General features: G+C 50.7%; 5 protein-coding genes and 1 pseudogene across 6 annotated transcripts in view; 5 read left to right on the top strand and 1 right to left on the bottom strand.

The window, feature by feature from the left end:
- Positions 1–2,567, bottom strand: part of CDC25A (cell division cycle 25A) — a 23,354-nt gene extending 20,787 nt beyond the window's left edge. Inside the window, exons 1-2 of one of the 2 annotated variants that reach the window (XM_070359399.1) lie at positions 1,922–2,567; positions 859–932 (exon numbers count right to left, since the gene is read on the bottom strand). In XM_070359399.1, coding sequence (XP_070215500.1) covers positions 859–932; positions 1,922–2,091 — 244 coding nt within the window. In that variant the 5' untranslated portion in view covers positions 2,092–2,567. The remainder of the gene's footprint in view (positions 1–858; positions 933–1,921) is intronic. The other variant, XM_005910728.2, reaches the window with a different exon arrangement.
- Positions 2,568–22,684: 20,117 nt separating this feature from the next.
- On the top strand, positions 22,685–24,859 carry LOC102265501 (cathelicidin-5). Its single transcript, XM_070359401.1, has 4 exons — positions 22,685–23,123; positions 23,754–23,861; positions 24,024–24,095; positions 24,675–24,859. The coding sequence occupies exons 1-4, from the start codon at positions 22,800–22,802 to the stop codon at positions 24,771–24,773; spliced, it is 603 nt and encodes a 200-aa protein (XP_070215502.1). The 5' UTR covers positions 22,685–22,799; the 3' UTR covers positions 24,774–24,859.
- Positions 24,860–31,065: 6,206 nt separating this feature from the next.
- Positions 31,066–33,004, top strand: LOC102286356 (cathelicidin-6). Its single transcript, XM_070359331.1, has 4 exons — positions 31,066–31,297; positions 31,928–32,035; positions 32,177–32,248; positions 32,832–33,004. Exons 1-4 carry the CDS (start codon positions 31,097–31,099, stop codon positions 32,925–32,927), a joined length of 477 nt encoding a protein of 158 aa, XP_070215432.1. The 5' UTR covers positions 31,066–31,096; the 3' UTR covers positions 32,928–33,004.
- An 8,286-nt stretch (positions 33,005–41,290) lies between these two features.
- Positions 41,291–44,421, top strand: LOC102286079 (cathelicidin-4). The gene is made up of 5 exons (XM_070358963.1): positions 41,291–41,494; positions 42,067–42,174; positions 42,328–42,383; positions 43,557–43,669; positions 44,345–44,421. The coding sequence occupies exons 1-5, from the start codon at positions 41,291–41,293 to the stop codon at positions 44,419–44,421; spliced, it is 558 nt and encodes a 185-aa protein (XP_070215064.1).
- A 9,030-nt stretch (positions 44,422–53,451) lies between these two features.
- LOC102284955 (cathelicidin-2) lies at positions 53,452–55,057 on the top strand. Its single transcript, XM_070359269.1, has 4 exons — positions 53,452–53,649; positions 53,763–53,870; positions 54,015–54,086; positions 54,675–55,057. Exons 1-4 carry the CDS (start codon positions 53,452–53,454, stop codon positions 54,945–54,947), a joined length of 651 nt encoding a protein of 216 aa, XP_070215370.1. The 3' UTR covers positions 54,948–55,057.
- Positions 55,058–63,936: 8,879 nt separating this feature from the next.
- On the top strand, positions 63,937–66,573 carry LOC102285794 (cathelicidin-4-like; annotated as a pseudogene).
- Positions 66,574–68,661: the final 2,088 nt, after the last annotated feature.

The raw sequence follows: 68,661 nt of genomic DNA, 5'->3' as shown, positions 1-68,661 counted from the left end.
GGAGATGCTGCTCAGCATGGCCCAGAGCCATCAGGGCCTGCCTAGCACACACCTTTCCTCCACGATGTCTAAATAATCATACAAGAAGTTAGGTGTTAGTGCTCTTGGCATGACACACTTCCTTGCCACACTGCCACAGATGACAATCCTATCCCTGGTTCTTAAGAAGCTTACATCTTAAGACTTTTGCTCTTGCAGTTCTTTACTCTAAAGCATCTGTGCAAATAAACCTTGCCCCAACACGAACTTTGTTGTTGTTTAGTGGTTAAGTCGTGTCTGATTCTTTTGCAACCCCATGAACTACAGCCCACCAGGGTCCTCTGTCCATGGGATTTTCCAGGCAAGAATATTGGAATGGGTTGCCATTTTCTTCTCCAGGGGAATCTTCCCAACCCAGGGATTGAACCCACATCTCCTGCGCTAGCAGGCAAATTCTTTAACACTGAGCCACCAGGGAAACTAACATGAACTTATGGTTAGAATAAGATGTACTGGCAGTTTCTCCAGAGCAGGCTCACTGAAATAATTTCATTATACTTCCAATAACTTGACGCAGAATTTTAACCAATAATATTTCCCGAATGCCACTTAAAGAGTGGAATGGTTAATTTCATACTACTACTCATCTTCAAGACCAAGCATAAACCACCTCCTTGCGGCCACTTCACAGTTTCCTCGTCATAAACTGCCACCGGGGCTCCTTTGTACTGTCCTAACAGGTGTCTGTCACTCAATGCCAGACTTCTGCTTGCTACCTTCACTCACCAAACTGAGTTTCTAGGTGAAAGCACATGTTCTAGCAAATTCCAAGCACTGCTCCCCACAAGGCAGACACATGATAAAAGACTAAAAGAATACCTGAATCAGTTGATTCGGAGGAGCCCATTCTCTGCAGACTGCTGTTTTTCACCTCTATGGGTTGTTCATACTCACTGAAACCAAGAAAAGTAACTCACAGGAGATAGCCCATGACAGGGCAAGTTGCCATACTGCCATGAACCATCATTACTTCTAGGCCACACCACAAAACACTTAGGCCACCCAGAACACCCAGTTGGCACTTACGTATAAAAGGACATGAGAAAAGAGTAGGTTGGCATTGGTCACACTGCAGATAGGAGGAGGACAATGACTATTGGACTACTTCCTGAAATGAGAGCATGTGTTCTAGGTACTGAGCTAGGAGCCGGAATGAACAGGACAAGTTCCTGCTTTTCAGAGATTGGAAAAGACATGTGCTTCTTTAGAAAATGGGACGTCCAAGACTGATGAGAAACCAGCTTTACAAAAAAAAAAAAAAAAACGATGGGATGCATTTTTTTAATAAGGAAAAAGTGCAGGAAAATTTTAGGAGTGGAAAGCTGAGTTAAAAGACCTGGTCTTAGGAAAGCATGGGGCTGGGTGTGTTGGGGGGGACACAGCAGGAATATGCACGAGGCGAGGGATTGCGACGATTTCCGCAAACGCAAGGAAAGAAAACGCCACGTCCCTTGGCTGAGAAGGAAACAGAACTCACAGAAAGCTAAGATAACTACGAGGTGGTTCTGAAAAGGATAGAAGTGAGCGACTAGGAGGGCCTGTTTTTCCCCGTGGTGGCAGATTTCAAAGAGCTTCGTGGGGTAAGGACAGAAGAGCACAGGGCAATCTAAAAAGGGGTGGCGAAGGTGGGGAGCCCAGGCATACCCCACCCCCTACCCGGCCCGTCTCGGGGCTGAGGGCGGCCCCGGAGGGTCCGAACGGCCTCTCCCGCCCAACATTCGGCCTGGGGGGAGGGTGCACATGGCGGGCCCCCGTCGGTGGGGCCGCCCCCGAGCGGCAGAGAGGCAAGCGCTACCCTCGCGGCCGGTTTTCTGGCCTGATCTACCCGAGAGCCGTCTGGGAGGTCAAACGCCTGCGGCACCGCTCCTCGGTCCCTCCTCACCTGCCCAGTCCCTGCAGCTGGTCCATGGTGACCGTCAGGTTGGTGACAGGCGACAGGCCCCCGGCGGCTGGCGTGCCAAACAGCGCCTTCACGACGGGCTGCGGTGCGGGCGGGGGGCTGCAGGCGAAGAGCAGGCGGCGGCGGTGCGGGGGCTCCGGGCCCAGTTCCATGGCGGCGCCGGGCCTCCTAGGGATCCCGCTCCCTCTTCCTCCGCCTCCGCCGCGCCCGCCCCGCCCCGCTGGCACTGGCCTCGGCCGCGCGCCCCGCAGCCGGCGCCCGCGGGTCAAATACAAACACGACCCCGCGGTTCAGGGATGCGGCTGCCGCGGGCAAGAGGCGCGGACAGGCGGATGTCCAAACTCGGCAGGCGCCAGCCACAGGCGCGGGTGCGTCCCCTCACTCCGCGAGGCCGGCGGGCGGGGGGCGCAGGCAACCTGAAGATTAAATCCAAACAAACGGAGCGCGTCGGGGAGGGAGAGCGGCTAGAGCTACGAGGCAACGACCCGGGTTCACACTCTCTTCACTTTTCTTTCATTCTGTTGCCCGGGAGTGCAGACAACTAGGCCGACATTCACGTCCCTCCCGGGCCGTCGCTGCCAAGGTGGCCTTTCGCGGTAATAGCTGCTCACTGCGGCCTGCCGCTCCCCCGCCCCCCTTTCCTAGTTGGCGCCAAACGGAATCCACCAATCAGTAACCAACTTCTCCTCCTCGCTCAGGAATGGCAGCTAGGCTGGACCAATGAGAGGGGAAGAAGGAAGCAGCTCGCGGGACACTGCGAGGTCGGCCCCCTCTCAGAAAGGGGCGGGGCCTAGAGGGGCCCTCCGAACCCGAGGAGCTCAGAGGTCAATGAAAACTCCCAGCCGACCCTGCGAGACGCCGGGAGAGAGCGGAAGGCCCCTCTTGACGCGTTGCATGGTGGGAAGCGTAGTTCCCACAGCGCGCCGGAGTGTAGTCGGCTCTTACAGCGTTAGGCCAAAGCCCTATCGGCCTCTATTCTGTGTTCCACACGCTGAGGAAATGTGGAGTTAGGGTTAGCGTAGAAAAAGCTGTTCGGTCCCCTCTTCCGCTCCGGGCCTCCAGGCTCCAGTTTTATCACGAGAGAGAGAGAACTGGATGACCCAAGGAGTGGGCCCTGCCTCACGAACACAGGGTCCAACTCTGGAGCACTGAGGCTCCTGTCCAGCCGGCTTTCCTGGCCTTGAGCTGCTGATTACAAGACTTAACCCTATGGCCTGCGTTGTGGGCCTCGGCATTGTTTGCTCACCTCTAGTTTAGCTTTGATATATTTTCTCACAACCATTTCCTTCTCTCGCACCCTTTCTTGCTTCATTCGGAGTGCCTGGATAAGCATCCTCTGGTGGTTCAGTGGTAAAGAATCTGCTTGCCAATGCTTGAGGCTTGGGTTCTACGTCTGGGTCCAGAAGATCCCCTGGAGAAGAAAATGGCAACCCACTCCAGTATTCTTGCCTGGCAGGAGGAGGCAGAGGAGCCTGGCGGGCTACAATCCATGGGGTTGCAAAGAGTCAGATACCACTGAGTGACTAATACTTCACTTCACTTTGTGTCTAAACAGCAACAGATACAACAATAATAAACACTTATCTAGTGCTTATGTGCCACTGTTAGAAGGCCTTTATTCATTCGTTTAATTCTTACAACAATTCTATGAGAGAAATTATCCCCGCTTTGTAGGTAACCAGATTTGTTGTAATATCCCTTGTAACAGTGATGATTCCTAGAATGAATGATTTTATGAGAGAGGCAGAGGTACAGCTGTCAGTCCTGAAAAGGACTTGTCTTGGTAGCATGTTCAGAGCAAATACTGTTTATTTAGCTTGTGTATTTAAATATTTTGGGTGTTTGGTTAAGATTAGGACCATTCTGAAAGAGATGGGAATACCAGACCACCTGACCTGCCTCTTGAGAAACCTGTATGCAGGTCAGGAAGCAAAAGTTAGAACTGGACATGGAACCATCAAGGCTGTATATTGTCACCCTGCTTATTCAACTTATATGCAGAGTACATCATGAGAAACGCTGGGCTGGAGGAAGCACAAGCTGGAATCAAGATTGCTGGGAGAAATATCAATAACCTCAGATATGCAGATGACACCACCCTTATGGCAGAAAGTGAAGAGGAACTCAAAAGCCTTATGATGAAAGTGAAAGAGGAGAGTGAAAAAGTTGGCTTAAAGCTCAACATTCAGAAGACGAAGATCATGGCATCTGGTCCCATCACTTCATGGCAAATAGATGGGGAAACAGTGGAAACGGTGGCTGACTTTATTTTGGGGGGCTCCAAAATCACTGCAGATGGTGACTGCAGCCATGAAATTAAAAGACGTTTACTTCTTGGAAGGAAAACCATGCTATCTATGACCAACCTAGATAGCATATTCAAAAGCAGAGACATTACTTTGCCAACAAAGTCCATCTAGTCAAGGCTATGGTTTTTCCAGTAGTCATGTAAAGGATGTGAGAGTTGGACTATTGATGCTTTTGAACTGTGTTGTTGGAGAAGACTCTTGAGAGTCCCTTGGACTGCAAAGAGATCCAACCAGTCCATCCTAAAAGAGATCGGTCCTATTCATTGGAAGGACTGATGTTGAGGCTGAAACTCCAATACCTTGGCCACCTGATGAGAAGAGCTAAGTCATTTGAAAAGACCCTGATGCTGGGAAAGATTGAGGGCAGGAGGAAAAGGGGACAACAGAGGATGAGATGGCTGGATGGCATCATCGACTCGATGGACATGGGTTTGGGTGGACTCCGGGAGTTGGTGATGGTCAGAGAGGCCTGGCGTGCTGCAGTTCATGGGGTCGCAAAGAGTCGGACATGACTGAGCAACTGAACTAAACTGAACTGATGACCACTACCTCTGTTTTTGGCCTACCATAAGCTCAAATATTTTTTTAAAAAGCTTTTCCTTGGGGCATGGGATAAATTAGGGCGATAGGATTAACATATACACACACTATATAAAATAGATTACCAACAAGGACCTACTGTATAGCACAGGGAACTATACTCAATGTTTTGTAATAACCTGAAAAAGGATATATATAATACACACACACACATATATATAATAGCTGAATCACTGTGCTATACACCTGAAACTAACATAGCATTGTAAATCTACTACAACTAAAAAAACAAAAAGCTTTGTGTTTCAAAGGTTTGTATTATGCAAATACTATAAAATAATTACAGCCTTAGAAAATACAAATAGTTATACTTCAAAAAATCGTCTGTAATTCTACCAGCTTCAGAGAAACAGTGGTCAACATTTTGAACTTTTTGTATGGGTATGCATTGTTATTCTACAATCAATATTTGTTTCATGGTTAAAGGAATGGAAAGGCCTTAGCTGAGCAGACAGATGTTTCCTGAATGGGATCAAATCCGAATATTGGAATGAAAACAGTGTCAGAAATGTTAAAGAACTATTCATTTTCTTTTTTTTCCTTTTTAAAAGATTGATGAACTGTTGAGGGTGATTTTATTATGTTTGGGTCCGTGGATTGTGAAATGAAAGCAAAAGGAAAAGAATAATTGAACCACCTCCTTTTCCCCCTTCTCTCAGGCATGCAAAGTCCTGGCGCAGCACTGGGGGAAGGGAAGAACATCTTGCTGTGAATTGAGAAGTCTGATTTCTAATCCAGCTCTGCTTTGAGGCAAGTCGGTGTTTGCTCACTCACTGAATCTCTACTGACAGCCTGCCGATTTTCCAGATCCAAACAGACAGGATTAATTCTTCCTTGGAGACTTCCCTGGAATACCCTTCTTCGCCCAACTAATACTCACCTTTTCAGGAAAGCTCCACCCTCAGATACCCTCACTGACACACTCCCCTCCATAACCATCCACATTCCCCACATAACCATCCACCTAGTGTTTACATTTGTTTCTGTGATAATTTAATCAGGGTGCATTCCTTCTTTCCTTAAAGGGGTATAAACTCTAAAGGGTAGTGACCCCTCCCCCATTTCCTTTACTATTGTGCTTGATTCTGGGAACCCTTCAGTACCTGTAGGTTGAATACGGGCTGTGGAGAAAAAGTATGACTGCTTTGAGAGTGTTTAAAGAAGGGAATTTGATCTGGTCTGGTACCATCATGGAGTCCTTGAGAAAGTGTCCAGGAAGATAAGCCTTTAGGAGGGGAAGAGAGTGTATTCAAGGCAGAGTGTGTGTGTTAGTTGCTCAGTCGTGTCCGACTCTTCATGACCCCATGGACTCTAGCCCACCAGGCTCCTCTGTCCATGGAATTCTCCAGGCAAGAATACTAGAGTGGGTTGCCATTTCCTTCTCCAGGGGACCTTCCCTACCAGGGACCTTCCTGATCAGGGATTGAACCCAGTCTTCTGCATTGCAGGCAGATGCTTTACCACCTGAGCTACTAGGGAAGCCCTCAAGGCAGGGTCAGACCCTAAGCAGAGGCTCTGAAGCTGGAAGAAGTCCCCTCCCTGTGTGTGGCAGAGGAGGAGTGGGAGGGGAGGATGGCGAGGGCCCAGACTCTGCAGGGGTTCACCACATTCTACAACTTTTATCTCAAGGGCAATGGGAAATCATTGAAAGGTTTACATTTTATTTGAAAAAGATTACCGGAGCTGATTTGATGTTTTACATGTGTCCATTTTCCTTTCACCCAACTGTGGGGTTAGCCAGATTGGATTTATTCTGCATGGTTACCTGAGGCAGCAGTGAGCCTCCCTGGAGGCTACAAGGTTTCAGTTGGACATGAGTTTGGGTGAACTCCGGGAATGCTCAAAAGGAAAATCAGAACAGTTTTCCGAGATGGAATGAGCAGTCCACAAGAAACTGTATAACCAGTGTCTTAGATGCTGTGTGGAGATGAGTACCTAGAATCAAGGATTCCCAAATCCTAGGTCTACATTACAATTATCCGGGGAGCTTTGACATTTATTTATTTACTTACTGAGTTGGCAATCCATTTCCATGGTATAAATTCTAATGATAACACAAAAGGCCTAGACTAAACCTCCCTCCCATCCCTGTCCCCAGGTACCCTGTTTTCCTCCCCGTTGGTCATCACTGTGGCCAGATTATTGTGTGTGTCTCCTAGAAGCTGTGTCTGTGCAAACACGTACTTGTACATATTCTCCCACATATACTTTTCAGTTTTCACAGATGGCAACAGCATGTTATAAACATTGTCCTGAATCTCACTTTTTTCCACTTCCACCTATGTTGGAGTTGGTTCAATATCAACAGATGAAGTTCCTCTTTTTTTTTTTAATGGCTACCAGTTGAGGAGCTTGTTTGAAAAATACAGATTCTCTGGTCTCCCTTGAATATATTAGTAAAATTTTTAGTTATTTATTTTGACTGCACTAGGTCTTTGTTTCTGTGTGGGCTTTTTGAGTGAAGGATATTCTCTAATTGTGGTGCTTGGGCTTCTCACTGTGGTGGTTTCTCTTGTCGTGGGGTACAGGCTTAGTTGTTCTGAGGAAGATGTGGGATTTTCCCGGGCTAGCGAAAAGCAAAGGAGAAAAGGAAAGATATAAGTATCTGAATGCAGAGTTCCAAAGAATAGGAAGAAGAGATAAGAAAGGCTTCCTCAGCGATCAGTGCAAAGAAATAGAGGAAAACAACAGAATGGGAAAGACTAGAGATCTCTTCAAGAAGATTAGAGATACCGTGGCACCCCACTCCAGTACTCTTGCCTGGAAAATCCCATTGGCGGAGGAGCCTGGTGGGCTGCAGTCCATGGGGTCGCTGAGAGTTGGACACGACTGAGCGACTTCACTTTCACTTTTCACTTTCATGAATTGGAGAAGGAAATGGCAACCCACTCCAGTGTTCTTGCCTGGACAATCCCAGGGACGGGGGAGCCTGGTGGGCTGCCGTCTATGGGGTCGCACAGAGTCAGACACGACTGAAGTGACTTAGCAGCAGCAGCAGTCTGCTCTCCTCACTTAACACAGGTAAAGAGCAGTATGTAGTGACCAGCCAAGACCTCAGCCCCTGGCTCTAACAGCCAGGGGGTTTGTATTTGAGGATGCAGTTTGTGTCCAGAAGAGGGAGGGCACATGCCCAGTAAATATTTGTTAAATGAATTCCATTCAGAGAGAAAGTGCAAATAAAGGTTACCTTTTTGGAAAAAAAAAAAAGAAAATTAGAGATACCAAGGGAACATTTCATGCAAAGATGGGCTCGATAAAGGACAGAAATGGTATGGACCTAACAGAAGTAGAAGATATTAAGAAGAGGTAGCAAGAATACACAGAAGAACTGTACAAAAAAATCTTCATGACCAAGATAATCACGATGGTGTGATCACTCACCTAGAGCCAGACATCCTGGAACGTGAAGTCAAGTGGGCCTTAGAAAGCATCACTATGAACAAAGCTAATGGAGGTGATGGAATTCCAGTTGAGCTATTTCAAATCCTGGAAGATGATGCTGTGAAAGTACTGCACTCAATATGCCAGCAAATTTGGAAAACTCAGCAGTGGCCACAGGCCACAGGACTGGCCACAGGTCAGTTTTCATTCCAATCCCAAAGAAAGGCAATGCCAAAGAATATTCAAACTACTGCACAATTGCACTCATCTCACACACTAGCACTAACCCTAATTAAAAGACGCTTACTCCTTGGAAGGAAAGTTATGACCAACCTAGATAGCATATTCAAAAGCAGAGACAGTACTTTGCCAACAAAGGTTCATCTAGTCAAGGCTATGGTTTTTCCTGTGGTCATGTATGGATGTGAGAGTTGGACTGTGAAGAAGGCTGAGTGCCGAAGAATTGATGCTTTTGAACTGTGGTGTTGGAGAAGACTCTTGAGAGTCCCTTGGACTGCAAGGAGATCCAACCAGTCCATTCTGAAGGAGATCAGCCCTGGGATTTCTTTGGAAGGAATGATGCTGAAGCTGAAACTCCCCAGTACTTTGGCCACCTCATTTGAAGAGCTGACTCATTGGAAAAGACTCTGATACTGGGAGGGATTGGGGGCAGGAGGAGAAGGGGACGACAGAGGATGAGATGGCTGGATGGCATCACCGACTTGATGGATGTGAGTTTGAGTGAACTCTGGGAGTTGGTGATAGACAGGGAGGCCTGGCGTGCTGCGATTCATGGGGTCGCAAAGAGTCGGACACGACTGAGCAACTGAACTGAACTGAGGGATTGAACCCATGTTTCCTGCATTGTCAGGCGGATTCTTTACCACTGAGCCATCAGGGAAATTCCTCCCTTGGATATTTTGATTTCATAGGCTTGGTGTCAGAGAAGGCAATGGTAACCTACTCCAGTACTCGTGCCTGGACAATCCCATGGATGGAGGAGCCTGGTAGGCTGCAGTCCATGGGGTCACTAAGAGTCGGACACAACTGAAGCAACTTAGCAGCAGCAGCAGGCTTGGTGTGGGGCCCTTCCTGGAATCTGTATAATCAGGAAGCTCTATGAATTGTTCTGAAATACAAGCTAGTTTGGGAACCACTTAACTAAATGACTTCTAAAACTGAAAGTTTAGTTGCTCAGTCCTGTCCGACTCTTTGTGACCCCGTGGACTGTAGCCCACCAGGCTCCTCCGTCCACAGGATTTTCCAGGCAAGAGTACTGGAGTGGGTTGCCATTTCCTTCTCCAAAATTACTTCTAAGGCCACTGAATTCCAGAGATCACACACATTGTTCCAATACATAATTTGTATTTATCCTGCGATATTCTGGGTAACAAGTCCTATAGGATGGTTTTGTGAGCACAGGCTGAGTCCTGCCTCTTGGTTAAATGTTTACTCTGGGTTGACAGACTTTTCTAGCTGAAAATATGCCCCACCCCCATTCGTTCATGGGTGTTTTCTGAACAGTTTCACCCACCTCCAGTACTTCTTCAGCCTCCTGTCTTATCGCAGAGAACTACCAAATTCCTGTTACTGATAGGCATATCCGTCCTGAATTCCTGCCTCTCATCTGAATTAACTTAGAATGGCCCGCCAGCAACTTGCCTCAAGTCCGTTTACTTCTCTCTTTCCTTCCTAACCAAACTTGTGACCCTCCCTAGTGCCCCTGGCAGGAAACAGCCCTGGCACCTTCACCTGCCTGTCCACCTTCACCTGTCTCCTGCTCCTGACCAGATCTGGCTAGACTCCCAAACCCTCGACCCCAAAATGCTCTGTCTACATGCAACTGTGATCTCCTCATTTCACCATCAGTTTGAAGCTGTCCTACCTACCCCATTGCTTAAAACAGGGGCCCCCATACATTTTGGACCCAGGACCCAGAACACACATATCAAAAAATTTTCAATGTATCATGTACTCAATAGTACCTGTAATACACTGTTTTCTCTTTTATTTTGTGTCACTTAAGAATTTTAGCTATGAAAAAATTTAAAAATCCTAGCGATAAACCCCTAAAATTAATGTGTTATGATGGCCCGCGACCTGCAGTTTGAAAGGCAGTGGCTGACAGGCTCAGCAAGCTGATAATGGTGCCTTTCATCTCAAAAGCAGTAAGTAAAAAAAAAAGCAGAATTCCCTGGCGGTCCAGTTGTTAGGAGTTTGAGCTTTCACCGCCTTGGCCTGGATTTAACCCCAGGTCAGGGAACTAAGATTCCACAAAACTGCCCACAGCACAGTCAAAAAAAAAAAAAAAAAAAAGAGAGAGGCTACATCTCCTTTTGCCTTCATAGGCACTCCAGTCATAGAAAGCTACCCTAACCAGTTCGCTCAAACTCACGTTCATCAAGTCGGTGATGCCATCCAGCCATCTCACTATTTCAAATATTTTCCACCTTAAATCTCTGAAACATTCCTTGCTTCTCTTGTTTTGTGTCATTTATTACTTGACTCAACATCCCTATTCTCACATTCATTCATTCAACAAACATTTATTCATTGCTTACTGGAACAAACCTTTTGCTGGAAATAAAAATACCGCAAGCCTTACCCTCAGGAGGCTTACCTCTGCCCAATGCAGTCTCACAGAAGATTCCTTGAAATCATTAAGATGATAAAGGATCCTGGCTGAGGGGGTGAAGCTAAGAGGAAGGCTGGAGGGGAGAGTGTGGAGGGACTTCCCAAAAGAGACGAAAGCTACTGAAACTTGAGGGTGTAGGTTGTTGGAAAAGGGGGGAGTTGGAGTTGGATGAGGTGGGGTGATTTTAAGGAGAAGAAAGAGGCCTCTTCCTCTGGACAGTACAGGGTGTGGAGGGTGGATCAGTGGGGGAGAGGGGAAGCCAGTGAGATCCTAAATTCAGGCAGAAACGGGGTAAGGGGTTCTGCAATAGCAGGAGGGGAGCGAGTGACCTTGGGAGCTGGGGACGGAGATGGAGCTCATTGGGTTTTGATAACAGAATCCTTGAGATGGAGGTAACGGGAGGAGTCTAGAAAGACTTCTAGGTAAGAACTTAAGCACCTGGGTGGGGTGGGAGCATTATTTCAACAATAGGAGGCCTAGTTCTTGGTGGAATTTGATGAGCTCAGTTTGGGGCTTATCTACTGTCTGGGGTTGGTACTGGGGAGAGAGATTTGGGGTTCATTAGCATAAGGATGGTAAAGTCCACAGAGGGTGTGAGAGGAATGTGTTAGGAGACTGGTTCTGTGAAGTGTCAACACTGCGGCTTGGATGCAGAAGGAGAAGCCCAGGAAGGTGGGGCTGGAGAAGCCACTCAAGGCAGGAGTGACCAATCCGTGGTTCAATCCTTGTATCTGAAGGGAGTCACTGAACGGGGCCGCATGGAGAGCTTCATTGTGCTGAGTGAGCGGTGGAGGTGGGAAGTGAGGAAGCAGCCACAGGAAGGCTCTGGGAAGGCGAGAGTTGGCACAGAAGGCATGGTACAGTTCACAAATATTCAAAGCTACATTATTCATTTTAGCCCCAGCAGAGAGCAACCTAAGCGCCTGTCAGCCATGGAGTGGCTAACTAGAGGTTCTTTCATACAGCAATGAAATCTGACCATTGACGATGAACATAAGCCAGATATGGAAGAGAACATACTCTTTAGCTCTGTTGCATAAAGTTTAAAAGAAAAAGAAATTCCTGCTTTTTAATCCTTAGTGGTAGAAGTTAGGGTCCTGGTGATTTTAGGGAGTGGTGGGGACTGGAAAAGACCATGAGGATGACTTTGTACATGAAGGTGCTCACCCTGTGGAAATTTTGCTCCAGATCTGTTCACTTTTCTTCACGAATAGTATATTTGAATGAAATGTTTCTTGTTAGAGATAAAACAACTTTTCCTTGACTCCACTTTTCCCCTCCAGCTACATTCCTCCCCTTCACAGTAAAATGCAAAAAAGCTGTCTCTAATCTCTCTCCTCCCATTTTTTCCTGAACCCACTCCAACCAGACAGTCACCCTCCCAATTTCATGGACATAGGGTCTGGCAAGTTCTCCGGGGACCTTCCTTTGATGAACCAGCACCAACTTGCATGCCTGTCTTACTCTGCCTGGCAGTCACCTGTTAGAGCCCTGGATACAGTTGACTACTCCCTTCAAGAAATATTTGCTGCTCTTGGATTTCAGGACACCCTGCTCCAGATTTTCCACTTCTCCAGTTGCTCCAAAAAACAAAAAATGATGCTTTAACAACATTGTAAATCAGCAGTACTCTGATAAAAATTTTTTAAAAAATGCTTTAGAGAGGTCATGATGTAGTAAGTCATTTGGCCCATCAGGAATGAGAGGCAGGCACAGGGAGCCGTGAAGTTTTGAAGCCTTGAAGTTCTTCACAGACATGGCAGCCTCTTGTCCCCAGCAGGAGCAGCAGCTTAGAGCCTTACCCAAAGAAAGAAGGGGAGATGTTTTTGGAGTAAATGAAAACTAAGAATGTGAATGTTATCCTGAAGGCAGTAGGGTTAGAAAGGGCCTCTGAGACACCATTATTCCTCTCCCTTTCTCTCCCCGCAAAAAAAGTAAACTGAACTTATGGCCCAGGGTGACGAGGTCCCTTTTCTCTTCAGAAAAGGTTGACTTTTTCCGCCATTGAGCATTGGTGTAGTACTCAAGGAGGCCACCGGAGGGCGCTTGTTTCCCAGAAGACTATTCTTAGGAATAGAATTAATGAGTGTTGGCAGAAAAAGCAGCTAGAGGGACTTGTCACGTGTGAAAAACTGAAGGCACCCCAGTCTCTGGGGATCTGTTTCTAGAGCCCTTTTCATGGTGGGACGTACTCAGGGGTAGGAGCCCCAAACCTGTGTTGCTAGTCTCAGCTGGCCCTATGTCTTATGAGTCAGCCTCTTGATCACTCTTGGTCTCAGTGGCACCACCTCAAGGAAATTGGAGGAATGACTCCTGAGCAGTGTACAACACAGGTGGCATTAGCAAGAGAGAATAAAGCAAGTAAACACTTTTCAGAAGCTGGAAATAAACGGGATTGCTGAGCCTCATGGTCCCAGCCTGTCCCTGGCTAATGTCGTACTGTTGGCTGTGTGACCTTACACTCACGTGTCCTACTGCATGAGTGAGTGTCCAGCACTGGGTATTTTGAGAGAGGCAAGCCCTGGTAGGTAAAGGTGGGGAGGCCAAAGTTAGGTCCGAGGCAGCTGCTAGGCAATGGAGGACCCTGGGGCGGTTGGGAGCCATAGTATGTTCTGGAGTGAGGGTACATGACTTCATTTCAATTGCAAAGTTTCCTTGTGAGATTTCCTGGGGCCCTCCCTCTGGAAGTTAGAGATCCTGGATAGCAGCTGGGACCTCCTTATAGTCTGCACCTGGGTGCTATGACCAACCACCGCCCCCCCGCCCCAACCTGTTCCCCCCATCCCCATCCCCCTAACAGAATGTTCTGGGAGGAGAGGAAACACTTTGTGTTGAGGCTGGAAGAGGCTGGAAACCAGAAAGCTCGGCCTGTGGTAACACTGCCTTGTCCCAGTCTTTCTCAACCCCTGGGCCTCTGGAAGGTGAAATTGTCCCTGGGGCTCCCTCTGTCCTGGTTGAGTTAGGGCCTCTTGTGCCATCCTGCTGCTGCCTGGTTGACAAATGCCCCCCCATTAGGCAAGGTGCCTTGTTGGGGAGGGGTGGCAGATGGAGGAGGAGCTCATGGTTGTTTATTATTATTATTATTTATCTTATTTATTTGGCTGTACTAGATCTTAGTTGCAGCACATGGCATCTAGTTCCTTGACCAGGAATCGGACCCGAGAGCCCTGCATTGGGAGGGTGGAGTCTTAGCCACTGGACCACCAGACCACCGAGCTCAAGGTTTTGATAAAATAAATTTTCACATATTGAGGTATGGGGAAGCCATTCTGGCTTATGCATGAATTAACTTGAATTTTATGGTAACTAAAGCAGCCTGCTTGTGGCCTCTGTTTTAATTATTGAAGAAAAAGGCACATTAGCCAGAAGTAATAAATGTCCATGTTAAAAATAAAGCTTAGGGGAGTTCCCTGGTGGCCTAGTGGTTAGGACTCTGAGCTTTCACTGCCGCAGCTGGGGTAACTGAGATCACAAAGCCAAGTGGTAAAAACAAAACACAAAATCTTAAATGCTTCGCTTCCTGGGACACCAATGCATTTACTCCTCCTTTGATGATAAGGCCCCTTCCACCTGCCAAGGCCATACTGACTTGCTGTGCAAGTGCTGGTCTGTGTTTTGTAAAAAGTTGGCTTTATTTGTTTCTTATTTGGTCTGTTTTTTTGTTTGTTTGTTTTTTGAAACCTTGATGAAATATATTCCTGACTTCTTTAATGGTCTTTTTTTCTGAAAAGATATAAAACTGTATTGAGAACCAAGCTTCTCAGGGGCAGTTTCTCAGAGTAATCTGGGAAGCTGACTTCCAGGCTGTAGTCCTTGGTTCTCAAATAAAACTCTTTTCTATTCTTATTATAGATTTTTTTCTTTTTTTTATGACTGTTTATTGATTCTTTTCGTTGACAGTTTCCAGGACTTAGCCCTTTCCAGCCCTAAGCAAAACCTGCCCTAGTGGGAAATGGGGCTGGACCTGTTCCAATCTTTTGAGACTAAACTCCAGACTCCAAGGCGTGCCCTGAGCCTTGTGGGATGTTTGTGTGTTCTCTGGAAAAAAGGGCTACATTTGAGGAAAAGGGATCAATCAGAGTGAAACAAGTTCCTTTTGTTCAGGATTCCTTAGTGCCTTTAATAAGCTGATGTGTATTGTGAGTTTCCTTCCTGGAGGCTCAGATGGTAAAGAATCTGCCTGCCAATTCCGGAAGACCCCAGTTCGATTCCTGGGTTGGGAAGATCCCCTGGAGGAGGGAATGGCTACCCACACCAGTATTTTAGCCTGGAGAATTCTGTGGACAAAGGAGCCTGGAGGGTTGCAGTCCAAGGAGTTGCAAAGAGTTGGACATGACTGAGTGACCAACACTTTCAAGAAACAGCAAAGGAGGTTTCACAAACTTATTTGAATGTAAGATCCTTTTCTTGGGAATCTTGCTTGACCCCTGGTCCATGGAACATACTCTGAGAAGTACCCACTTAATCCAATGCAGGCCCCAAATTGCTTTCATAGAGATAATGGAAATACAGCGGGGTAGGTGTTTGCCCCAGCCCCAGGTTAGTGGTCTGAGGGTGGCCGGGGCCTCCCTTCCCTGGGCACACACAGAGCCTTCCTGAGTGGGCAGGGAGGGGCTGCTGCAGCTCCGCTGCTCTTCCTTGCCTTCACCCCTTTCTTTCATCTTCAGTGACTCAAGGGCCAGCTCATGTGAATTTGGGCTCTGCGGTCATGGAGAGCTGGGGAGAGAGATCAGTGCCCACCCCATTGCCAGCGCTTAGAGATATAAATTATCTATTTATAAAATCTGGAGGAGGGCATGGCAACCCACTCCAGTATGCTTGCCTGGAGAATCCCCATGGACAGAAGAACCTGGTGGCCACAGTCCACGGGGAAGCAAAGAGTCAGATATGACTGAATGACGAAGCACAGCATTTATAAAATGCACTATTTTATGTGTAAGTATTTAGCTTGTAGCAAATATGTACAATCGTGTGTGTTAGTCGCTCAGTCCAACTCTTTGCGACCCCATGGACTGTAGCCTGCCAGGCTCCTCCATCCATGGAATTTTCCAGGCAAGAATACTAGAATGGGTTGTCATATTCTTCTCCAGGGGATCTTCCCAACCCAGGGATCAAACCCTGGTCTCCTGCATTGCAGGCAGACTCTTGACTGTCTGAGCCACCATGTAAATCTGCTGCTGCTGCTGCTGCTAAGTCGCTTCAGTCGTGTCTGACTCTGTGCGACCCCAGAGACGGCAGCCCACCAGACTTCCCCGTCCCTGGGATTGTCCAGGCAAGAACACTGGAGTGGGTTGCCATTTCCTTCTCCAATGCATGAAAGTGAAAAGTGAAAGTGAAGTCACTCAGTGGTATCCGACTCTAGCGATCCCATGGACTGTAGCCCACCAGGCTCCTCCGTCCATGGGATTTTCCAGGCAAAAGTACTGGAGTGGGATGCCATTGCCTTCTCCGATGTAAATCTGAGCCACCACCAAATCAAGAGGTAGAACGTTTTCATCACCCCAAGCATTCCCTTTGCCGTCAGTCTCGTTTTGCTAACCCGTGGCCCTGGCAGCCACTGATCTATTTCCTACTTTTTGCACTACCCTTTTGCCTTTTCTGGAGGTTTCATATAAATCTACTAAGTCACTTCAGTCATGTCCGACTCTGTGGGACCCCATAGACGGCAGCCCACCAGGCTCCCCCGTCCCTGGGATTCTCCAGGCAAGAACACTGGAGTGGGTCGCCATTTCCTTCTCCAATGCAAGAAAGTGAAAAGTGAAAGTGAAGTCACTCAGTCATGTCCGACCCTCAGCAACCCCATGGACTGCATCCTTCCAGGCTCCTCCGTCCATGGGATTTTCCAGGCAAGAGTACTGGAGTGGGGAATCGTGCAATATGAGGTCTTTTGCATCTGACTTCTTTCATTTATGACAATATCTAGCAAAATGTTTATGAGGTTCATTCGTGATATGTATATCAACAGTTCATTCTTTTTTACTGGCAGGTAGCATTTCATCATGTGAATGTCCACTGTTGATGAACTTGCTGAAGGACGTCTAGGCTGTTCCTGGGTTTTGACTATCATCAACATTCTTGTACAAGTTTTTGTATGCATAATGCTTTCATTTCTTGATGGTAAATACCTAGATGTCAAATTTCTGGGATGTATGTTAGTGTCAGAGCATGCGTGTTCAGTCGTGTCTGACTCTTTGTGACCCCATGGACTGTAGCCTGCCAGGCTCTTCTGTCCATGGGATTCCAGGCAAGAATCCTGGAGTGGGTTGCCATTTCCTCCTCCAGAGTATCTTCCCGACCCAGGGATCAAACCTTCATCTCTTGCATTGACAGGTGGATTCTTTACCAGTGAGCCACCTGGGAAGCCCCATAAGTGTCATAGCTTGCCCTTTTCAAAATGGCTCCTGATTGTCCTTACATGATCTGTAGGAGAAGAGGGGGATGACAGGGTGAGTTGAAGCTGGGAGAGGCTGGAATCTCAGCTTGACAGCTGTCTGTGGGTAGTTTGGTGTCTTGAGCAAGTTGCTTTGTTCTGGTCCATGTGGACTGGAGAGCAGCCAATTTCTGCAAATCTTGAGAGGTTCCTTTTATCCTGAGCTAAGTGGGCAAGGCCAGACAAAGTGTGGAGTTGTCAAAGGCCATGCTTTTGCATAAACACCTTGGAATATGGAGGTATAAAGGAGGAGGAAAATTTTGTAAGAAGACCAAGGAAAAAAGGATCTTTACCACTGTCCTATACCCAGATGGCTACTTAAATTGAAAGGAATGAAAATTAAATTAGGAAGTCAGTTGCTCAGTTACGCAAGATACATTTCAAGTGCTCAATAGTCACACTGAGCTGCCATACTGGATAGTATGGGTGTAGAATATTTCCTTCATCACAGAAAGTTTTGGTTGAGACCCTGAACCCTTCCCTTTGGGAAGGTCAGTGTTACTGTGTTGTTGCCGTTTAGTGACTAAGTCGTGTCCGACTCTTTGTGACCCCATGGACTGCAGCACGCCAGACTTCCCCGTCCTTCACTATTGCCCAGAGTTTGTCCAAACTCATGTCCATTGAGTCAGTGATGCCATCCAACCATCTCATCCTCTGTCATCCCCTTCTGCTCCTGCCCTCAATCTTTCCCAGCATCAGGGTCTTTTCCAATGACTCAGTTCTTCCCATCAGGTGGCCAAAGTATTAGAGTTTCAGCTTCAGCATCAGTCCTTCCAGTGAATATTCAGGATGAACTGGTTGGATCTCCTTGCAGTCCAAGGGACTCTCAAGAGTCTTCTCCAACACCACAGTTCAAAAGCATCAATTCTTTGGGGCTCAGCCTTTTATATGGTCCAACTCTCACATACACACATGACTAGAGATGGACCTTTGTTGGCAAAGTGACGTCTCTGCTTTTTAATATGCTGTCAGTATTGTTACGACATCTCTAGTAGACTGAGGCAGGCCCCATGGAGGTCGGCTGGCTTACAGACTTCAGCAGATCCAGTGGCCAGAGCTCACGGTGAGAGCTGGCTGCACAGGGACCCTGCGGTTGGCTGGCGGGATGGCCCCTGAGCTGGACAGCTGGCCACAGTGAGGGCCTTGCAGAGGCAGAGGGACAGGATGCAGCTCCAGTCTCTGAGGGACTGTGGAGGGAGGAAGGATGGAAAAGAAAGGGGCTGGCTGGAGCAGTTGTGGGAGGGGGCAGGCTTGCTAGTGGGGAGATGTGGGAGCTCCATTTGGGTCGGGCAGTGGGCCTTCTGGGAGGGTCAGACATTCAAGGAGATCTGAAGTGGGTCTGGGACTGAGCCGCGCATAGTGAAAGCACCTCCTTGGCCAAGGCCCCTGAAGGGGGATCTGTGACCTTTTCCTGCCTGAGCCTGGCTGTCTCTGCAGGAAGGCAACTCTCCCCATAACTCTCAAGGGTCTCAAGAGTTGTGTGCAGGTCTCAGCCTATCAACAGCCAATGTTGGGACAGGACTAGCGCTTGGGCTTCTGATTATGATTGCAAGAAGCCCTTTGGCAATCTCCATCAGGGAACTTTGGGGAAAAAAATATAAAAGGTTCATTACTGTGGGCCTTGGAAAGTATTTGGAATGACTAGGGCCACACACAGAGATCAAGGTTAGAGAGACAGAGTATGGGCCAGCGGTCCTGCATTTTTTGGGGTTGAGGCTGGTGACTTAGGGTTTCTCAGTTTAGTTGTGTCTGACTCTTTGTGACCCCATGGATTGTAACACGCCAGGCCTCCCTGTCCATCACCAACTCCCAGAGTTTACTCAAACTCATGTCCTAAGGGCTCACTTTTTATTGTAAATATGTAATACAAGTGCAGGCATTTAAAGTGCAGCAAGAGAAAAAACAAGTGGCCCAAAGGGTCAGTTAAAGAAATTGGACACAAAAGAGCCTCCGTAGGGGGAGGTGGCCTGGCTTTTTTATTCTCCTCCTGTGGCTGACAGAGTGTTTATTGAAGATAAACTTTGAAGTGGATGCCTGGCAGATAGAGCTTGAGGTAGGCATCTGCATTACAAAAAAGAAAAGAAAGAAAGGAAAAAAAAAGATCGACAGTCAGGGTTTACACTACAACCCACCAAGTGACACCCAGGCTTCAGAGCCAATGGTGAGAACCTTAACTATGTACGTAGTTGTTAAAGGTAAAGTTAATGGTAAAGTTAATCGTAAAGTTAATGGGTAGTTGATACGGTAAAGAGCAGAGGTTAAAACCCAGAAACACACGTCTACAGAGGATTATAGTAGCAAATCTTATAATAATTATTAGGCAATAGTCTGAAGTCCACTCTGTAGCCGTTGTCCCGGACTTGAAGGTTTCAACCATGAAAACAGGAAAATATTGCACAATATTATGTAAATTCTTGAACAAATTCCCGGGGCCTTCAAGATCACTGACCTATATTTGGGGCCATCCTGTGAAACAGGTTTGAGTCTGTCCAGAGAGGGTAAATTCCTCCATATCTCACTGAACCAGTCTCTTAGTCTGGAGAAAAGACCAGTTTAGGTAAAAGGTTGTGTCTCATTTTAGGAGGTAGTGATGCAAGTGGCTTCACCAAATAGGCCTAAAGAGTACAAGCAATCAGGTATTCAACTAGAGGCATTTCTATGGAAACAATCAAAACAAAAAAAATTTTTTTAAAGCAAAAGTCAGCAGTTGGATCAGTTGAAGAGTTGATTCATTGGGAAAGAACCTGATGCAGGGAAAAAAAGATTAAAGACAAAAGGAGAAGGCAGAGGATGAGATGACTAGATAGCATCACCTACTCAATGGACATGAATTTGAGCAAACTCTGGGAGATAGTGGAGGACAGAGGAGCCTGGCATACTGCAGTCCATGGAGTTGCAAAGGGTCAGACACAATTTAGCGACTGAACAACAGCAGCAATTGGAGCTGATTAAAATTCCAGATTTGTAGGTGTTGGGTTTAAAGCCTCTTCCAATGGAGTCAGAGCAGACAGTGACAATCTGATAGGTTTTCTTGGATTGTAGTTTGAATACCTCTGGTGATCTTTCTGAGTGGTTCACAAAATAACAGACATAAAGAGTGTTCATACACGAGTTGTTTCGGTGATTTCGCTCCTTCCTTTACCAAGGCTGATATGCAGCTGTTACTGAAAGGAATGTGTGTGCGGGTTCCAGCTGCTCACTGCTCAAAAGCCAATACACAGGCCAGGTTGGGGGAAAGGAAAGTTTGGTTTATTTCAGGTGCCGGCAACTGTGGGAGGAGGATGGCAGGCATCTGTTCAAAGGCTGACTTCCCCCCATCCACCTGCCCAGACAAGCAGGGGGTTGGGGGTTGGTGAGAGCATTAACAGAGTCAGGGGTGGGGGGCTATATGCAGAAACAGCACAGTCATCTCTTAACAGTCATCTTCAAATTGGTCATCAGTGGTCTGACCAGCATCATCTTGATTGTTTTAGGTACAGTTAATCTTCAGTTCCAGAGTCCATTTGTTCCCGTTTCTTTGCAGTCGGTTCTTGGAACTGTGGCAGCTCATGTCCTGAGAACAGTCTGGTCAGCACGTAGTTAACTTCTCCACCTGGGGTTTGGAAAATTCTTCAAGAGATGGGAATACCAGACCACCTGATCTGCCTCTTAAAAGATGCTTACTCCTTGGAAGGAAAGTTATGACCAACCTAGATAGCATATTCAAAAGCAGAGACAGTACTTTGCCAACAAAGGTTCGTCTAGTCAAGGCTATGGTTTTTCCTGTGGTCACGTATGGATGTGAGAGTTGGACTGTGAAGAAGGCTGAGTGCCGAAGAATTGATGCTTTTGAACTGTGGTGTTGGAGAAGACTCTTGAGAGTCCCTTGGACTGCAAGGAGATCCAACCAGTCCATTCTGAAGGAGATCAGCCCTGGGATTTCTTTGGAAGGAATGATGCTGAAGCTGAAACTCCAGTACTTTGGCCACCTCATGCGAAGAGTTGACTCATTGGAAAAGACTCTGATACTGGGAGGGGTTGGGGGCAGGAGGAGAAGGGGATGACAGAGGATGAGATGGCTGGATGGCATCACTGACTCGATGGACGTGAGTCTGAGTGAACTCCGGGAGTTGGTGATGGACAGGGAGGCCTGGCGTGCTGCGATTCATGGGGTCGCAAAGAGTCGGACACGACTGAGCGACTGATCTGATCTGAAGACAGCTCACAGGATACACTCAGAATATTATCTATAGCCCTTGGGAAAGAACTAAAGGTCCTTGACTATGCTTAATGACTACATTATTTAGTCTTCTTTGACTGTTTTTCCTTTGTTTCAGGATTTTTCACTTCTCAGATTAAATTTATCCTTTGACTAAAGTTTTCCATAGCTAAAAGACAGACAGAAGACACAGTAGGGCGGCAAGCATCATTGGGAAAGAATCTGATGCAGGGAAAGAGTAAAGACAAAAGCTCTGTTTCACAGCCAGTGCCATCAATCTGGGTCACCACTTTCTGAGGTACAACCAAACTGTCCCATGTGGACAACTGGGGGTGTTCATAGGTGTCTTGAACTCAGAGATACAGAGCAGTGATGCGGGTCCAGGAGAACTGGTGTCTTCAGAAGGGCCGTCCCCAGGAACTGTGAGGATGGGGCGGGGGGCGGGGGAGAAGCAGCCTGCATGCACCTGAGCCAGCCCTGCCTCCCAAGAGGAGAGTCCTTGGAGGAGAGTCAGCAGGAGCCCCCAGGGAGGAGGAGGGGACCCAGGAGAACAACACTAGGGAGAATCAGCTAAGGGGGAATTTCAGGAGGACAGAGCGATGCCCAGAGTCTGTATAGATAAAGACAAAGCTTGAGTGTGACTTTTGGATCCAGTAAGGAAGGACAAGCAAGCCTGCAGGGGTTTTGAGCATGAGAGAGGGCAAAAAGTGTAGTCAGTGACCTACATGACTCTTCTTCAGACTGGAATGGGAGGTATCAGGGACACAGGCCATATCTGCTAAGGACTTGGGATGGGACATTTTCAGAGTGACAAAGGAGGTGGAGAACAACCCAGGAGAGGGGACAAATGGGGCCAAACCCCTGACTGGCTGAGGGCTGGTTCCAGAGGACTGGATAGTGTGGGATGGATGTCTGCCTAGGGACGGGCTAGCAATGTAAGTAGAAGGGGTACTTCTAGAAAGGGTTGGTACTGTTATCCATTCTTCAAGTGTTAAGTGATTGTCTCCTGGGTGCCAGGCAGTGCCTAGAGCTGGAAATGGAAAGATGAATACACTCCTTTACCCTGAATCCTGAGGAGACCAGAGTGTGGACACAGAGGGGTTGTAGAGAGTGTCTGGTCCCCGTGTCTCCTGAGGAGACAACCTTCTTGAGCAAGCCTGCCTGTGACACTTCCCATGGGGTCTAGGGGAGGTCAAGGTATTGTAGGAGATGGAGAAACCATTTCTTCACCTTGCACAAGAGACAAAATTCACTCACTGCCCTGCAGTCCCGTGAGGCAACAGCAGGAGCTGAGGCAAGTCCAGCTCATGCCCTGGGAGGAGGGCAGGGATGGGGTGGGTCAGGAAGGCTCCCGGTTGAACTTTTGCATCAGGGCCCAGACTGGGCATAAAGGAGGATCCCTCAGGTTGGGAGGAGGCAGACTGGGGACCATGGAGACCCAGAGGGCCAGCCTCTCCCTGGGACGGTGGTCACTGTGGCTACTGCTGCTGGGACTAGCGCTGCCCTCGGCCAGCGCCCAGGCCCTCAGCTACAGGGAGGCCGTGCTTCGTGCTGTGGATCAGCTCAATGAGAAGTCCTCAGAAGCTAATCTCTACCGCCTCCTGGAGCTAGACCCACCTCCCAAGGAGGACGTGAGTTGGGGAGGGGGCTGGGAAGGGGATCTGTCTCCTGACATCCTTGGCCACACTGTCGCCCCTTCGCTCAGGCTGGTTCTCTTGTCAGGAAGGCACTTTTCCCACTACGTGGGTTCCCACCTCTTCCAGGAAACCTTCCCAGACCTGGGTCATCTCCCAGCACCAGACTTCCTGTCTTAGCATCTCTGCTGTGGGAACAGGCGCCCTGCACACCTGGCTCAGGCTCCCTGGACTTCTGGGAGCTCCAGGGATGGGGGGGTCACAGGCTCTGTGAGGTGACTTCCCTGCTAATGTCCTCTCTGCACCTCGGTGTCTCTCTGCCAGGGGGAGCTCTGTCAGCCTGGAGGCTCCAGTGACAAGGGCTCTCCCTTCAGGCGGCCCTGACCTCCCTCAGCCCCTGTGAGGGGAGGCGCTGCCATCAGCGCCGCTGTGAGGGCCGCTCCTGCTCTCTGTGTGTCCATGAGGCGGGGCACGGGCTCTGTCTCTTCTCCTGTGCTGCCGGCACCAAGCCCAGGGCCGGACACACAGGGGGCTGGAGAGGCTGCCGTCCGGGTTGAGGACAGGGAGACAGATCAGAGAAGGAAACATGAGCCCGAGCCCAGTCTCCCCATTTTATTCCTGGATCAGGATGAGAACCCAAACATCCCGAAGCCTGTGAGCTTCAGGGTAAAGGAGACCGTGTGCCCCAGGACGAGCCAGCAGCCCCCGGAGCAGTGTGACTTCAAGGAGAATGGGGTGAGCCTGGGGGCTGAGACTGAGGGCTGGGATCAATGCTTCTCAGCGCGAGCTGAACAGGGAATTTCAGGGAAGGTTTCCAGCCCCTTGTGGGTGAGGTGAGGTGAGGCTGGGAGGTTATGACCCAGGGTTTCCAGTTTGACCTGGAGCCTCCCCTCCCAGCTGCTGAAAGAGTGTGTGGGGACAGTCACCCTGGACCAGGTCGGGAGTAACTTCGACATCACCTGTGCTGTGGTGAGTGACCCTTCCTGGGTTGCGAGGCTTCTGGGGGGTAATGTGTCAAACGTTCTTTGGACCAATGACCCACTGCCCCATCCAGGGCAGAGAAAGGCCCTTCTACTCGGGCCTCTCCTTTTCCTGAGCCCCAGGTCTCTAGCCCTGGCTCTGCATCCCTTAGAGCAGGGGTTCTCTACTGGGGTCCCCACCTGGGAACTGAAAGGCAGATTCTCAGCCCCACTGAGACCTCCTGAATCCAACTCTGGGGTGGGGTCCAGCCATTTGTATTTTCACAAGGCCTCCAGGGGATTCTGACTGTGCTGAAGTTTGAGCGACACTGACTCAAGTCATGAGCTTTCCGCCCCTGGGGCTTGTGACCCCAGAAAGCCCTATGTCATCTGTGGGCCTCCGTTTCCTCATATGTCTGTGGTGTGGAGATTCAGCCAGAGGCTCCAACAGTTGCAGCCAGAGAGAGGGTGCCTGGGCCATAAAACCTCCTGAAATCGCCCAGTTTGTGGGGATGTCCAAGTGGGGAGGGTTCTGGTCTTACCCTGGGTCCCTCCCTCCACAGATAACCTGTTTCTTCTCGTTGCACAGCCCCAGAGTGTCGGGGGACTTCGAAGCCTGGGTAGGAAGATATTACGTGCTTGGAAGAAGTATGGCCCAATTATTGTTCCAATAATCAGAATTGGGTGAATTGTGGGCCCAGGAAAGAGTCCTAAGGGTCTGCCGGCCCTGGGGAAGACTTCTGGACTCTGAGAAATAAATTCTTGTGAGAACAACTTCCTCCAAGCCTCAGTTTCAATTGTCTCCCCTTCTCCCACTTATCATGACTGAGTTGTTTACTCTGGGAGGCCCTCTGTGTCGGGTGTGTGTGTGTGTGTGTGTGTGTGTGTGTTTGTCTATGTGTGTGTATGTATTTGTGTGATCACTCCTGTATGTGTATGTATGTGATCACTCCTGTGTGTATGTATGTGTGTGTGTGTGTGTGAGATCACTCCTGTGAACACAGAGAAACCTGGGGCCCCTGTTCCTTCCAGGAGGGCACGGGGGAGGCAGCAGCCCCAGGAGCTCCAGAACTGTGTCCCCACCCTCGGGTCCCTCCAGAGCCCTTCACCCACCTCTGCCCTCCTCCTCCAACACCCAGTAGGATGTAAGGAGACCTGCTGTGGGTGCAGAGCTGGTGGGGCTGCTGCTCCTGCTCACGTGGAGCTGACAGTCCACGAGGGGCCAGGCTGCTCACCTTGCTAAACACTCACAGAGATGCAGTTCAGTCTCAGGGCTGAGCCTGCAGGTGCAACGCCCAGGACGTACCTCTTGCCCTCGACAATCTTAATTTTGAATTAGCCCATCCCTCCTGGCTTTTCCTGTGGCACTGAGACACATTACTATTTCTTCAGCTGGGTCCCAGACTGAAGCGGTGGGCTTGTGTTTAGGGATCAGTTCAGTTCGGTTCAGTTGTTCAGTCATGTCCGACTCTTTGTGATCCCATGCGCCAGGCCTCCCTGTCCATCACCAACTCCTGGAGTCCACCCAAGCCCATGTCCATTGAGTCGGTGATGCCATCCAACCATCTCATCCTCTGTCGTCTCCTTCTCCTCCTGCCTTCAATCCTTCCCAGCATCAGGGTCTTTTCCAGTGAGTCAGCTCCTCGCATCAGGTGGCCAAAGTATTGGAGTTTCAGCTTCAACATCAGTCCTTTCAATGAACACCCAGGATTGATCTCCCTTAGGATGGACTGGTTGGATCTCCTTCTAGTCCAAGGGACTCTCAAGAATCTTCTCCAACACTGCAATTCAAAAGCATCAATTCTTTGGCGCTCAGCTTTCTTTATAGTCCAACTCTCACATCCATACATGACTACTGGAAAAAGCACAGCCTTGACTAGACAGACCTTTGTTGGCAAAGTAATATCTCTGTTTTTTAATATGCTGTCTAGGTTCGTCATAACTTTCCTTCCAAGGAGTAAGCATCTTTTAATTTCATGGCTGCAGTCACCATCTGCAGTGATTTTGGAGCCCCCCAAAATAAAGTCAGCCACTGTTTCCACTGTTTCCCCATCTATTTCCCATGAAGTGATGGGACCAGATGCCACGGTCTTAGTTTTCTGAATGTTGAGCTTTAAGCCAACTTTTTCACTCTCCTCTTTCACTTTCATCAAGAGGCTCTTTAGCTCTTCTTCACTTTCTGCCATAAGGGTGGTGTCATCTGCATATCTGAGGGTATTGATATTTCTCTCAATAATCTTGATTCCAGCTTGTGCTTCATCCAGCCCAGCGTTTCTCATGATGTACTCTGCATATAAGTTAAATAAGCAGGGTGACAATATACAGCCTTGATGCACTCCTTTTCCTATTTGGAAGCAGTCTGTTGTTCCATGTCCAGTTCTTACTGTTGCTTCTTGACCTGCATACAGATTTCTCAAGAGGCAGGTCAGGTGGTCTGGTATTCCCATCTCTTGAAGAATTTTCCACAATTATTGTGATCCACACAGTCACAGGCTTTGGCATAGTCAATAAAGCAGAAATAGATGTTTTTCTGGAACTCTCTTGCTTTTTTGATGATCCAGTGGATGTTGGCAATTTGATCTCTGGTTCCTCTGCCTTTTCTAAAACCAGCTTGAACACTGGGAAGTTCACGGTTCATATATTGCTGAAGCATGGCTTGGAGAATTTTGAGCATTACTTTGCTGGTGTGTGAGATGAGTGCAATTGTGCGGTAGTTTGAGCATTCTTTGGCATTACCTTTCTTTGGGATTCGAATGAAAACTGACCTTTTCCAGTCCTGTGGCCACTGCTGAGTTTTCCAAATTTGCTGGCATATTGAGTGCAGCACTTTAACAGCATCATCTTTTAGGGTTTGAAATAGCTCAACTGGAATTCCATCACCTCCACTAGCTTTGTTTGTAGTGATGCTTCCTAAGGCCCACTTGACTTCACATTCCAGGATGTCTGGCTTTAGGTGAGTGATCACACCATCGTGATTATCTGGGTCGTGAATGGTACAAAATTTGCACCATTAAATACAAGCATCTTGTCCATCAGGGTGAAGAACTCTGCATGAGGGTGTGAGAGACAGAGTGACACACAGGTCCCATGTCTACTTGCCTGTGTGTTTCAGACACTGCCCATGTCCTGCCCACTCCCCACTTTCTAGTTGACCTTTGCTCTGGGGCAGACTGGAAGCACTGGGGAGCTTGCACCAAAGGAGTAGCTTCAACCAACCACTGGGGGGACATGATGGAAAAACACCTCCTCTTTCTTACTCCATGGGTGTCTCACTCCCGGAAGTGTCACACCTCTGCCTGAGGTCCCCAGCCTCAGGCCTGTCCTGTCCATTCAGTTTTACATCAGTGTTGACCATATGTCCCTTGCTATGGACCAGGCCCTCAACATGCATATGTGACCACTGATAGCAGAAACGAAATGATGCTAACAATTTTTCCATCTCGACCCGTGAAAAGGAGACAGAACTGGTCCCAGGCAATCATGCAGAGGCAGGAAAGCACAGGGGAGGCCTTCCCTGGTGACTCAGCAGTGAAGAATCTGCCTGCAATGCCGGAGACCCAGGAGCCACAGGTTCAATCCCTGGGTTGAGATGATTCCCTAGAGGAGGATATGGCAACCCACTCCAGTATTCTTGCCTGAGAAATCCCATGGACAGAGGAGCCTGGCAGGCTACAGTTCATGGGGTTGCAAAGAGTCGAACACGACTTAGCGAATAGACCACCACCACCAGGAGAGCACAGGGAGGTTTCCAGGTTACCAAACACCCAGGAACCATGTGTGTTGCTAATTATTTGACTCAGGGAAAAGATATAGCTTGACCAAGAGGCCAGTGGGGCAATATCTGGGCGGTGTAATAAGGTTGCACAAAATTCACTTCTCTTTCCTTCTCCAAGGCTGAGTGGTCAACCAGCATCTCCCATCCAGGCTGCTACCTTCCAAGGTGCCCTGGCCAAGGCTCCAAGGGTCCCACAGGGCAACTGAGTCCACAACCTCCCTGGGCCTCACGGCCACATGGTGCTTCCCTGGCATTGGTGGATTGGAATGTTCTTCTTGGCTTCAGCACTCCTCGGTCCCTTGGGCATAGTATTTCCCCCAGCTGTGCTCTCTTTTCCTCCCCACCTGGTGTTCAACCAGAGCACTGGGCAAGGAATCCTGGAGGTCAAATCAGAAGGGATGTCCTGGACTTCCCTGGTGGTCCTGTGGGTAAGAATCTGCCTGCCAATGCAGGGGATGTGGGTTGGATCCATGGTCCAGGAAGATCCCACACCAGGCAAGTAAGCCCCTGGGCCACAGCTACTGAGACCTCACTCTCTAGAGCCTGTGCTCCGCAACAAGAGAAGCCACCGTAACAAGAAGCCTGTGCACCGCAACTAGAGAGTAGCCCTTGGTCTATGCAACCAGACTAGCTGGTGGGCGGCAACGAAGACACGGTACAGCCAGAACTAACTAAATAAATAAAAAGCACATTTTACTAAAAAAGCAAAACAGAAGAAGGGATGTCCTGAAGGCTTTGGGAGTCAAGAGGAGGAGGTACCACTTTTGGTTAAGGTCAGGGAAAATTTTGCAAGGTGGCATGTCAGGGCAAGCAGAGGCACCAGCTGCAGAGATAGGGGCCAAGCAGGAGGCTCTGAGATGGCTTGTGGTTGGAGTGGTCAAGGCAGCTTGAGACCTGTCCCGCAGGGCCGGGGTGTGGACACTGAGGAGATCCAGACCCTGCTGTCAGGCGGGGGTCTGTGTGCTCTGAAGGCGGAGGGTGAAGTGGTCAAATCAGCACTCTGTCTTGGCATCTAGAAATGGTGTGAAGGGTGGACAGTGGTCTGGAGAGAGCCTGAAAATCAGGAAACATGGAGTCTGGAGGTTGTGGCGTCACTGAGAGGAGAGGAGAGGAGATGGGGGTCGGCCCAGGGCAGGGGTGGCGGGAGGTCAGGGGAGTGTCCTCAGAAGGAAGAAGGAACAGGTGGGGCTCCCAGGCTTCTAGCTCAGGGCTCCTTCGGCAGCACCCAGCCAACGGCCCAGTGAGGACCACCAGGGCGTTCATCGGAGTCTTGAACCCAGAGGCACAGTCCAGTATGTGTGTGATGGGCACTGTTGTCTTGAGAAGTGTGGTCCCCAGAAACGTGTGACGACGGGGAGGAGGAGCAGCCCGGATGCTCCTGAGCCAGCCCTGCCTCCTAAGAGGAGAGTCCTTGGAGGAGACTCAGCAGGAGCCCCCAGGGAGGAGGAGGGGACCCAGGAGGGCAGGGACAGGGGAGATTGGCAGAGAGCATATTCAGGTAGACAGAGTGTTTCCCCAGCACCTGTGAAGATAAAGAGGTTGAGTGTAGCAACAGGCCACAACTGCTGACATCTTTAGTGTGAGGAAGTCAGAGAAGAGTAGGAGAGGGGACAGGTGAAGCCGACCCCCTGACAGGCTGAGGGTTGCGGAGAGACAAGGATGGTCTGACCATGTGACTGCGTGAGGACAAGCTGGATGGGTGAGACTGTAGAAGGGATTGAAGCTGTCATCCACTCATCCAACTTTACCTGTGTGCCTACTGGGTGCCTAGAGGAGGGGTTGTTGTTCAGTTACTCAGTTGCATCCTACTCTTTGCGACCCCATGGACGCCAGGCTTCCCTGTCCTTCACTATCTCCCAGAGCTTGCTCAAACTCATGTCCATTGAGTCGGTGGTGCCATCCAGCCATCTTGTCCTCTGTTGTCCCCTTCTCCTCCTGCCTTCAATCTTTCCCAGCATCAATGTCTTTTCCAATGAGTCGGCTCTTTGCATCAGGTGGCCAAAATATTGGAGCTTCAGCTTCAGCATCAGTTCTTCTAATGAATATTCAGGGCTGATTTCCTTTAGGATTGACTGGTTTGATCTCCTTTCAGTCCAAGGGACTCTCAAGAGTCTTCTCCAACACCACAGTTCGAAAGCATCAATTCTTTGGTGCTCAGCCTTCTTTATGGTCCGACTTTCACATCCTTACATGACTACTGGAAAAACCATGGCTTTGACTAGACATTACTAAAGTAACGTCTCTGCTTTTAAATATGCTATGTAGATTTGTCATAGCTTTTCTTCCAAGGAGCAAGCGTCTTTTAATTTCATGGTCACAGTCACCATTCACAGTGATTTTGGAGCCCAAGAAAATAAAGTCTGTCAATGTTTCCATTGTTTCCCCATGTATTTGCCATGAAGTGATGTGACCAGATACCATGATCTTAGTTTTTTGAATGCTGAGTTTTAAACCTGCTTTTCACTCTCCTCTTTACTTTCATCAAGGGGCTGTTTAGTTCCTCTTCGCTTCCTGCCGTAAGGGTGGTGTCATTTGCATATCTGAGGTTACTGATATTTCTCCTGACAATCTTGATTCTAGCTTGTGCTTTATCTGGCCCAGTGTTTTGAATGATGTACTCTGCATATAAGTTATATAAGCTGGGTGACAATATACAGCCTGGATGTACTCCTTTCCTAATTTGGAATCAGCCCATTGTTCTATGTCCAGTTCTAACTGTTGCTTTTTGACCTGCATACAGATTTCTCAGGAGGCAGGCCAGGTGGTCTGGTATTCCCATCTCTTGAAGAATTTTCCACAGTTTGTTATGGTCCACACAGTCAAAAAGTCTTTAATGTAGTCAATGAAGCAGGTTGAATAGCAAATACACTCCTTTACACTGAATCCTGAGGTGTGGAGGCAGAGGGGATGTAGATAGTGCCTGGCCCCTCCATCTTCTGGAGGACTCAATCCTCTTGAGCAAGACTGCCTGTGACACTCCCTGTGGGGTCCAGGAAAGGCCAAGAAGTTGTCAAGGAGATGGAGAAACCATTTCTTCACCTTGCACAGGAGCCTCCCTGCCCACTGTTCAGAAACCCCATGAGGCAACAGCAGGGGCTGAGGCAAGTCCACCTCACATCCTGGGAGGAGGGCAGGGATGGGGCTAGTCAGGAAGACTCCTGGTAGAGCCTTTGCATTAGGCCCAGGCTTAGCATAAAGGCAGATCCTGCAGTCTGGGAGGTGGCAAACTGGGGACCATGGAGACCCAGAGGGCCAGCCTCTCCCTGGGGCGGTGGTCACTGTGGCTACTGCTGCTGGGACTAGCGCTGCCCTCAGCCAGCGCCCAGGCCCTCAGCTACAGGGAGGCCGTGCTTCGTGCCGTGGATCAGTTCAATGAGCGGTCCTCAGAAGCTAATCTCTACCGCCTCCTGGAGCTAGACCCACCTCTCAAGGAGGACGTGAGTTGGGGAGGGGGCTGGGAAGGGGATCTGTCTCCTGACATCCTTGGCCACACTGTCGCCCCTTCGCTCAGGCTGGTTCTCTTGTCAGGAAGGCACTTTTCCCACTACGTGGGTTCCCACCTCTTCCAGGAAACCCTCCCAGACCTGGGTCATCTCCCAGCACCAGACTTCCTGTCTTAGCATCTCTGCTGTGGGAACAGGCGCCCTGCACACCTGGCTCAGGCTCCCTGGACTTCTGGGAGCTCCAGGGATGGGGGGGTCACAGGCTCTGTGAGGTGACTTCCCTGCTAATGTCCTCTCTGCACCTCGGTGTCTCTCTGCCAGGAGGAGCTCTGTCAGCCTGGAGGCTCCAGTGACAAGGGCTCTCCCTTCAGGCGGCCCTGACCTCCCTCAGCCCCTGTGAGGGGAGGCGCTGCCATCAGCGCTGCTGTGAGGGCCGCTCCTGCTCTCTGTGTGCCCGTGAGGCCGGGCACGGGCTCTGTCCCCTCCCCTGTGCTGCCGGCACCAAGCCCAGGGCTGGACACACAGGGGGCTGGAGAGGCTGCCATCCGGGTTGGGGGCAGGGAGACAGATCAGAGAAGGAAACATGAGCCTGAGCCCAGTCTCCCCATTTTATTCCTGGATCAGGATGAGAACCCAAACATCCCGAAGCCTGTGAGCTTCAGGGTGAAGGAGACTGTATGCCCCAGGACGAGCCAGCAGCCCGCAGAGCAGTGTGACTTCAAGGAGAATGGGGTAAGCCTGGGGGCTGGGAGCACGGGTGAATGCTTCCTAAGCTGCTGAACAAGGGGTTTCAAGGAGACTTTTAGTCCCTGGGTGGAGCCTGGGAGGTTATGACCTGGGGATTCCAGTTTGACCTCCAGCCTCTCCTTCCAGCTGGTGAAGCAATGTGTAGGGACAGTCACTCTGGATGCGGTGAAAGGCAAAATTAACATCACCTGCGAGGAGGTGAGTGGCCCCTTCTGTCCTGCAGGAACCGCTAGGGTGATAGGTTGTGGAACATTCTTAGGACCAAAGACCCCCTCCCCCATCCAGGGCAGAGGAGGGCCCTCCTACCCTGGCTGCTCCCTCCCGCAAGCCCCAGGTCTCCAGCACTGGTTCTGTGTCTCTTAGAGCAATGGTTCTCTAATGGGGTCCCCACCTAGGAACTGACAGAGACGCAGATTCTCAGCCCCACTCAGACGTCTGGGGTGGGGTGCAGCCATTTGTCTTTTCACGAGGCCTCCAGGAGATTCTGATGGTTTGAGAGGCACTGACTCAAGTAATGATCTTTTAGCCCCAGCTCGCTTCCATCTTTGCTGGGATGGGCTTGTGACCCTGGTAAGCTCCTTGTCACCTGAGGGCCTCAGTTTGCTCTTCTGTCTATAGGTGTAGGGATTCAACCTTGTGCTTCAAAGGTTGCCGCCAAAGGGCATGCTGGGGCTGCAAATCTCCTGGTGTGGGCCTTGGAGCCCGTGTATAGGTGCAGATGGGTCTGGTCTTACTCCTGGTTCCCTTTCCCACAAGTAACCTGGTTCTTCCTGGTTCATAGTTGCAGAGTGTTGGAAGATTTAAACGATTTCGTAAGAAGTTTAAGAAACTCTTTAAGAAACTTTCTCCAGTCATTCCGCTACTCCAGTTGGGGTAAATTGTGAGCCCATGGAAGAATCCTGTGTGTGTCCTCCCTGGCTCAGGCTTTTGGATTCTGAGAAAGTAAAGTCTTCTGAAAACAGCTTCCTCCAAGCTTTAATTTCACTTGTCTCCTCTCGCTTAGTGGGACCAAATCTTTACTTCTGGGAGCCCTCCTATGTGTGTGTGTATGTGTGTCTGTGAAAGTGTTTTGGTGTGTGCGTGATCACAAATGCACAGTACAGAAGTGGTTGTTATTTCCAGAAGGGGACGGGGGGGGGCAGGCAGCAGGGCTAAGAGATCCAGGACAGCATCTTTATTCTCAGGTCCCTCCATGACCCGAACCCGACCATGAACATGCGTATGTGAACACTGATTACAGCAACAAAAAATGAATGTATTTCATCTCAGACCTGGAGGAGGGAGATGTAATTGGCCCCTGTCTGGGAGGTCAGCAGGCCTTGTCAGTGAGTCAAGTACAGGGCCTGATATGGAGAAGGACCCAAGGTGTCCAGGGTGGTGGTACAACAGGTGGGAGGGTTGGGGCTGTGCTGTAAGCCCAGGAGAATCAAGGATTTTACAAAGTGGTCAGAGTAGCACAGGAGTCAAAGAGGTCCAGGGAGCTGACATATTGCATGTACATAGGAATTGTGCACTAACAATAAATGCACAACTTATGGAGTTTTTTTGTTTGTTTGTTTTATTTTTAAACTTTACAAAATTGTATTAGTTTTGCCAAATATCAAAATGAATCCGCCACAGGTATACATGTGTTCCCCATCCTGAACCCTCCTCCCTCCTCCCTCCCCATACCATCCCTCTGGGTCGTCCCAGTGCACTAGCCCCAAGCATCCAGTATCATGCATTGAACCTGGACTGGCAACTCATTTCATACATGATATTTTACATGTTTCAATGCCATTCTCCCAAATCTTCCCACCCTCTCCCTCTCCCACAGAGTCCATAAGACTGTTGCTATACAAGTACATGTGTGTAATGCACCGAAGGGCTTCCCTGGTGGCTCAGTGGTAAAAAATCTGCCTGTCAATTCAAGAGATGTGAGTTTGATCCCTGGATCAGGAAGATCCCCTGGAGGAGGAAATGGCAGCCCACTCTCATATTCTTGCCCAGAAAATCCCATGGACGGAGGAACCTGGCCGGCTACAGTCCACGCGGTTGTAAAAGAGCCATACACATCTTAGTGACTAAGCAACACAATAACATTGTGCCTAGAAATCTCTTTATCCCCCTTCTAGTTGCTTCCCCATCTCCATAACCATGGCCCTGACTTTGGAACACTTAGGTCAGTGTAACTAGGATTTGAAATTCATAGAAAATTATATTGTAGCATATATAGTCTCATTTGCACAATTTTTTCATGCAACATGCTTGTGAGAACTCATGTTTTTGCATGTAATTATAGTTGGGGAATTTTTTATTGCTGACTTAGTATTCTGGGCTCCCCTGGTGGCTCAGTTGGTAAAGAATCCATCTGCAAAGCAGGAGACCCAGGTCCGATCCCTGGGTGGGGAAGATCCCCTGGAGAAGGAAATGGCAACCCACTCCAGCATTCCTGCCTGGAAAATCCCATGGACAGAGGAGCATGGCGGGCTACAGTCTATGGGGTCGCAAAAAGCTGGACACGACTTAGCGGCTAAACCACTACCACCTAGTATTCCACTGTATGAATATACCAAATATATTTACTTTCACTACTGAGAAATATTTGTGGAGTTTATACATCATTGGTTTTAAATGGTTGCACTCTAGGGCACAGAATGGACATAGCATTCCCAGTCACACATGTCTGGAAGGTTTTCAGTTCCCAGGCTAAAAGAAGATGCAGGAGACATCTTGGTTCCTTTGTCCTCGGCCATGTGAGTGAACATCCATGAGGGAGGCTTCTGAAGAGTGGGACTTCTGGGGGGACCCCGATAATGTATTGTGCTGTGCGGGATTTCTCCTAGTGACCATGTTGAGGGGTAGTATGGAGTGGGCAGCTGCTCTTTTCCCCAGGAGTTGGAGAAGGCTCTCTGGAAACTGACCCTTCTGACCATCAGCTTCAAGGTCAGAGGGGGAAAATTTCTCCATGGAGGAGAGGAGGGCCTTCTGTGCATTTTACAGACAAGGAGAAGAAAGGGCAGCTGTTGAGAATCAGCTTTACGTTCACACCACTGGTCAGCAGGTTGGGCAGAGGGAGGGATGGGAAGTCAAGGCGCTCAGCCTTGGCCTTGCTCATTCTCTTCACGACTTTGTTCTCTTTGACGGGAGGCCTTGGGCTCTGGGCTGGAATGAGGACATATATAAACACAGATGAGGCTGTGCTTTGTCCAGTTAGGGTTTAAGTGCAGAGCATGATGGGAAAAGATATCTGGCTCAACCAGACTGGGAGGGGAGATAGAGGAGGACTGGGAAAGGTGGGCGCCCCAGGGTGGGGACGAGGTAGTGACAACAGTCTTGCAGCAACCTCTGCCAGGACCTGTGCTCCCATCACTGGGCTGGTGATCCTCTATTGGGTTAGGAGGGGGCGTGGGCAGAGATCCCAGGGTCTGGTCCGACCGTCTCAGGGCACAGCTGCTGCAGCCACAGAGGTCCTTGCATGCCTGAGGCTGCTCCTCTGCGCCCTCCTTTCCCTCTCCCCCCGCTTCTCTCTCTCTAAGCAAGAGCCTGCAGAGAGAACTGCAGGAAAATGGAGCCACAGGGGTTTCTCAGTTGTGTCTGGGGCCATGTGAATTGGGTTCACTCTCACTCGCTGCTGAGAGTTCCACCAGAGCAGAATATTTGCAAGGAAGTCACAGCTGGTGAGAGGCAAACCAAGGATTCAAACTCCTGTCTGCCTGACTCCAGTGTCTAAGGACCTGGGTAGCCTCTGGGGGCAGCTTCTGGCCCCGCTGATATTAACAGCTTTTATGGAGCATCGGTTATGGGCCAGGTGCTCCCAAGTTCTCTTCCAAGGTGGACTCCTTTATCAGACCTCGTCCCTGAGCAGCCACCTGTCCCCATGTAAAGATGGGGAAGGGGACTTCAGTGCTAAGGTTTAGGAAATGCAATGATGCAGAGGCAGGAAAGCACAGGGAGAGTGCCAGACACCAGTAACCACGTGTGTTGCTGATTATTTTCTAATATCAGATCAGATCAGATCAGTCGCTCAGTCGTGTCCGACTCTTTGCAACCCCATGGATCGCAGCACGCCAGGCCTCCCTGTCCATCACCAACTCCCGGAGTTCACTCAGACTCACGTCCATCGAGTCAGTGATGCCATCCAGCCATCTCATCCTCTGTCGTCCCCTTCTCCTCCTGCCCCCAGTCCCTCCCAGCATCAGAGTCTTTTCCAATGAGTCAGCTCTTCAAATGAGGTGGCCAAAGTACTAGAGTTTCAGCTTTAGCATCATTCCTTCCAAAGAAATCCCAGGGCTGATCTCCTTCAGAATGGACTGGTTGGATCTCCTTGTAGTTCAAGGGACTCTCAAGAGTCTTCTCCAACACCACAGTTCAAAAGCATCAATTCTTTGGCACTCAGCCTTCTTCACAGTCCAACTCTCACATCCATATATGACCACAGGAAAAACCATAGCCTTGACTAGACAAACTTTTGTTGGCAAAGTACTGTCTCTGCTTTTGAATATGCTATCTAGGTTGGTCATAACTTTCCTTCCAAGGAGTAAGCGTCTTTTGATTTCATGGCTGCAGTCACCATCTGCAGTGATTTTGGAGCCCCCCAAAATAAAGTCATCCACTGTTTCCACTGTTTCCCCATCTATTTCCCATGAAGTGGTGGGACCGGATGCCATGATCTTCGTTTTCTGAATGTTGAGCTTTAAGCCAACTTTTTCACTCTCCACTTTCACTTTCATCAAGAGGCTTTTGAGTTCCTCTTCACTTTCTGCCATAAGGGTGGTGTCATCTGCATATCTGAGGTTATTGATATTTCTCCCGGCAATCTTGATTCCAGCTTCTGCTTCTTCCAGTCCAGCGTTTCTCATGATGTACTCTGCATATAAGTTAAATAAACAGGGTGACAATATACAGCCTTGACGAACTCCTTTTCCTATCTGGAACCAGTCTGTTGTTCCATGTCCAGTTCTCACTGTTGCTTCTTGACCTGCATACAGATTTCTCAAGAGGCAGGTCAGGTGGTCTGGTATTCCCATCTCTTTCCGAATTTTCCACAGTTTATTGTGATCCACACAGTCAAAGGCTTTGGCATAGTCAATAAAGCAGAAATAGATGTTTTTCTGGAACTCTTCTTGCTTTTCCTATGATCCAGCGGATGTTGGCAATTTGATCTCTGATTCCTCTGCCTTTTCTAAAACCAGCTTGAACACTGGGAAGTTCACGGTTCACATATTGCTGAAGCCTGGCTTGGAGAATTTTGAGCATTACTTTACTAGCATGTGAGATGAGTGCAACTGTGTGGTAGTTTGAGCATTCTTTGGCATTACCTTTCTTTGGGATTGGAATGAAAACTGACCTTTTGTGGCCACTGCTGAGTTTTCCAAATTTGCTGGCATATTGAGTGCAGCACTTTCACAGCATCATCTTTCAGGATTTGGAATAGCTCAACTGGAATTCCATCACCTCCACTAGCTTTGTCCGTTCGTAGTGATGCTTTCTAAGGCCCACTTGACTTTACATTCCAGGATGTCTGGCTCTAGGTCAGTGATCACACCATCGTGATTATCTGGGTCGTGAAGATCTTTTTTGTACAGTTCTTCTGTGTATTCTTGCCATCTCTTCTTAGTATCTTCTGCTTCTATTAGGTCCATACCATTTCTGTCCTTTATCGAGCTCATGGTATCTCTGATTTTCTTGAAGAGATCTGTAGTCTTTCCCATTCTGTTGTTTTCCTCTATTTCTTTGCATTGATCGCCAAAGAAGGCTTTCTTATCTCTTCTTGCTATTCTTTGGAACTCTACATTCAGATGTTTATATCTTTCCTTTTCTCCTTTGCCCTTCACTTCTCCTCTTTTCACAGCTATTTGTAAGGCCTCCCCAGACAGCCATTTTGCTTTTTTGCATTTCTTTTCCATGGGGATGGTCTTGATCCCTGTCTCCTGTACAATGTCACGAACCTCAGTCCATAGTTCATCAGGCACTCTATCTATCAGATCTAGGCCCTTAAATCTATTTCTCACTTCCATTGTATAATCATAACGGATTTGATTTAGGTCATACCTGAATGGTCTAGTGGTTTTCCCCACTTTCTTCAATTTAAGTCTGAATTTGGCAATAAGGAGTTCATGGTCTGAGCTACAGTCAGCTCCTGGTCTTGTTTTTGCTGACTGTATAGAGCTTCTCCATCTTTGGCTGCAAAGAATATAATCAGTCTGATTTTGGTGTTGACAATCTGGTGATGTCCATGTGTAGAGTCTTCTCTTGTGTTGTTGGAAGAGGGTGTTTGTTATGACCAGTACATTTTCTTGGCAAAACTTTATTAGTCTTTGCCCTGCTTCATTCCGTATTCCAAGGCCAAATTTGCCTGTTACTCCAGGTGTTTCTTGACTTCCTACTTTTGCATTCCAGTCCCCTATAATGAAAAGGACATCTTTTTTGGGTGTTAGTTCTAAAAGGTCTTGTAGGTCTTCATAGAACCATTAACTTCAGCTTCTTCAGCGTTACTGGTTGGGGCATAGACTTGGATTACCGTGATATTGAATGGTTTGCCTTGGAAATGAACAGAGATCATTCTGTTGTTTTTGGGATTGCATCCAAGTACTGCATTTCAGACTCTTTTGTTGACCATGATGGCCACTCCATTTCTTCTGAGGGATTCCTGCCCGCAGTAGTAGATATAATGGTTAATCGAGTTAAATTCACCCATTCCGGTCCATTTCAGTTCGCTGATTCCTAGAATGTCGACATTTACTCTTACCATCTCTTGTTTGACCACTTCCAATTTGCCTTGATTCATGGACCTGACATTCCAGGTTCCTATGCGATATTGCTCTTTTCAGCATCGGACCTTGCTTCTATCACCAGTCACATCCACAACTGGGTATTGTTTTTGCTTTGGCTCCATCCCTTCATTCTTTCTGGAGTTATTTCTCCACTGATCTCCGGTAGCATATTGGGCACCTACTGACCTGGGGAGTGACTTGCGAAAAGGATACAATTTGACCAAAAAGCCTCTGAGGCAATACCTAGACTGTGAAACCACATCACACAGAGGCCTACCTCTCTTTCCTTCTCCAAGGCTGATGTGTAACCAGTGCCATCCATCCAGCTTCCACCTTCCGAGGGGCCCTGTCCAAGCCCCCAAGGGTCCCACAGGAACAAAGGAGTCCAAGAGTTACCCCAGACCTCACAGTTACATGGTTGTTCCTCCCAAGACCTGTACAAGAATTTCCTTCTTGGCCCGTGGCCCCTCTATTCCTTTGGTTCATTATCCTCCCATCTGTGTTCTCAAACCGCCTCCACACTGGCCACCCCAGCGTGGTGTCCCAATCAGGGCACTGGACAGAAAGTCACTTGAGGTCAAATCAGAAGAGACTTCCTGAAGGCTGTGGGATCCAAGAAGTAGAGGTGCCGAGTCTCCTTGGACATCAGGGAAGGCTTCCCAAGGAGGAAGGTCAGGGCAAGCAGAGGGATCAGAGGCAGAGATGGGAGACGAGCAGGGGGCTCCGAGGGGCCTGAGGGGTTGGGGGGATGAGGCAGCCTGACACCCGAGGCCCGCAAGTCTGGGGTGAGGACAGCTAAGAACAGCAACCATCTAGGCCCTGATGCCAAGTTGGGGGAGTGTGGGCTTGGGAGGCAGTGGTGACATGGTCAAATGGGCAGTGTGTTGGAGCCCCTAGAAAATAATGTGGAAGGTGGACAGTGGTCAGGGAGAGCCTGGTAATCGGGGAAGATGGAATCTTGAGATTGTGGATTCACTGAGAGGAGAGAAGCCTGGAGTAGGCCTAGGGCAGGGGTGATGGGAGGTCAGGGCAGTGTCCTCAGGAGGAAGAAGGAGTAGGTGGGGCTCCCAGGCTTCCAGCTCAGGGCTCCTGTGGCAGCACCCAGCCAACAGCCAGGTGTGGACCACCAGGGCATTCATGGAGTCTTGAACCCAGAGACAGAGCCATGATGCGTGTTCAGGAGAACTGGTGTCTTGAGAAGGGCCATCCCCAGGAATGTGTGAAGACTGGGAGGAGAAGCAGCCCAGATGCTCCTGAGCCAGCTCTGCCTCCTAAGAGGAGAGTCCTTGGAGGAGACTCAGCAGGAGCCCCCAGGGAGTTGGAGGGGATCCAGGAGAGCAGGGACAGGGGAGAATTGGTCAGGGGCAAGTTCAGGAGGACAGGGGGTCCCCCGAGTCTGTAGAGATGAAGACAAGGCTTGAATGTGAATGTGGATCCAGTGAGGACTGGGTAGCCTTGAGTGTAGAGAGGGCACTGAACTGGGGTCACAGTGCAGATGACCTTTCTTATGCTTGATTGGGGAGGGGTCAGTTGAACAGGCAATGCCTGTTGGTGGGTATCTGTGAAGGAGGACTTTACTTTTTACCATTTTTATTTTGTATTGTAGTATAGCTGATTAAGCTAGAGGAGAACAAAGCAACCCACTCCAGTATTCTTGCCTGGAGAATCCCATGGATAGTGAGCCTGGCAGGCCACAGTCCGTAGGGTCTCAAAGAGTCTCAAAGAGTCAGACACGACTGAAGCGACTGAGCACACATGCATGCACACATAGCTGATTAACAAACCATGTTATGATAGCTCCAGGTGAAGAGCAAAGGGACTCAGCCATCTGTATATATGTATCCATTCTCTTCCAACCTGGAGGCGAACTTCCTAACTGAGAAACAGTGGAGATGAATCCAGGAGAGAGGACAGATGGAGCCAAGCTCCTGACAGGCTGATGGCTGGTCCCAAAGACAGGATGGTGTGGGGTTGATGGCTGCCTAGGGACAGGCTGGGTGGGTAAGGCTCAGAAGGGGTTGGTCCTGTCATCCACTCATCAAATGTTAAATGAGTGCATACTGTGTGCCAGGCAGTGCCTAGAGCTGGAGGTTGAGTGCTGAATACACTCCTTTACCCTGAATCCCGAGGAGCCCATGGTGTGGAGGCAGAGGGGATGCAGACAGTGCCTGGTCCCTCCCTCTCCTGGAGGACACAACCTTCTTGAGCAAGCCTGCCGGTGACACTCCCCATGGGATCTAGGAGAGGCCAAGAAGTTGTCAGGAGATGGAGAAACCATTTCTTCACCTTGCAAACGGGCCTCCCTGCCCACTGCCCAGAAATCCCATGAGGCAACAGCAAGGCTTGAGGTAAGACCAGCCCACACCCTGGGAGGAGGGCAGGGATGGGGCGGGTCAGGAAGACTCCTGGTAGAGCTTTTGCATCAGGGCTCAGACTGGGCATAAAAGAAGGGTCCCTCGGGCTGGGAGGAGGCAGACTCGGGACCATGGAGACCCAGAGGGCCAGCCTCTCCCTGGGGCGGTGGTCACTGTGGCTACTGCTGCTGGGACTAGCGCTGCCCTCGGCCAGCGCCCAGGCCCTCAGCTACAGGGAGGCCATGCTTCGTGCTGTGGATCAGCTCAATGAGAGGTCCTCAGAAGCTAATCTCTACCGCCTCCTGGAGCCATCTCCTCCCAGCCTTGGCCACACTGTCGCCCTTTCGCTCAGGCTGGTCCTCTTGTCAGGAAGGCACTTTTCCCTCTAGGTGGGTTCCCACCTCTTCCAGGAAACCTTCCCAGACCTGGGTCATCTCCCAGCACCAGGCTTCCTGCCTTAGCATCTCTGCTATGGGAACAGGCGCCCTGCACACCTGGCTCAGGCTCCCTGGACTTCTGGGAACTCCAGGGATGGGGGGGTCACAGGCTCTGTGAGGTGACTTCCCTCCTAATATCCCCTCTGAACCTCAGTGTCTCTCTGCCAGGGGGAGCTCTGTCAGCCTGGAGGCTCCAGTGACAAGGGCTCTTCCTGCAGGTGGCCCTGACCTCCCTCAGCCCCTGTGAGGGGAGGCGCTGCCATCAGCGCTGCTGTGAGGGCCGCTCCTGCTCTCTGTGTGTCCGTGAGGCCGGGCACGGGCTCTGTCCCCTCCCCTGTGCTCCCAGCACCAAGCCCAGAGCCGGACACACAGGGGGCTGGAGAGGCTGCCGTCCGGGTTGGGGGCAGGGAGACAGATCAGAGAAGGAAACATGAGCCGAGCCCAGTCTCCCCACTTTGATCCTCGACCAGGTGGAGGACCCGGGAGCTCGAAAGCCTGTGAGCTTCAGGGTGAAGGAGACCGTGTGCCCCAGACTGAGCCTGCAGCCCCCAGAGCAGTGTGACTTCAAGGAGAATGGGGTGAGCCTGGGGGCTGGGAGTGAAGGAGGATGCTTTCCAGGAAGCTGATCCGGGGACTTCAGGGGACAATTTCTCGTCCCTGGGGTGAGGTGGGGTGTGGCTGGCGGGTTATAGCCTAGGAGTTCCAGTTTGATGTCGAGCCTCCTTCTCCAGGTGCTGAAAGAATATGGGGTGACAGTCACCGTGGACCATTGGAACGATGTATTCACGTAAGCCGTTGAGGTGAGTGGCCCTTTCCGTGGTGTGCAGCTGACAATGCGGTGGTGTTTGGAACGTGCTTTGGATCAATAACCCCCACCCCAGTCCAGAGCAGACTTTGCCCCTGCCTTCCCGAGCCCTAGGTCTCCAGTCCTGGCTCTGCATACCTTAGAGCAGTGTGGTCTAACGGGGCCCCCAGGAAGAAACTAACAGAGAGGCAGGTTCTTGGCTCCACTCAGACCTCCTGAATCAGACTCTGGGGTGGAGCCCAGGCATTTGGATTTTCACAAAGCCTCCAGGGGGTTGTGAACATGCCAGGTACTGACTGGACTCATGGGCTTTCAGCCTCTGTTCCGTCCAGCTTTGCTGGGATGGGCTTGGACCCTGGAAAGGCCCAGGCTTCCTGTGGGCCTCAGTTTCCTCATCTGTTTACGGGTGTAAGGATTCAATTGCATGCGCCAAGGGTCATAGCCAGAGGTGAACGGGGACCCCAAGATTCCTGGAGTCCACCACAAATGGAATGTCAGATGGGAAGGGATGGGCCATGTCTTGACTGTCACCCAGTTCTCACCAGAAACCTGTTTTTATTGGTTCACAGCTTAAGAGTTTCAGGAAATTTGGCTCATCACCGTCAGTCCCACGAGAGTCCCTGGCAGTGGTTCCCTCTATCAATCTCCCTGCTCCACGGTTAGCTCCAGAAATAGTACCTCCATTTCCATTCCCCAGGCCACAGTTGAACGATATGCAGATAACTGCCTCATAGGGGTTTTTGGTGAATCAGAAGCTCAGGGAAGACCTCTTGGGATCAGTTTTGCCCTGCGTCAGCATCTGAAAAACAAAATCTTGTGAAAACAACTTCCTTCAGCCTTCAATTTCAATTGTCTCCCCTCTTCCAAGTTACTGGGACCTGTTAGGGGTGTGAGTATGTGTTTGTGTTTGTGTGTGTGTATGTGTTTGTGTGTGTGTGTGTTTGTGTGTGAGTGTGGTTTTTGTGTGTGTGTGTGTGTTTGTGTGTGTGTGTGTTTGTGTGGTTTTTTGTGTGTGTATGTGTTTGTGTGTGTGTGTGTTTGTGTGTCTGTGTGTGTCTGTGTATGGTGTATGTGTATGTGCATGTGTGTATCTATGTCTGTGTGTGAGGTCACTCCTGTGAACACAGAGAAGCATGAGGCCCCTGTTCCTTCCAGGAGGGCACGAGGCAGGCAGCAGCCCCAGGAGCTCCAGAACTGCGTCCCCACCCTCGGGTCCCTCCCGAGCCCTTCATCCGCCCCTGGCCTCCTCCTCCAACACCCAGTAGGACGTAAGGAGACCTGCCGTGGGTGCAGAGCTGGTGGGAATACTGTTCCTGCTCTCATGGAGCTGACAGTCCATGAGGGGCCAGGCTTCCCACCTTGTTAGACATTCACAGAGACGAAGTTCAGTCTCAGGGCTGAGCCTGCAGGTGCAACGCCCAGGACGTACCTCTGGCCCTTAATTCTGAAATAGTCTGCCCCTCCTGGTTTTTCCTGTGGCATTGTGACACATCACTGTTTCCTCAGCTGGGTCCCAGATTAAGCAGTGGGCTTGTGTTTAGGGGTCACATGGTTTAAAATTTGCACCATTAAATACAAGCATCTTGTCCATCAGGGTGAAGAGCTCGCATGAGGGTGAGAGGCACAGAGTGACACACAGGTCACATGTCTACTTGCCTGTGTAGACAAGGCAAGTCTTTCAGACACTGCCCATGTCCTGCCCACTTCCCACTCTCCAGCTGACCTTTGCTCTGGGGCAGACTGGAAGCACTGGGGAGTTTGAATCCAGGGAGCAGCTTCAACTAACCACTGGGGGTACTTGATGGAAAGACACCTCCTCTTCCCTGCTCCTTGGGTGGCCAGCTTGCAGATGTTTCACCCCTCTGCCTGAGATCCCCAGCCGGGTTGAGCCCTTGTCCACTTCCTCATTGATGTGTTCACTGACACCTCCTTTTCTGATTCAGGTCCTGCCCTGTCTCCCCTCTCTACGCTCCAGCCGGTGCTTTCTGGAATCGCCTCCCAAACAAATGACTTCTACTAAATGCTTGTCTTAGGTCTGCTTCTGGCCAACCTGTTCCCGAGAGGGACAGAGGTCAGGATCTCACAGAGCATTTACTTTGTTACCTGTTGGGCTTGTCTTCTCTTGGTGAGCTGGAGGGGCTGGTTTCATGCAGTTTAGAGGAACCTCATGCTTCTCACTCTACATCACCCCGAGTTGAGGGAAGAAACTCTACAGAGGAAACCGAGGGGGCTTTGTTGGGTCTGTGCCCGAAGATACAGACTTGCCAGAGCCAACTGCTAAATGGTCTGGGTATTTTTGAGCTGGTTGTTATACTCTTAGTAGCTTGAAATCAGCCTTGGTAGGAATATTTACATCATGGAAATTGGCAAGCACTCTGTATCAGGCCTGTCACAGTTGGCACGTTCCCGCCCAAACAGAGAGGGGGACCACTCATCAGGATGACACGGCGTCTGTCCAGGTCACAAGTGCCTTCAACTCCTTCCCATGGTTGCCCGTCCTGCTTCCATGGCAACCCACCTGTAGCCTCAGGCCTATCTTGCCCTTTCACGTTTTATATCAGTGTGGACCAGATGTCCCTTGGCATGGAGGAGGCATTCAGCTTGCATATGTGACCTCTGATAGCAGACAGGAAAGGATGCAAACAGTTTTTCCATCTCAACCCTTGAGAAGGAGACAGAACTGGTCCCGGGCCTTGTCAATGCCTTCTACAGTGACTGGGGAGAGAGTCTGCTGCTTGACCTTTTGACCTCTTACCCCTGAGAAGACAAGTGACAGTATTTCATGAATGGCATTGAGCATCTCTCCAAGACAAGCTTGATTTGTCAGTTCTCCTGCAATGGAGGGGACCCAAGCCCAGCAGGAGGGAAAGAAGGTGTTGCGGGGAGAAAATTACTCAGGAAAAAGCAGTGACTAGAGTGGTAGGATTAGAAGTAACACTCAGTTCAGTGCTCAAGGCAGGCATGCAAAAATAGTGCATAAACTTCCGAATTCTCTATTTTCAGGATCACCTACATTTTGCCTAAAGTGTTTGTGTCTCTCTTTCTCTTTCTCTCCTTCTCTCTCCCACTCTCCCTGTGTCTCTGTCTCCCGGCATTTTCTATGTCCCCAGTGTTTGGCTTTATTCAAGTGTGGTCCGAGTCGATGGCTGTGGTGCGAGCTCCCCTAGGTGGGGAGCCCATCGCTGGTGCAGAGTGAGTCTGTTACTCACAGTCCCCGGGGGAGCAGGAGCGGGTCATGCTGCCCACACAGGAGAGGACAGTCACAGCCCGTGTGATGTTCTCAGGGAAGGAATGGGCGAGGCGGGAGCGTGAGGCTGACCAGGTTGAGGATGGAGTAACTTGAGTAATTTCAGTGGGCTGGTGTGGGTGTGGGGGCTCCCCAATTTGTTGGCACCTGGCCCTGGGGTTACTAGGACAGAGATTTAGAGTCTCAGCGATAGAAAGGGTGGGATGGGGGTGCTGGTCGGTTTGCACGTGAGAGGTGGGCTGAGGGAGAGAGTGTTAGTTAGAGCATCTACTAACCCTGGGTGGAGCAGTGAGATGTGAAAACATCAGATACAGAAACGAGAACCCCTGGGTAACACAGGACCACTTGTATTACGTAATCATCGACACATCTGGAGTTTAATCTCACATCTCAAAGCTCTTTTATTCATTCAGATGGTACCTTATTCTCCCTTAGTTTTCTGTCTTCTTTAGATTATTTTTTAGGATCCTAGCTTGCAGGATCTTAGTTCTCCAAACAAGGATTGAACCCGAGACTCTGGCATTGAGAGCACCAAGTCGTAACCAATGGACGGCCAGAGAGTTCCCCTCTGGATTTTTTTTATGATTCTGTTTTATGTCCACTTTCGGCCGACTATTTGTACTTCTGTTTAAAATACTTTTATGTGATTGTGGTAGGGTTTACAGACAGAATTCATCTGTTATCAACGCATCTGTATTCAACAATATATCAACATACAGTGGAAGGGACTTGCCACAATATACTGACAACACTCTCTAGTGTTTTCATGTGTAGGCAATGTTTGTTGGTTGGGAAGCCAAAAGTTTCCATCTAATCGCTCTGCCTTCTGTGTTATCAATAGTGCAGGCGTGACTGAACAATAACAACAATACCCAGAGGCTTTTTCGCTGAGTGAAGTTGCTTGAAACATGAGGGCATTCCACAAAACGGAATCCCTGGAGCATCAATGTGAAATTGCTCCCTTTTATAAAGTACAGGCAGGAGGAGAAGGGGATTGAAGGCAGAAGGAAAAGGGGGCGACAGAGGATGAGATGGTTGGCATCACCTACTCGATGGATATGAGTTTGAGCAGGCTCTGGAAATCGGTGATGGACAGGGAAGCCTGGTCTGCTGCAGTCCATGGGGTCGCAAAGAGTCACTGAGTGACTGAACTGAACTGATAAAGTAAAAACCTTGATGCTCCTGGTACTAGGACTACCTCTGTGCTGAACATGAAATGCGCTTTCAAAGCTGGTCCCTTTTTCTCTTCGTAGTAAACAAAGCCACACTCCGTGGGGCTGTGGCCCCACGTGGTCCTGATGACATCTCTGATGACTCCTCTTTAGGCTGAGATGGTACTATAGGACGTCTTTTTTAGGTCACAAACGTCCCCTTTCAGGATTTCCCCGATGGTACAATGGTTAACACTCTGCCCTTCGAATGTAGAGGGCACTGGTTTGATCCTAGGTTGGGGAAGCTCCGTAGCCATTCCGTGTGGCCAAAAAAAAAAGGGAAGTAGTGACTTAATCCAACTAGAATGCAGTCAATAAAAGTGTATGATGCAGGGCACCCAAAGTCAGTGCTCTGTAACAACCTGGAGGGATAGGCTGGGAATGGAGGTGGGAGGGGAGGTTCAGGATGGAGGGGAGACATGTATACCTATGGCCGCTTCATACTGATGGATGGCAAAAACCATCACAATATTGTAAAGCAATTATCCTCCAGTTAATATATTGTGTAACCCTTACTGTGAGGGGTGCTGACATCGGGGAAAGCCCAGTTAGGACAGTGACATTGGTACAAATGCCCAGTGGGAGCCCTCCTGATCGGCTTGGCCACACGCGTGCCAGGTTGCTTCAGTCATGTCCGACTCTTTGCGACCCCATGGACCGTAGCCCACCAGGCTCCTCTGTTGACGGGATTCTCCAGGCCAGAATACCGGAGTGGGTTGCCATTTCCTTCTCCAGGGGATCTTCCCCAGCTCGGCCACATGGTGGCAGTAAAGCAGTTTAGAAGACAAGGGTGGCAGTTTAAGAAGGTGCTCACAGCACATCAGCTGGAGAGCTGGGGATGCAGAACTTCAAGAAAGCAACTCGCGGGTTGTACAGATGCCGCCCGCTCAGGCCGATCTGCCCTAGGAGCCTTTCCAGTGACACGTGCAGGGGGACTGAGAACCACACAGCCTGGAGCCCGGGGCAGAAGGAAGCCAGCAGCAGGCCAGGGTCTTCCTGCGGACACAGACCCAGCACAAGCCTGACGCTGCAGCCCATTCAAGAGGCGTCACTGGCTTGTTACTGGGCATCAGTGGATGTTCAGAGCCTCAGAGAGCAACACCCCTATCACGGGAAGGGTGAAAATTGAAAATCTCAACAAAATGGCCCTTTCCCCGAAAAAAGGGAAAATGGGGCATTTGGAGGGAAACATGGGCGGTCATGTTCTAGATGTGGCTCTCTCAGACGTGGGGTCTGTGTCAGCGCTCCCGGGGGGTTGGGGGGTGGGGTTGGTCCACCAGGGTCCTGAAAACCCCTAGCCCTTCATGGATGGATCAGCTAAGTTAAAGGTGGATGTGTGGGCTGTGCCGCTGGGCAGGAGGGGAGGCTGTCCCAGCCCAGGAAGCAGCTTGCGGTGCGGGACCTCCTGGGCTCGTGCAGGCGGGTGGGGTGGAGGGTGCTGGGCTGGACAGGAAGACAGGGGCCCAGTCACGAGCTCCAGATGCCCCCAGGGGTGGACAGCTGGAGATGCTGTGGGGAGTGGAAAGAGCACTGATCTGGGAGTCCAGCCCTAGGCTTGCCACGTGCACCCCCTGGCCTTGCTAAGCTCCCTTCTCTCTTGCTCTCCTGGGCCCTGGTTGCCCTTCTGGACAATGGGAGTTGCAAAGGCATTGCTCTTCTCCTGTATTTGTGTGTTCAGAGCCCTACTTTCTTTCTTTCTTGCTCCCTCTCTCTCTCTCTTTTTTAAACAGAAATCACTTTATGTACTGTACACAGGAGGAGGTTTTGCTTTTTGCTTTTGACTGCACCGGGTCTTTGTTGCTGTGTGCTGGCTCTGTCTAGGTGTGGCAAGTCAGGGCTCCTGTCCAGTTGCGGTGCATGGAGTCATTTCTCTTGCTGCGGATCACAGGCTCTAGGGCACTGGGGCTGCAGCAGTTGTGGCTCCCGGGCTCTAGAGCACAGGTGCAGTAGTCGTGTCGCATGGGCTTAGTTGCACCTCAGCATTTGGGATCTTCCCTGACCAGGCATTGCACTTGTGTCTCCTGCACTGGCAAGCAGATTCCTAACTACTTAACTCCGGGGGACGTCCCCTTCTTTACTTCTTAGAGAAGACTTTAGAGAACCAGTAAATCAAAATGACAAGTGCCTGTTGTATTTCCCAGGCACTTAAAACCTCTACTATCTGAGGAACTCCAGAAGCAGGTACTTGGTTTCCTTCTTGCCAACATTGTGTTTTGGGGGCTGGGGACAGGGCCAGCATCATGGGTGTGTCACCAGGGAGGTCACACAGGCCCCTGTGCTCAGGAGGGCTGGGTACTTGGTTTAATGCTCTATATATCCCTGAGGTCTTGAAATTCTATATACCTTTTGGAGCTGGGATGCTACAATTTCAATTTGCTAGTTGTATAGCTGGTTCTGGGCAGTGGTGACTCCACACCTCCCACAACACATGAAGGAGTCTATGGAAGTCATTCTGAGAAAACTTATTTCCCTGTGAACTTGCCCAGAAAATCCCCAAGTCCTTGCCCCCAGCCTTGAGCAGTCAGAGGGCAGGGGAGAGCCCAGGAAGGGAAGGAAGGGAGTGGCAATACACATCAGAAGGGGACCCCCACCAGCCCTTCCCTGCACAGAGTGCTTTTGAACTGATGCTCAGCTTTTGAACTGAGTCTTCAAAAGCACCGGGTTGCAGGAGAGAGGCAGGGCAGGCTCCAGTGCTGTTACCATGACCATCCTAAGGATTAGTGTTAGGGTTGTTGCTTTGGTGACAGGATGGACCTGGGATCCTCAGTCAGTGCTGCTGCCACTGGCAAATTACTTGGAAGAAATCTCTTTCAACGAGGTTGCCCAAGGGTGCACAGGTGACCATCAGGGCAGGATCTCCCAGGAGAATGGAGAGGGCCATCTGTTTCAGATATAGCAGGGGGGATCTCGCTGATGTCCTCGTAGCTTGGGTTTCACACCATCACAGCATGGCTCCCACCAGCTCAGCTCCATCCACCATGGTTTCTGCCACCCATCAGCCCTCCCAGTCTCCACCCCCACCACCTACCTGCAATCCTAGCTTCCTAGGCTCTTCTTTTGTCTGTTGGTTTAAACAAGATGGGGCTTCCCTGGTGGCTTAGACAGTAAAGAATCTGCCTGAAATGTGGGAGACCTGGCTTTGATCTGTGGCTTGGGAAGATCCCCTGGAGAAGGGAATGGCAAACCACTCCAGTATTCTTGCCTGTAGAATTCCACGGACAGAGGAGCCTGGTGGGCTACAGTCCATGGGATCGCAAAGAGTTGGACACTACTAAGCTACTGGCAATGGCAACCCACTCCAGTACTCTCACCTGGAAAATTCCATGGACCGAGGAGCCTGGTAGGCCGCAGTTCATGGGGTCGCTAAGAGTCGGACACGACTGAGGGACTTCACCTTCACTTTTCACTTTCATGCATTGGAGAAGGAAATGGCAACCCACTCCAGTGTTGGGACAGGGGAGCCTGGTGGGCTGCCGTCTATGGGGTCGCACAGAGTCAGACACAACTGACGAGACTTAGCAGCAGCAGCAGCAGCAAGCTACTCTCACTTCACTTTGATCGAGAAGGTAATTTCAGATAGGAAAGAAACACCTAGAGAGGCAGTTTTTTTGCTGGAGACATGATCAGTGGTTCTCAGCTGGTAATCAGAGGCCAGAAAGGTGTCTTTAAAATCTACTAAATTATTTTTGGAAATAAGAAATGTAGGTCTTCCCTGGTGATGTAGACATCGCCACCCGAGTCTGTTGGGCTTATGTGAGTGGTAGGGTTGGGGAAAGTGTGTTCTGATCAGCAGTCTGTCCTTCTGCTCAGGGGTTGATCCCTGCTCTAGTCACTTTACAAAGTGGACCTGACTGGAGCATCTGAAGGGGTAGTTTCTGCTTTCCCAGGACATCTATGTGCAAATGGATTGAACAAGGAAAATCCAGGATGTAGGATGGGATCACCCAAGTACCAGGGATCTGGAAGTGGAAGGGTGTGTGTGCCTGTGTGAAGTGCCCTCTCTTACTCCATCCTCCTGGAAGTTGGGCTCCAGATGGCTTGACCTGCCTCCTGTTTGCAGTACATGGGGGTCCTTCTTGGAATGATATTGCATGTGGGTCTCATTGACTCTTCAGCTGGTCAGAGAGCTGGTGGGTGTCCCCACAGTCGGGGGCATGGCAGCCTGGGGTTCAGTTCTCTTTCCCGTGGAGGGTCTGGACAGGAAGGAAGGGTGAGAGGAGCAAAGGAGGGGGCCATGCAGGATCCTGGCTCATTCCTGAGTGAGTTGGGGGGAAGGGTGCATGCGAATTTCTCAAGGACCAGATGTGGAGTTGGGGACAATGTGCCTGGGGACGAAGGTGTGGTGTCTTTCCTGAGAAGACCTCAGCTCTGACAGCTGTGAGCACTAAACAGGAAAGCTGATTGCTGGAGGAAGGGAAGGTTCACCACCAACACAGGAGGGGCAGCCTGAGGACCCAGACGCAGACCCTCCAAGGGATCCAGGGAGGATGGGGGAGGGAAATTCAGTTTGATGTGTGAGCAAATGCCCAAACCCAGAGGCAGAAAAGCACAGGGCGGGTTTCAGGCTTACCTAATAGCCAGCAACCATGTGTACTACCAATTGTTTCTACTGTGGACATTCTTTTTCCTCCGTTGAGTTGGAAAAAGGATACAGTTTGACCAAGAGGTCGCTGGAGCAATACCTGGACTATGAAACCAGGTGGCAGAGGCCCACCTCTCCTTCTCCAAGGCTGACGTGTAACCAGCACCATCTGACCCAGCTGAGGGGCTTTGGCCAAGTCCCCAAGAGTCCCACAAGACAACTGAATCCAGGAAATACTACAGGCCTCAAGTCACACGACCAGGTGAAAGGAGAGATGGATGAAAATTTGCTTCATCATTTTCAGACATCTTCATCATTTTGGTTCATTATCTTTCCCAGCTGTGCTCTCCCAGCACTGGCCTCCTCAGCCTGCTTTCTCAGCCAGAGCATTGTACAGGGAGATATTGAGGTCCAATCAGAAGGGATGTCCTGCAGGCCGAGTGGGTGAAGAGGAGGAGATGATGAGTTTAGCTGGAGGTCAGGGAAGTCTTCCCAAGGTGGAGGTCAGGGCACACAGAGGGATCAGAGGCAGAGGTGGGAAGACAGCAGGAGGCTCAGAGGGGCTTGGGTGGTCGAGATGTAAGCGGCAGCCTGACACCTGAGGCCCTCGGGGCTGGGAGTGAGGAAAACTGAAAACAACAGCCTTGGCCCTGATGCCTGGTGCGGGGAGTGTGGGCGGCTGAAGACAGGACTTGGAAAGGTCAAACTGGTGGTGTGTTGGAACTTCCAGAAAATGGTGTGGAGAGTGGACAGTGGTCAGGGGAGAGCCAGAAAATCAGGGAAGGTGGAGTGTGGAGGTTGTGGCTGCACTGAGACAAGAGAAGACAGGGTAGGCCCAGGGCAGGGGTGCTGGGAGGTCAGCGGAGTGTCCTTAGGAGGAAGGAGCAGGTGGGGCTCCCAGGCTTCCAGCTCAGGGCTCCTGCGGAAGCACCCAGCCAACAGCCCAGTGCAGACAACCAGGGCATTCATGGGAGTCTTGAACCCAGAGACAGAGCAGTGATGCGTGTTCAGGAGAACTGGTGTCTTGAGAAGGGCCGTCCCCAGGAACGTGTGAGGATGGGGAGGAGCAGCAGCCTGGATGCTCCTGAGCCAGCCCTGCATCCTAAGAGGAGTCCTTGGAAGAGACTCAGCAGGAGCCCCCAGGGAGGGGGAGAGGACCCAGGAGAGCAGGGACAGGGGAGAATTGGTCAGGGGCAAGTTCAGGAAGACAGAGGGTCCCCGGAGTCTGTGGAGATGAAGACACAGCTTGAATATGAATACGGATCCAGTGAGGACTGGGCAGCCTGCAGTGGCCTTGAGTGTAGAGAAGGCACTGAATTGGGGTCACAATGCAGATGATCCTTCTCATGCTTGGTTCAAGAGGGATTAGTGGAACAAGCCATGTCTTGCAGGGGCACGGGGAGGGTTGTTGTGAAAGAGGACTTTTTCAGTGAGAAAATAGTGGAGATGAATCTAGGAGAGGGCACCAAGGGAGCCAAGCCCTGACTGGCTGAGGTCTCAGCCCAGAGGACAGGATGGTGTAGGATTTATGTCTGCCTAGGGATGGGCTGGAAATGTAAGTCTACAGCAGGAGTTGATGGTCTTACCATTCTACAAGTGTTAACTGAGTGCCTATTAGGTGCCAGACAGGGCCAAGAGCTGGCAATTGAGACGTGAATACACTCCTTTACTCTGGATCCTGAGGGGCCCATGGTGTAGAGTCAGAGGGGAAGTAGACAGTGCCTGGCCCCTCCCTCTCCTGGAGGACACAACCCTCTTGAGCAAGCCTGCCTGTGACACTTGCCATGGGGTCCAGGAGAGGCCAAAACACTGTCAGGAGATGGAGAAACCATTTCTTCACCTTGTATAGGGTCCTTCCTGCCCACTGCCCAGCAGTCCTGTGAGGCCACAGCAGTGGCTGAGGCAAGTCCTTCTCACATGCTGGGAGGAGGGCAGGGATGGGGCAGGTCAGGGCCCAGGCTGAGCATAAAAGGAGGGTTCCTCAGGCTGGGAGGATGAGGACTGGGGACCATGGAGACCCAGAGGGCCAGTCTCTCCTTGGGACGGTGGTCACTGTGGCTGCTGCTGCTGGGACTAGTGCTGCCCTCGGCCAGCGCCCAGGCCCTCAGCTACAGGGAGGCCGTGCTTCGTGCCGTGGATCAGTTCAATGAGCGGTCCTCAGAAGCTAATCTCTACCGCCTCCTGAAGCTAGACCCTACACCCAATGATGTGAGTTATGAAGGGATCTGGGGAGGGGGCCAGCTAGTTGGGGGGCAGGGAGACAGATCAGAGAAAGGAGAATGAGCCCAAATCCAGTTTCCCCTACTTTGACCCATGACCAGGACTTCAACCCAGGCACCAGAAAGCCTGTGAGCTTCACGGTGAAGGAGACCGATTGCCCCAGGACAACCCAGCAGCCCCTGGAGCAGTGTGACTTCAAGGAGAATGGGGTGAGCCTGGGAGCGGGGGAGAAGAATGGCAGATGCTTCCCAGGGATTGGACAGCGGGCTTGGGGACGATTACCAATTCCTGGGAGGAGGCTGGGAGGTTATGGCCACAGGGGTTCCAGTTTGACCTTGAACCTCCCCTTCCAGCTGGTGAAACAGTGTGTGGGGACAGTCACCCTGGACCCGTCAAATGACCAATTTGACATAAACTGTAATGAGGTGAGTGACCCCTTCTGGACTGTGGGGTTTCTGGGCAGGGTAAGTATGTGAAACATCCTTTGGACCAATGACCCGCTGCCCCAATGAGGGCAGAGAAAGGCCCTCCTACCCGGGCCCACCTTCCCTGAGCCCCAGGTCTCCAGCCCTGGCTGTGCATCCCTTAAAGCAGTGGTTCTCTAATGGGGTCCCCACCCGGGAACTGACAGCAAGGCAGATTCTCAGCACCACTCAAACCAACTGAATCCGACTCTGGGGTGAGGTCCAGCCATTTATATTTTCACAAGGCCTGCAGGGGACTCTGACTGTGCAGAAGCTTGAGTCACTGATTCAGTATTGATCTTTTATGCCCTGCTTTCCTGGGATGGGTTTGTGATCCTGGAAAGCCCCTTATCATCTGTGGGCCTCGGTTTCATCTCTGTCTGTGGTATGGAGATTTAGCCATATGCTCCAAGGGTCACAGCCAGAGGGTGATCTGGGTCCCTAAGGTTCCTGGAGTCTTCTAGGAATGCGCTGGCAGATGTGGGGGGAGGGGTCTTGTCTTGACCTTCACCCGGTTCTCACAAGAAACCTGTTTTTATTGGTTCACAGCTTCAGAGTGTCAGATTTCCTCCACCAATCCGTCCTCCACCAATCCGTCCGCCGTTCTTTCCGCCGATCGGCCCGCCTATCCGCCCGCCGATCCTCCCGCCGATCCGCCCGCCGATCCGCCCGCCGATCCTCCCGCCGATCGGCCCGCCGATCCGCCCGCCGATCCTCCCGCCGATCGGCCCGCCGATCCGCCCGCCGATCGGCCCGCCGATCCCGCCGCCGATCCGCCCACCGTTCGGTCCACCCATAGGACCGTTTCCTGGTAGACGGTGAACAATAGGCAGATAACTCCCTGATAAGGGCTTCTGGTGAATCAGAAGCCCAGGGAAGACCTCTTGGGATCTCTTTTGCCCTGAGTCAGCATCCAAAAAATAAAACCTTGTGAAAACAACTTCCTCCAGCTTTCAATTTCAATTGTCTCCCCTCTTCCAACTTATCATGACCGTTAGGAGTGTCTTTGTGTGTGTGTGTCTATGTGTGTGTGTGTGTCTATGTGTGTGTGTGTGTCTACGTGTGTGTGTGTGTGTCTATGTGTGTGTGTGTGAGTGTGTGTGTGATCACTCCTGTGAACACAGAGAAGCATGAGGCCCCTGTTCCTTCCAGGAGGGCACGAGGCAGGCAGCAGCCCCAGGAGCTCCAGAACTGCGTCCTCACCCTCGGGTCCCTCCCAAGCCCTTCACCCACCCCTGCCCTCCTCCTCCAACACCCAGTAGGATGGAAGGAGACCTGCCGTGGGTGCAGAGCTGGTGGGGCTGCTGCTCCTGCTCACGTGGAGCTGACAGTCCACGAGGGGCCAGGCTGCTCACCTTGCTAAACACTCACAGAGAGGAAGTTCAGTCTCAGGACTAAGCCTGCATGGACCATGCCCAGAACATTCCTCTTCCCCATGACGATCTTAACTCTGGAAAGTCCACGCCTCCTGACTTTGCTGTGGCATTCAGACACATCACTGTCTTTCTAGTTGGCTGCCACATTTTAGTGGTGGGTCTGTGTGACGGAATCCAGTGATACAAAACTTCTCATTAAAATGAAGCATTCATTTGCATCGGGGCAATGAGCTGAATACTGTGTGAGACGCAGAAAGTGACACACAGGTCACATCTCTGTTTCCCCGGGAGTTCAGACACTGTCTGTGTCCTGCGCACTCCCCATGCTCTAGCTGACCTTTGCTCTGGGGCAGACTGGAAGCACTAGGAAGTTTGTATTCTGGTAGCAGCTTCAACCAACCATTGGAGGGACTTGGGGGAAAAACACCTCCTCTTCCTCACCCTTGGGGTGGCCCACTCCCAGATATGTATATCCCTGTGTGAGATCCCCACCGGGATTTAGCCCCAACCACCTCCATCAGTGACCTCTTCATTGACCCCTCCTCTTCTGACTCATGTCCTGCCCTGTCTCCCCTGTCCACACTTCTGCTGGCTTTTTCTGGAATCTCCTCCCAAACAAACTCCTTCCACCAAAGGTGTGTCTTAGGTCTCCTGCTGGGTCCTCCTGAACAAGACACAGATTGCCTTCTCTGAGAGGGACAGAGGGCAGGATCTCACAGAGCATTTACTCTGTGACCTGTCAGGCTTGGCTCCTCTTGGTGAGCAGGTGGGGCTAATTTCAGGCAGGTTAGAAGAACCTCATACTTCTTACTCTAGGGAACATGGCCTCTGATGGCAGTGGAGTTGTGGAGAGTCCATCCACTAGTTCCATACGGGTCAGGTGCGGGGCCTGATGTGGAGACAAGAGAGAAGGGCCCAAGGGGTCCAGGGTGGTGGTGCAGGAGTGGGGGGTCCTGGGGGCAAGTGCTGAAAGCCAAGGGGCACTTAAGGTTTCACAATATGGTGAGAGGGGATAGGAGGTCAAGAGGCCCAGGGAGATGACTCCTCATGTTTCTCAGTGTTTGTGTACATGTGAAGGTCACTCACTTCAGGGCAGGGGGCAGCTTCCTTGCTTGGGGGCACTGAAATCAAAGACAGAGTGGAGGAGATCAAGAGATCAGGAAAAGGGGAGCCAATCGGCATGGACCAGAAGGGGCTTCTCCATCCCCCAGACCCGTGCTGTGTCAAGGAGGGAAACTGGACTGTTACTAGGTAAGGCCCTTGTGGATCTTGATTGTATTTGTCCTTGCATGAATGAAGCTGTAAGATATAACATGCAGCCCCCTGTTCTCCCGTGTGCCACTCTGCCTCTGTGTCATCCCCAGCTGGAGCAGGGTAGGAGCTGTCAGGGGAGGCAGAGAGCTACATTGTCACTTTCATGGCCCCTAGGCACTTTCAACTGTGTGGACTCATTCATCCTCAAAAATGTATCTAATGTTATATTTTACAACTCAGTTCAGTTCAGTTCAGTTCAGTCGCTCAGTCGTGTGTGACTGATGCTCAGAGCCTCAAGGAGCAACACCCCTATCACGGGAAGGGTGAAAAATGAAAATCTCAACAAAACGACTCTTTCCTGGAAAAAGAGGAAAACGGGGCACTTGGAGGGATACATCTAGAGGCAAAGGTGGCCGATCACATTCCAGATGCACCTCTCTCAGACGTGGGGTCTGTGTCAGAGCTCCCTGAGGGCTTTGGTCCACCAGGGTCCTGAAGATGCCTGATCCTTCATGGGTGGGTGTGCTAAGTTAAAGGAGGATGTGTGGGCTGTGCCACTGCTGCTGCTCAGCCTCAAAGACATCTTTTGACACCTGTGCCTGAACAAGGCCCCTCGGTCAAGAAAACTTCCCAAATTTACCTGGTTGCATTTCTCACTGTCTCATGGGCAGTACACCAGAGACTGGCAATGTGATCCGGTGTCTGCCTATGAAACTGGATGGTCAAGCCTCAGTCTCTGGGGGTATCAAACCTTGTTGCAATAGAATGCTCTTTGCTCACTACCTCTGTTATGACTCACATTGATATGCAAGGAAAATGACCATTTACCAGCCATGTTAATGGAATCAACAAATGAATTAAACTTGCGCTGGCTAGGTAGGGCCTCTAGGCATGTGGATACACCATCGCATGGGACATGGTGATCCATTTAAATCCACCATCAGACCTCAAAATATTGACAAAGCCTAGCGATGCCAGCACATGAGGCCAAGGAAGCCTGGCCAAAGTGGCTGACTCCCAGCCTCACGACTGAGTGACAAAAGGAATTCCAGGGCAATTACAGGGATGCCATCCCTGTCTGCACAGCATACATGGGATATGATATTCAAAGACTCCCAGACGGTCTGTGTTTCATATCTGGATTCACAGAACACATCCGATCTGCAACAGCATTGCCTTATAGTAAGAAACTGGGTGTGAACAGCTACCCAGATGATTCCCTGGACCTTCAGTGCCCCCAATCTCATCTCCAAGTAGTCAGTACCATTGGAAGATGAAATGGACTCTGAGAGGAAACATCGAAAGGATAACTATACACCCAAGGCTCACCTCCCAGTGGAGCACACACTTAGGGAAGGCAACTTGAATTCTAAATGAGCTGATTCCCTGGGAGGCTATCTTCTAGCTAAGTAGAGTGTTTAATTTTGAGGCTCAGAAATGAGGGAAGAGGCCCATACTGATGGAAGACTCTCAAACCACATGAGTAATCTTTCTCACCCCACTTGTTTTTTTCCCAGGCACCTCTGGCAGCTCCTAGTATCGGAATTTGGAAGCTGCAAAGAAGACCCACTTGGGGGTGACTCTACCCTAGTGCTCATTGCACTGCCAGCTCTGCTGCTGGAAGGCTGTTGATGACAATGATCATGAATATGAGGTGGAAACTCCTAAGGCGGTCCTACTGGTGTTTCAGGGCATAGGGAGCTGTTCTATGATGGGTCACGGCATAAAAGGATGAAGCTGCTGAGCACGTAGGGAGGAGTCTGGGCCCATGGTCTAAGACAAGGGGAGGACTGGGGACAGGAGCAGTGATTGCTGAGGGACCGGGCGTTCAGATCACTTGGTTGTGAAGAAAGTAACTACCCTGGTGATGGGAATAGAAGGCCTCTGACTCACAGAGTCTTGGAGAAGGAAACGGCAACCCGCTCCAGTACTCTTGCCTGGAAAATCCCAAGAACGGAGAAGCCTGGTAGGCTACATTCCATAGGTTCGCAAAGAGTCGGACACGACTGAGCGACTTCACTTTCACTTTTCACTTCCATGCATTGGAGAAGGAAATGGCAACCCACTCCAGTGTTCTTTCCTGGAGAATCCCAGGGACGGGGGAGACTGGTGGGCTGCCGTCTATGGGGTCGCACAGAGTCGGACACGAATGAAGTGACTTAGCAGACTCACAGAGTCTAGGGTGGGAAGACGCATCATTCATTGCTCTCTCAGAGTTTGTCTGCAGGGCATGTGGTCACTTTCACCCAGACTCTACCTGATCAACAGCCAATGAAGAGTCTTTTTCTAAAAATTATTTATTTATTTAGGGCTGTGCTGAGTCTTCATTGCTGCGCTTGGGCATTCTCTGGTGGCAGCGAGTGGGGGTTACTCTTATTGCAGTGCACAGTCTTCTCATCTCGGTGGCTTCTCTTGTTGCAGAGTATGAGCTCTAGAAGGTGGGCTCGGTAGCATACAGGCTTATGGTGGGCTGGCATGGAGGCTTAGTTGCCCCACGGCATGTGAAATCTTCCCAGACCAGGTATCGAACCCGTGACCCCTGTATTGGCAGGCAGATTCTTAACCACTAGACCACCAGGGAAGCCCTGAAGAGTCTTAATCTAAGGGCTCTTGTTACCTTTCCAACAACTGCCAGCTCCAGGAGTAGACAGCCTCCACTAAACATGACATAACAAGGTTGACCTTCTAGATACTGATAAGATTTTCATGAGTCTCATCATGAAATTTTGAACTCTTTTACATGTGTTGCCCAGAATATGGTAGCTGTTCTAAGCTTAAAGACTTGTCAGATTCTGATATCACAAAAGCAACATCTCTTGCTGATCTTGCTGCTACTAAGTATGTGAAAGTCTGGCCTGGACTTACCTACAACACCCAGATAGTCTCAACTCTCTCTTGTGATAATAAAGAGTATTTTGTGGGCAGGGGGCAAGGCTGGTATCAAGACTGTGTCGCCAGTGCAGTCACACAGGCCCCTGTGCTTGGGTACTTGCTAATGACTTATTCTTGAGGTCTTGAAATTCTCATGATTTTGAACAAGGGGCCCCGCATTTTCATTTTGCAAGTGATGGAGCCAGTGGCTGGCCAGTGGTGACGCCATACTTGAAATAATACAGGAAGGAGGCCCCAGAGACCATTCTGGGAGCAACTTACTTCCCTCCACCCTTGCCCCAGTTCTCCCTAGGGTCTTCCCCTGAACCCCAGCAACTTCAGCAGCCAGAGAGCAAGGGATAGCCCTGGAAGCAGTGGAAAAAAGTGGGAGGTGGACCAGGGCAGAACAGGCCCCCAGTCCAGCCCTTCAGTGTCTAGAGTGCCGCTGGTCAAAAAGAAGAGTCTCCAGAACTTCTTAAAGTTCTGAGATTCACAAGAGATACAGGCATCGCCAGAGTGGTGGGTGGTGGGGTCAGAGAGAAGGGTAGGGAGCTGGTCTAAGAAAGATGGAGGCCTTAGATCGGACCAGGGAGGCTCCACACTGGACAAGAAATCTGGGTCCTTCTATCAACCCTGATATGGCCAAGACCTCTCTCCCAAGGTCACATATCACCCCACCCTGGGCCTCAGTTTCCTTCTTGGCTTAATGAGACTGGTGATGAGCCCTATGCTGCCCTCCTGACAAGAGTGCTGTGAACTCAGAGGAAGTGGGTGCAGAGGAGCCTGTTGTCCCTAAAGGACCACACACACAGGTCACATCATTGGACTCAGGTCTCCAGACTCCGTAGGCAATGTGGTTATGCGGAGGCTGTGAGTGGAGGAGGCAGGGGCCTCAGGCTCCCCTCGCAGTGTTGTCACCATGACCCTCCCAGGGACTAGTGTCAGGGTTGTTGTGTAGGTGTCAGGATGGACCCAAGGGATCCCACTCAATGTTTTTGTCACTGGCAAAGTACTTGGAAGAAAGTCCTTTCAATGAGATTGCCCAAGGGCACACTAGTGACCATCATGGCAGGAACTCCCAGCAAAACGGAGAGAGTTCCCAACTTAAGGAATGGCGGGGTATCATTCTGGTTTCCTACTCACAGCCAGGGTGTCACACTTACAGAGCATAGCCCCCAGCAGCCCCAGCCCTCCCTTCCCTGGTCCCTGCTACCCATCAGCCCTCCCACTCTCCACCCCACTGTAACCTGCAATTCCAGCTCCCCAAGCTCTTTCCTTTTCTGTTGATTTAAATCCTTATGGAGGGAGGTTGTTGCTGGAGACAGAATCGGTGGTTTTCTACAGGTGGTGATTAGGCAGGAAGGTACTTTACAATCTCCTGAATATCTTTACAAAAGAAATAAAGTCAGGTGCTTACCTGTAACTATTGAGTTGGACCAGGGACCTGTGACAGATTCCAAGCTGGAAAAAAATGGAATCAGTGAGATGCTGTTTTGATCCCCAGTTGGTCTGTCTCTCTTATTAAGAGTTGATCCCTTCTGTCTTTAATTCCCAAAGGGCATACTAGCTGGCCCGGGCTGGGTGAAGTCTCCAGATGGTGGGCTGTCTCCCCCTTCCTAGGGCATCCATGAGCAGACGTAAGATTCCGCTAGGACAAGGCAGCTGTGAGGACTAAATCAAAGAAGGCAGATGCTGCAGATGTGGAAGGCTCGCTCCTCATCACAGGAGGTGCAGACTGAGGGCCTGGCAGAGGCCCCTAACAGGATCCAGGGAGGATGGGGAAGGAGATTCTAGTCTGCAATCATGCAAAGGCAGGAAAGCATAGGGGAGGCCTTCCCTGGTGACTCAGCGGTGAAGAATCTGCCTGCAATGCTGGAAACCCAGAAGCCGTAGGTTCAATCCCTGGGTTGAGATGATCCCCTAGAGGAGGACATGGCAACCCACTCCAGTATTCTTGCCTGAGAAATCCCATGGACAGAGGAGCCTGGCGGGCTACAGTTCATGGGGTCACAAAGAGTCAAACATGACTTAGTGAATAGACCACCACCACCAGGAAAGCACAGGGAGGTTTCCAGGTTACCAAACACCCAGGAACCATTTGTGTTGCTAATTATTTGACTTGGGGAAAAGATACAGCTTGACCAAGAGGCCACTGGGACAATATCTGGGCGGTGTAATGAGGTTGCACAAAACTCACTTCTCTTTCCTTCTCCAAGGCTGAGTGGTCAACCAGCATCTCCCATCCAGGCTGCCACCTTCCAAGATGCCCTGGCCAAGGCTCCAAGGGTCCCACAGGGCAACTGAGTCCACAACCTCCCTGGGCCTCACGGCCACATGGTGCTTCCCTGGCATTGATGGATTGGAATGTTCTTGGCTTCAGCACTCCTCTGTCCCTTGGGCATAATATTTCCCCCAGCTGTGCTCTCTTTTCCTCCCAGTGTCCCCCTCCCCACCTGGTGTTCAACCAGAGCACTGGGCAAGGAATCCTGGAGGTCAAATCAGAAGGGATGTCCTGGACTTCCCTGGTGGTCCTGTGGGTAAGAATCTGCCTGCCAATGCAGGGGATGTGGGTTGGATCCATGGTCCAGGAAGATCCCACACCAGGCAAGTAAGCCCCTGGGCCACAGCTACTGAGACCTCACTCTCTAGAGCCTGTGCTCCGCAACAAGAGAAGCCACCATAACAAGAAGCCTGTGCACCGCAACTAGAGAGTAGCCCTTGGTCTATGCAACCAGACTAGCTGGTGGGCGGCAACGAAGACACGGTACAGCCAGAACTAACTAAATAAATAAAAAGCACATTTTACTAAAAAAGCAAAACAGAAGAAGGGATGTCCTGAAGGCTTTGGGAGTCAAGAGAAGGAGGTACCACTTTTGGTTAAGGTCAGGGAAAATTTTGCAAGGTGGCATGTCAGGGCAAGCAGAGGCACCAGCTGCAGAGATAGGGGCCAAGCAGGAGGCTCTGAGATGGCTTGTGGTTGGAGTGGTCAAGGCAGCTTGAGACCTGCCCCGCAGGGCCGGGGTGTGGACACTGAGGAGCTCCGGGAGATCCAGACCCTGCTGTCAGGCGGGGATCTGTGTGCTCTGAAGGCGGAGGGTGAAGTGGTCAAATCGGCACTCTGCCTTGGCATCTAGAAATGGTGTGAAGGGTGGACAGTGGTCTGGGGAGAGCCTGAAAATCAAGAAACATGGAGTCTGGAGGTTGTGGCGTCACTGAGAGGAGAGGAGATGGGGGTCGGCCCAGGACAGGGGTGGCGGGAAGTCAGGACAGTGTCCTCAGGAGGAAGAAGGAGCAGGTGGGACCCCCAGGCTTCCAGCTCAGGGCTCCTGCAGCAGCACCCAGCTAACAGCCCAGTGCGGACCACCAGGGCGTTCATCGGAGTCTTGAACCCAGAGGCACAGTCCAGTATGTGTGTGATGGGCACTGTTGTCTTGAGAAGTGTGGTCCCCAGAAACATGTGACGACGGGGAGGAGGAGCAGCCTGGATGCTCCTGAGCCAGCCCTGCCTCCTAAGAGGAGAGTCCTTGGAGGAGACTCAGCAGGAGCCCCCAGGGAGGAGGAGGGGATCCAGGAGGGCAGGGACAGGGGAGAATTGTTCAGGGGCAAGTTCAAGAGGACAGAGTGTTTCCCTAGCACCTGTGAAGACAAATAGGTTGAGTGTAGCAAAAGGCCACAACTGCTGGGGTCTTTGGATGTGACATCTTAGTCTGAGGAAGGCAGAGGAGAAGACTAGGAGAGGGAGCAGGTGGAGCTGAGCCCCTGACTGTCTGAGGTTTGTGGAGAGAAGAGGATGGTTTGGCCCAGATGGCTGCCTAGGACAGGGTGGGTGGGTGAGGGGCTAGAAGGGGTTGGTCCTGTCATCCACTCATCAAACTTTAACTAAGTGCCTATTGGGTGCCAGGCAGTGCCTAAAGGAGAAGATCGAATAGCAAATACCCCCCTTTATCCTGAATCCTGAGGAGCCCATGGTGTGGAGGTAGAGGGGATGTAGACAGCGCCTGGTCCCTCCCTCTCCTGGAGGACTCAATCTTCTTGAGCAAGCCTGCCAGTGACACTCCCTGTGGGGTCCAGGAGAGGCCAAGAAGTTGTCAGGGAGATGGAGAAACCCTTTTTTCACCTTGCACAGGGGCCTCCCTTCCCACTGGCCAGCAATCTCATGAAGCAACAGGAGGAGCTGAGGCAAGTCAATCTCATACCCTGGGAGGAGGGCAGGGATGGGGCTAGTCAGGAAGACTCCTGGTAGAGCCTTTGCATTAGGCCCAGGCCATAAAGGCAGATCCTGCAGTCTGGGAGGAGGCAGACTGGGGACCATGGAGACCCAGAGGGCCAGCCTCTCCCTGGGGCGGTGGTCACTGTGGCTACTGCTGCTGGGACTAGTGCTGCCCTCGGCCAGCGCCCAGGCCCCCAGCTACAGGGAGGCCGTGCTTCGTGCTGTGGATCACATCAATTAGCGGTCCTCAGAAGCTAATCTCTACCGCCTCCTGGAGCTAGACCCGCCTCCCAAGGATCTCTCTGGGATCCATCTCCCAGGGAGATGGAGCCATCTCCCCCCAGCTTTGGCCACACTGTCGCCCCTTCGCTCAGGCTGGTCCTCCTGTCAGGAGAGCACTTTTCCCTCTGGGTGGGTTCCCACCTCTTCCAGGAAACCCTCCCAGACCTGGGGCCCTCCCAGCACCAGGCTTCCTGCCTTAGCATCTCTGCTGTGGGAACAGGTGCCCTGCACACCTGGCTCAGGCTCCCTGGACTTCTGGGAGCTCCAGGGATGGGGGGGTCACAGGCTCTGTGAAGTGACTTCTCTGCTAATGTCCCCTCTGCACCTCGGTGTCTCTCTGCCAGGGAGGCCTCTGTCAGCCTGGAGGCTCCAGTGACAAGGGCTCTCCCTGCAGGCGGCCCTGACCTCCCTCAGCCCCTGTGAGGGGAGGCGCTGCCATCAGCGCTGCTGTGAGGGCCGCTCCTGCTTTCTGTGTGCCCGTGAGGCTGGACACGGGCTCTGTCCCCTCCCCTGTGCTCCCAGCACCAAGCCCAGAGCCTGACACACAGGGGGCTAGAGAGGCTGCCGTCCGGGTTGGGGGCAGGGAGACAGATCAGAGAAGGAAACATGAGCCTGAGCCCAGTCTCCCCACTTTGATCCTCGACCAGGTGGAGGACTGGGGAGCTCGAAAGCCTGTGAGCTTCAGGGTGAAGGAAACTGTGTGCCTCAGGCCGAGCCTGCAGCCCCCGGAGCAGTGTGACTTCAAGGAGAATGGGGTGACCTTGGGGGTTGAGACTGAGGGCTGGGATCAATGCTTCTCAGCGCGAACTGAACAGGGAACTTCAGGGAATGTTTCCAGCCCCTGGCAGGTGAGGTGGGCTGAGCCTGGGAGATTATGGCCCGGGGTTTCCAGTTTGACCTTGAGCTCCCCTTCCAGCTGGTGAAACAGTGTTTGGGGACAGTCAGCCTGGACTGGTCCGATGACCAGTTTGACATAAACTGTAATGAGGCGAGTGGCCCCTTCTGTGTTGGGCATATGCTAACAGGGTGGGTTGAGAAACATCCTTTGGACCAATGACCCGCTGCTCCGTCTAGGGTAGAGAAAAGGCCCTCCTATCTGGGCCCACCCTCCCCAATCCCTAGGTCTCCAGCCCTGGCTCTGCATCCTTTAGAGAAGTGGCTGTCTAACAGGGTCCCCACCCAGGAACTCACAGTAAGGCAGATTCTCAGCCCCACCGAGACTCCTGAATCAGACTTTGGGGTGGGCCCCGGCATTTGCACTTTCACAAGGCCTCCAGGGGTTCTGACAGTGCTGAAATTGTGGCAGCCTGACCTGGGCCGTGGTCTCGAGGCCATGCTCCACTCTATCTTTGCCCGGATGGGCTTGTGACCCTTGGAAGCCCCTTGTCATCTCTGGGATCAGTTTCCCCATATGTTGTGGGTTTAGGGATTCAATCACATGCTCCAAAGATCACTGCCAGAGGATGATCTGGGGCCAAAGTTCCTTTGGTGGCTCAGTTTGGGGGTTGTTCATGTGGGGAGAGAGTGGTCTTCTCTTGACCCTTGCCCAGTCTCACAGGTAATCTCTTCCATTGTGGTTCACAGCTTCAGAGTGTCAGGGCTAACCGACCTCAGCCTCCCAAACCTCGGCCTCCTCACAGACCAAGGCCAAGGCCACGGCCATGGTTCCCACCAAGATTCCCCGGAAAACGGTGAAGGACTGGCTATCATACCTATTAATGGCTTTTGGTGAATTCCGAGCCTGAGGGAAGCATTTTAAAGATATGATTTGTTCTGGATCAGACTTCTGGACGGTGAAAAATAAATTCTTGTGAAAACAACTTCCTCCAGGCTTCAATTTCTATTATTTCCCTTTTTCCCGCAATGGCACCCCACTCCAGTACTCTTGCTTGGAAAATCCCATGGACGGAGGAGCCTGGTAGGCTGCAGTCCATGGGGTCGCTAAGTGTTGGATACGACTAAGCAAATTCACTTTCACGCATTGGAGAAGGAAATGGCAACCCACTCCAGTGTTCTTGCCTGGAGAATCCCAGGGACGGGGGGGCCTGGTGGGCTGCGGTCTATGGGGTCGCACAAGAGTCGGACACGACTGAGCGACTGAACTGAACTGAACTGAGACTGAGTCCTTAACTCTGAGAGGCCTCCTCTGTGTGTGTGTGTGTGTGTGTGTGGCTATGTGTATGTGTGTGTCTATTTGTGTGTGTATCTATGTGTGTCTATGTATGTGTGTGTGATCACCCCTGTGAACACAGAGAAGCGTGAGGCCCCTATTCCTTCCAGGAGGGCACGGGGAAGGCAGCAGCCCCAGGAGCTCCAGGACAGCGTCCCCAGCCTCGGGTCCCTCTCGAGACCTTCACCCACTCTGCCCTCCTCCTCCAACACCCAGTATGACGTACGGAGACCTGCTGTGTGTGCAGAGCTGGTGGGGCTGCTGTTCCTGCTCGCATGGAGCTGACAGTCCACGAGGGGCCAGGCTGCTCACCTTGTTAAACACTCACAGAGTCACAGTTCAGTCTCAGGCTTGAGCATGCAAGTACAAGGCCCAAAATGTTCCTCTTGCCCTTGACAATCTTAATTCTGGAATAGCCTGTCCCTCCTGGCTTTTCCTGTGGTTTTGAGACACACTACCATTTCTTCAGCTGGGTCCCAATTGAAGCAGTGGGCTTGTGTTTAGGGATCACATGACACAAACATTTGCACCATTAAATACAAGCATCCTGCTCTTTGGGGTGAAGAGCTCTGCATGAGGGTGAGAGACACACACAGAGTGACGCACAGGTCACATCACTGTTTGCCTGGGTGTTTCAGACACTGTCCGTGCCCCGCCCACTCCTTATTCTCTAGCCAATCTTTGCTCTGGGGAAGACTGTAAGCACTGGTTTGGGGCTGGGGGGCTGTTGGATCCAGGAAGCAACTTCATTCAACCATTGTGGGAACTTGGTGGAAAAATACCTTCTCTTCCTCAAGCCTTGGGTGGCCCGTTTCCAGACATGTCACACCACTCCTTGATGTCCACAGCTGGGTTGAGCCCCCGTCTCCCATTTTTGTAACCTCTTCCTTGAAACACATCCTCTTTGACTCAGGTCCTGCCCTGTCTCCCCTCTCTACACTCCTGCTGGTGCTTTCTGGAATCATCTCCCAGACAAAACACTGTGTTAGCCAAAAAGTAATATCTTACCTGAAATCCTGAACAACTTTTTGGCCAACACAATACTTCCACGAAACACTTGTCTTAGGTCTGCCTCAGAGCCAACCTGAACCAAGACACAGATTGCCTTCTCTGAGAGGGGCAGAGGGTAGGATCTCACAGGGCATTTACTCTGCTACCTGTCAGGCTTGGCTCCTCTTGGTGAGCAGGTGGGGCTGATTTCAGGTAGGCTAGAGGAACCTCATGCTTCTCACTCTACATCACTCTACTTCATCCAGCATTCTGGGATGAATGCCACAGAGAAACTCAGGGCTGTGCTGTGTCTGTGCCTGAGCATTCAGGCTTGCCAGAGCTACAGGTTAAATGGTCAGGATTTCTTTTTTTGAGCTAGTTGTTAAACTCTGGGTAGCTTGAAGTTGGTGGCTGTTCCTGCTGACAGGTTGATGCCTACCAAGCTCTGTGCCACCCTGCTCCTGCCTGTGCTGCTGAGGCAGTGAAGACTGCAGGAAAAAGAGGTGGTACCTGGAGTCCGCTGTTGCTGATGAAACTGAGCAGCATCTTGCAACAGGAGCAGTCCTTCCCCGCTGTCTTTATGGTTGAGTTTGGTGACTGCTCCTCTTCCCAACCTCATTCCATTCTGTGATGTCATCATTGCTCTGAGAGGTTTCCTTGAGCCAACATGCATTTCCTCTTAGGCATGTGAAGATAAATTTCACCCTGGTGGCTCAGCTCTGTAGGTCAGATGCTAGGAGCTATGATGGGTGTCTCTGCCTTCTGTTCACAGGGCCAGTCAAGATGCTGATAAGGCTGGATTCCTTTCAATAACTTCTAGGGGAGAACTGCTTTCAAGCTCGTTCGGGTTGATGGCAGAATTTGGTTCTTTGTGCTTGTAGGATCAAGACCATGAATCCCTTGCGTGCTGTTGGCTGGGGTTGGTCTCAGTTCCTAGAGGCTGTAACCAGGCCTTTGCTCATCTTTCTCCATCTTCAAAGGCAGCAATGGCCAGTGGAGGCTATTCCTTTCTCCTAATCTCTCTGACTTATGAGAGCTTGAATTTCTTAATAATTTTTGATTCAAGGGACATGTATTTTCATCTTGCAAGTTATGCAGCTGGCCCTGGCCAGTGGTGTCTCTACACTTCCCACATCATTTAAAGGAGACCCTGGAAGTCATTCTCAGAGCAACTGATTTCACTCCATCCTTGTGGGGAAAACATCCAATTGTCTTTTTGAAGCCTTGAGAACACAACAAGAAATATAGTTAAAAATAACCAGAGTACCTGGGCTGATTAGCCGAGGTCAGTGAGTCCTGCATGAGCAGCGGGAAAGTGAAAGGTGAGGATTTAGGAATATCGGGTCACCACAAGTTAGAACGATGCTTGCGAACGCACTGATG

This window comes from Bos mutus, chromosome 22, assembly GCF_027580195.1.
Source record: "Bos mutus isolate GX-2022 chromosome 22, NWIPB_WYAK_1.1, whole genome shotgun sequence".
NCBI classification, from domain to species: domain Eukaryota; kingdom Metazoa; phylum Chordata; class Mammalia; order Artiodactyla; family Bovidae; genus Bos; species Bos mutus.
The sequence above is the reverse complement of the archived record's forward strand: the minus strand, read 5'-3'. Positions and strand labels throughout refer to the sequence as shown.

Bases quoted from the DNA above. Each gene is read 5' to 3' on its own strand.
- LOC102286079 (XM_070358963.1), top strand. From the start codon at position 41,291: ATGGAGACCCAGAGGGCCAGCCTCTCCCTGGGGCGGTGGTCACTGTGG. The intron at 41,495-42,066 runs GTCGCCCTTTCG...ATCCTCGACCAG, and splicing joins CTCCCAGCCTTGGCCACACT to GTGGAGGACCCGGGAGCTCG. The intron at 43,670-44,344 runs GTAAGGAGACCT...TTTCTGATTCAG, and splicing joins CCTCCAACACCCAGTAGGAC to GTCCTGCCCTGTCTCCCCTC.
- LOC102286356 (XM_070359331.1), top strand. From the start codon at position 31,097: ATGGAGACCCAGAGGGCCAGCCTCTCCCTGGGGCGGTGGTCACTGTGG. The intron at 31,298-31,927 runs GTGAGTTGGGGA...TTCCTGGATCAG, and splicing joins ACCCACCTCTCAAGGAGGAC to GATGAGAACCCAAACATCCC. The intron at 32,036-32,176 runs GTAAGCCTGGGG...CTCTCCTTCCAG, and splicing joins GTGACTTCAAGGAGAATGGG to CTGGTGAAGCAATGTGTAGG.
- LOC102265501 (XM_070359401.1), top strand. From the start codon at position 22,800: ATGCCCTGGGAGGAGGGCAGGGATGGGGTGGGTCAGGAAGGCTCCCGG. The intron at 23,862-24,023 runs GTGAGCCTGGGG...CTCCCCTCCCAG, and splicing joins GTGACTTCAAGGAGAATGGG to CTGCTGAAAGAGTGTGTGGG. The intron at 24,096-24,674 runs GTGAGTGACCCT...CTCGTTGCACAG, and splicing joins TCGACATCACCTGTGCTGTG to CCCCAGAGTGTCGGGGGACT.
- LOC102284955 (XM_070359269.1), top strand. From the start codon at position 53,452: ATGGAGACCCAGAGGGCCAGTCTCTCCTTGGGACGGTGGTCACTGTGG. The intron at 53,650-53,762 runs GTGAGTTATGAA...ACCCATGACCAG, and splicing joins TAGACCCTACACCCAATGAT to GACTTCAACCCAGGCACCAG. The intron at 53,871-54,014 runs GTGAGCCTGGGA...CTCCCCTTCCAG, and splicing joins GTGACTTCAAGGAGAATGGG to CTGGTGAAACAGTGTGTGGG.